General features: G+C 42.6%; 1 protein-coding gene across 2 annotated transcripts; it reads right to left on the bottom strand.

Annotated features, from left to right (window-relative positions):
- Nucleotides 1-32,798: 32,798 nt before the first annotated feature.
- HPRT1 (hypoxanthine phosphoribosyltransferase 1) lies at nucleotides 32,799-71,126 on the bottom strand. 2 transcript variants are annotated; one of them, XM_072744782.1, is made up of 9 exons: nucleotides 70,905-71,126; nucleotides 57,172-57,278; nucleotides 55,402-55,585; nucleotides 44,385-44,450; nucleotides 40,581-40,598; nucleotides 38,335-38,417; nucleotides 34,283-34,329; nucleotides 34,034-34,110; nucleotides 32,799-33,510 (listed from the first exon to the last, which is right to left on the bottom strand). In XM_072744782.1, the coding sequence occupies exons 1-9, from the start codon at nucleotides 70,929-70,931 to the stop codon at nucleotides 33,463-33,465; spliced, it is 657 nt and encodes a 218-aa protein (XP_072600883.1). In that variant the 5' UTR covers nucleotides 70,932-71,126; the 3' UTR covers nucleotides 32,799-33,462. The 2 variants fall into 2 exon arrangements, with proteins under 2 accessions (XP_072600883.1, XP_025838974.2); XM_025983189.2 differs by lacking the exon at nucleotides 70,905-71,126 and adding an exon at nucleotides 70,720-70,747.
- Between the last annotated feature and the right edge of the window lie 963 nt (nucleotides 71,127-72,089).

Here is a 72,089-nt window from a genome sequence, read left to right as displayed (position 1 = left end):
CCTTCCCCCGCTCTCTTTTGCTTCGCTTGCTCGTTCGCTAGCTCTCAGACCAGGCGAGGCAGCTTCGCAGGAAAATCCCAGAAACCTTTGCAAAAAGCTGACAATGAAATTTAAGAAGTTCTTCGATTTCGGCGCCATTTTCGAGTGGAGCGAGAGGTGACATGCGATTTTTTTTTTTTAAGGGACTTGTTTGCTGGCGTCTTCCCGGCTAGTAACGTTGGTTACGGCAGACTGAAAAAGATCTGGTGACAATGCTGAAAAAGTTCTGTGTGGCTTTGGGGTTGTAAAGCGCGTCGGGGGCCGGGGCGCGGGTGAAACAGACCTTGAAAGTGTTCAGCACACGAGTACGGGCCGGGAAAATTCTTAGGAAACGGGCTGGGGGTGGGGGTGCTAACATGAAGGGGCGGGGAGAGCAAACGGAGTAGAGGGGCTGGGACCGACTGTCAGCCTCGCCGGGGTCCGGAGCCACCGGTTTGGACATACTGTCTAACGCACTTTTCGGAGCTCTTATTCGCAAGCAGGAAAATGTGTTGGGAAGAAATGTGCTTAATTTTGCATTGTCTTTGCCCGATTAAAACTTTCAAGGATGTTTAGTTTTCCCTGGATGAACTTGACATTGGGAAAGTTTCGCACGACTGCGCCGAGGGAAGGGACATCGTATGTTTGGGGTGTGGGGATGAAGGCATCTGCAAAATTAAGACAAAACGTTGTAAAATATGAACGGAGGAAGAGGCGTATTCTTTGGCTCTTATATGGTTTGGCCAAATGCAGTTCAGTTCGGCGGGGGAGGGGGGGGGCAGGGGGTGGGGCTATGGGCCACTCGCTAGTATCGATTCTTTGTCTATTGTATCAACGACGGACCGGCTTCTGAAGTGACAAGACGCCTCTTTGTAATCTGTTTTCGTAAGTAAATTTCAGTCTAAGAGGTAACCCGTAAACTAGGGGAGTGAGGTGGCTTTTTAGGAATGTAAGTCGTTGTACTGTCACCGGGAGAGAAGAAAGGGGTTAACGCGAAAGGTACAAAATGGATTCAGTTCCAGTGAGTTGGCAGAGCCATCTGGAGGGGACCTTCGCCTTTGACACCATGGCTATTTCGAATCACTGTTATGTTTCTCAGTAGTCAACTAAGGAAATGTTATAATTATGGATGCCTCTAACATCTGATGTGATGGCTCACATATTTGTGTGGAACGTAAATACTTAATTGGGAGAGGGTTGTGGAGTTTTAAAGTATAACTGTACATTTGCTAAACATGTTTTTTTTTTTTTCTTTTTAAGGGCAACCAAGGACGTTTTTCGCCATTAATCCCAAAAGTCACTGTAAAAGTTGTTTGTAAATAGCATAGCCAAAACAAGATGGAATTCAGAGACACTTAATTGTATGCCCCAATTAATGACTGTGTTTATTGTGACACAGTAGTGTATTTGGGAACACTGGCTGGAACTCCGTCTGATGTTAAGAATTTGTTCTTAGTCTGATTAAAGACTGTGCATTTCATTAACTAATAAATGGGACACAACATCCATTCTACTGGTTCTGAAAAACCGACGTGATTTTTAAATGAACCAGAACACTTAGCAGACTGGGATACTTTGTGTCCATTGCCCTATTGAAATATATTTTAATTTTCAAAACCATTAGAGCTTTGTGCTGGTTTTGTTGTTTTAACTTTTAAGTTTGCCATTGAGGTTACAGAGTAGTTTCTTATCTGCTTAATTGACTCACTTAGGGAGGGGGAGTGGGTGCCATGTAACTTATTGCTAATGTGTGTCCATTTTAAAAAGGAAAAAGTGGTATCTAATGAGTTAATCATTAAGGAGTATGCGCTGTGCCGGCCATTTCAGGACATGAAAGAGTTTCTGTGGGACTGCTTGAGAGAGGAAGGAGTGAACTGACATCAAGTATTTAAACTTGTTTTGATTTATGGTTTGATAGGTAACATTGAAAAGTATAAAGTATTTATAAATAAGTTTGAGTAACCAGTTTCGTATGTAAACATCCAGGTATTTTATTTAAGGACAATTATCTCACATTCTTTGGTACCAGGGTGTGTGCTGCAAGAATGAGGCATTGGGGGTTAAAGAGGACATCGGATGCTTGTATGGACGGACCTATATTTCCCAGCTCCCTTATATGATAGAATCAGCTGAAGCTGCCAGAGACATTTTGGTTCTCCTTTAAGTCAATAAATGAAGTTTTTTTTTTAAATGGGGACATTAAATGAGACTTGTGATTTGTAACATGTAGCAGAAAGAAGTTTCCCTAAGACTTTAAAGCTGGCAAGAGTGATCCAGATATTGCCAAAGTGTCACAATGTATTTTATCTTATTATTATTACCCTCAGAGGTAAGATTCTTTCTCACCCTCATTCCTGTCTCCCACCCCTCTGCTTTTCACCCTACACTTTTCCAAGATTCAGACGCTGGGGAGAAAAACTGAGAGTCACACCCTTCGCTCCACCTGCCAGTCTTGGAAGTCAAGCGGTGAAGTTCTAAAAAGTACGTGGATCTGGAATGACGCGTCTTAGTCCTATGTTTTGCTTTATTCCTTAGCTTTGGGTGGGACTTAACAGGGCTTCCTTCCAGTCATCATGTCTTTTTCCACCTTGCAGGTACCCCAGAGCGACCCCCCCTTCGTTGACTCCGAGGGGATGCAGCAGCAATTCATGTTTTGAAGTGCTTTAAATGGTTCAAAACGTGAGGCGCTGCTATACCCCTTCGCGGGGAAGTTGGCAGGTGGGGGTCTGCTGGACCCGCTGGCGCCCGCTCCCAAAGGCGGGTTCGGGACCAGGTAGGTGGGCGGGGGCTCTGGTCTCTCTTCCCTCTACGCCCTTCCCCGCCCACGAGGCCCAGCCTAGGAAGACTTGGGGCGGTGGGGGGCCATGCGCAGGCGGTGCACGCCGAGGAGGGACGCGGTGGCCCGCACTCAGCCGTGCCCTAGCAGCGGGAACAGTACTGCAGTGGGCGATCGGTGTTCTGGAGTATTGTTTCTGCTGCCCGGGCAAGGCTGGGACTCCCGCACGGGCCCACCCGCCAGGTAAGTCCTAGTGCAGCGCCTGCAAGTGTCCGCCCGGGAACGGCGGGCAGCGAGGCCCCAAATAGTGCTTTTCCTCTCCATCAAACGTTTGCCCAACTTTGAATATGTAAATGGCTGTCAAAGATGCTTCTTGTTAGCACCCTTTCCCCTGCCCAAGTGAAATTTAAACGATTGCAGAAATCCCTTCCAGATCACTTAGGATACCACCCACACCACCCAGAGCAAGGAATGCCTTCAAGCCCCAACAACTAAAAGGGGGCCGGGTATTGGGAAAGGAAGCAAGAGCCAGCGGCAAGGAGTCCCCAGGCCGCTCTGTGGCTCCTGGTAACTGGGCTCACATCCTGCTCGTGGAGAGGACTTTGGGGTCCAGGAAAGATCCACGTTTCTGGGCCCTTCCTGACCCCCTCTTTCCCTTCCTCCCAGCTCTGTTGGGGGGAGCTCCCTCTGGCCCGGGGGGGACGACGGATGACGGATCCGGCGAGGCTCCGGGGCCTGGCATGCAGGTGAATGCCAGCATGCGGAGGGAAGGCCCTGACCTGCCCCATCTGAGGCCTGCAGGAGAGCAAGGGCCCAAGGGGGTGGCTCGGGAATGAGACCCTGCGCTTTCTAGCTGCGTCTTGCTTTATCGCCCCAAATCTGGTCCCAGGATTCCACTCGGGAGGCGCTGCCCCGAGGCCACCCTTGTCGCTCCCCGGGCCTCACAAGAAAGAGATTACCCCAGTGGCAGGGTACTGGCCTGACACTCCCCCAGAAAATGGCAGCACCCGAGCTGGTGCTGGGGTCCTACCTGCCTGCAGAGCTCTGGCACTAGGGCCCATTCGAGGCGCACCACCGTCGGCCTCTAGGGCCACCTCCACCCCTCACGGGGGTCCCAGGAGGCTGGGAGCGGGCTGGCCGGCCTAGGGAGGAGACGGCCGCTTCCCCGGGGGGGCCTCACTTGTCCCGTGGAAGTCCCTTTAGGTGTACACGGTTTTTGACCTGGCGCCTGGGCAGGCGGAGGACAAAGGGCGGTGTGGGATCTTCCCACGCCTCAGGCCGGCTCAGAGCACCCGCACCCCTACAGCCCCTCCCGCCCTGCGGGGGCCGGGCCGCGGCGCACGCACGTCTGCGGACTCGCGGGGGGGGCGTGGGAGTCAGGCCCCAGCGCCCACGCGGCCGCGCTCCCAGACTCCCTTGAGGCCGCGGGGCGCCTTGAGGACACCCCCCCCCCCGCCCCGGCCGCCGCGGCCCCTCCTCGGGGGCGCCGTCCCCAGGCCCGAGCGGCGAACGGGTTCCCCCGCCCGCCTTCACCTACGCGCTCTGGGGCGCGGGCCGGGGAGGCACCTCGCAGCCGCCCCCCCCCCCCCCGCCCCTCACCGGCCTCCCTTCTCCCTCTCTCCTCGCTCGGCACGGGCGCCCCTCGAGCCAGAAGGAGGCCCAGTGGTGGCCGGCGCCCACCCCCGCCCCGGGGAGGACGGCGCCCGCGCCTTCCGGCTCCCTGCGGGGGGCGCCTGCAGGACCCAGGTGAGCCGGCGGCCGGCGGGGGGGCCGCGCGGGGCGGGGGCGGGGCCGTCGCCTGCCAGAAGCCCCGCGGCCCTTGGCCCGGGGGAGGGGGGCGGCCAGGGGGCCTCGAGATCCGGGGCACCCACAGCCGTCTGCGCGGTGCCCTATTCTGACATAACATTCATCTTGCACCATTATTCACACGGTCCAAGTTGCAATGTGCCGAGATTTTCCCCCAAGGACAAAAATGTGAATAAAGCAATATTTTAGTCAAACATTTCTGTGTTAATTAAGAAGATGGCAATTCGTTCCAGACTATAAATTCTCTTTAACAACTCTCCAAGGTATTCTTTAAAATTGTTTTTTCAGCATTGCTAAATGTGCATCTTAAAGTGTGGGAGACTTGTGTAAAGTGAATCAATTTATAGTCGAAGGAACAATCGATCCAATGTTACACCTTCAAGGAGGCACCTTCCCATTGTTTTCTCATTTTCCCCCCAACACATGTTATTTGTTAGTGAGGAAGCTGCATGCACACAGCATTGTTTTAAGTTTATTAGGCAGACGTGGCTCTTAAACTAGGAAAAGCTTAGTCTAGCTCTGAATTTAAAATTTGACATTCCTTTAAGTTATGGGATAAGATACACAGGTAGCTCTTAGGATCCTCAATTAAATGTAATTAAAAAATTAATCACAGGAAAACAATTTTGAAGGCGTCCAGCATCTCCATTTAGCAGTACTGACACCGCCCCCCCCCCCCAACAAAGGCACACTACATCAACTCCCGGATCTGGACACAGAAGACTCCTGTTTCAAGAAAACACAATCATCTCTCAAAGTCTGTAATTTATATGCATTTTTAACTCACTAGGTATTGAAAACCACCCAAGTGTCCCACAACATGGGGTAAAATATAATAGATCACTGAGTGTAATATTATACATCCTTTAAAAATGTTTTTAGAAAATGTTTTATGATCTGTAAGACGAAGTACCCTCTCCCACCATTTCTTTCTCCCTGCCGCTCCCCTTTACCCCCCCCACACACACACACACATCTTTGTTCCAACTGGCACGTTCAGCTTGATTTTCCCGCCAAATGAGACAGTTACGATGGGAACGTCAATTGATTTGAACAGATGTGTGTCAGTGTTACTTGGGAAACTAGATGCCAATAACCAGGGCCACAAAAAAAGGCAGTGGTTGCAAGTCCATAAAAATGTATGCGGGCATTCAGACAGGGACTAAAGTGGAACCCCAAACAAGAAAACATTTCGATATACTCCAGTGCTGAGAGATTGAATGATTGCATGTGCTCTTGATTCCCATCACTACAGGCAACTGTCCAATTAAAAAGACCCAAGAAGACCCTGCAGTGCAAAATATTTTGCTGTTTTTAAACACCATACCCATCAAGTCCTCAAGGCAGATGGGGCACTTAGAGCAAAAGTGCTCCCACACAGGTGGGAGTTCACTGCTAGGCAGCTTTGCTGAGAGACGGTGCAAGATGAAAGTAAAAATAGGTTCAGAAAGCATTTCTTTTTGGAAGATCAAGGAGTTTACTGATAGGACTGAAGGACTTAAATCAAGGGCTGTATATCCCAGTCAGCATAACTTTTTAGAGATCTATTTTCCCATCGACCTGCAGCATAACTTATCCTCATAACCCTAGAACTTTATATATGTATTTGTATTTCTAATGATCACATTACTCTTAAACAAAAAGCTACACACACAATTATAGCAAATGTGTATCTCCCTAGCCCCGTCCACCCCACCTGCAAGTTACTGCTCGGTAAAAGAACAAAGATCTGCTCGCTCTTCCATCCTATGTCACCAATCCACCACCTTTGCCTCCCTCCCCTCCTCCACAATTGATCTCTGGGGCAAGTTCAAAAAGGTTTAGACCCCAGTGTGGGATAGTAAATAGAGCCATTAGGGAGGAGCCCTGAAAGATCTCCATTTCCTGTGGTGGCCCAGGCTTTGGAGCCTTATCCTAGCGAGCTCTCTAATTTGAGCAGCCGGAGGGGGGCGGGTGGGGGGGGGCGGTGGGAGGTTAACGCTGTTAGTCTGCGAGCTGAGAATGGAGCTGATTGCTTTGAAGTGTGATTCTCTGCAGAGGCAGCTCCCTCACCTTGTCCCCCTTTCCCTACCCGCCACACGTTCTCCAGACCAGACCGTTCTCCCAAGACCAGATCTTTTAATGGCCTGGCCACAGAAACGGCAATAAGCAGAATCCCAATAATCCCAGCATGTTACTGTTGTGGCATGCTTTTACGTGCTTCTCCAAATGTTTTCATATTTTCTACTGCAACAAGAGATAAATAGGATAAGGCAGTCAGAAAAAAAAATTTACAAACAAGAAAATGGGCTTCTGGAGGTTAAGGGTTTGTCTCAGGCTGGTCTGGGGCCTCTCCCTCCAGAGCTCTTGCTGTGCTGCTTATTACCATTACCTGTTCATCAGAACCGACAACGCGGTAGTGACTAGGGCAGGAAATGGAGTTGAATTCGTTTGGTTAGAAAAGTTCAAGGTGAAATTGATTAGTCTTATGATGAGCCCACACCATGGACACTTCCTGGTGGAGGCCCAAGATTGGCCCCAGGATGATGAAATAGTGACTGTGCATTACCCAGCTGCATACAAGTAGACATGTGCAACCTCCACATCACTTAGGTTCATCTAAAACCTCTGGCCCATATTGAGACTTTCTGTAGATTCAACCAAATTAATGTTAAGGAAACAAATGGCACGTCCAACCATAAGGGTTAACCTCATTTAGTCACTCACTCAATGGATCCTCTTTCAGCCCTTCCAAATAATAATTATAAACACTATATAGAAACCTGGGAAATGCTTATGCTAACACATTTTACAAATCAGGGACATAAAATCACATGGACACCATGGTTGAAAAGTAAGTCTACACAGGGCAGAAACTGGAAAAAACATGGAAAACAAATATACTCGTGACTGAAGGCAGTGGGATTTGAGCTGCAGTTTTTTCTTTCTCTACTTTTTCCATGTGTTTTTGTTGTGCCCTATTTTTTGTTATGTTGTCAAGCATAATTCTCTAAAAAGCCTTTAGGGTCATGGGCAACCCAGAAATTTGGGGTCACGGATGCGCAGACCTCAGACATCTCGGGGATCATCATGTCACGAGATACCACTGTGCACTTGTGACAGATTGATAACTGAAAGGTCTGGGAGCCACTCATCTTCATAGCAATACAGCTGGTAAGTATTACAAAACCCTTGGATGAAAAGATGGGTGGGGGAGCGGGCCCTAAGCAGGGAAGAAAGTGGTTGCCATGAAAGTAGCCAGAGGAGGGGCTGAGTTGTATTTTAATAGTTTAATGGGAGGTGGGGTCAGACTGTCTTTTTAACTACTTTAAGTTTCTTCTTAATGAATTGGAACTTAGATATTCATGCCAGAATGTTAAAACAAAGAATTTATGCTCAAACAACTGCAAATACATGAGCTATAAGCACTGCAGACTTAAGGTCACCTTTAATATACTGACTTCATAGAAGTGGTCAAGAAAACCCAAAAACTGCATGAACAAAGAGTTCCAGGAGGAGAACACATAAAAACACTGATTCCAGTATTTTTAAGGGCGGAAATTAGGAATGTCCTGACAAGCAACGACACAGGATTGGGTAAATAAAATATGGTGCATCTAATAAGTGACATGAGAATGTGCTCCTGGTGAAATAATTGGTGCAAAAAGAAACATGCCAAATAGTTGCAGTTTCCAACTGTGCAGTCTACGAATATAGGGACAGTCTACGAATATAGGGAGCGTTCTGTATGCAGTTTTGTTTCAATATGGAGACAAAAGGCTGTGAGAAAACATATCAATGCTTTAATAGTGGTTGTCTTGGAGTTGCTGTGGAAGTGACCAAAGAAAGATGCCTAACTATTTTTGCGATGTGTTCCTAATATGTACTATAAGTGTATTGGGAACATTTTGCATTCATAGTTTTGTGTCAATCATATGGAAAGAAGGCTGGGAGGAAGTATACCAAAAGCCCTGCAAAGAAAGATGCTGAACTGTTTTTGCGATGTGTTCCTAATATGCAGTATGAACATATTGGGAGCATTTTGCATGCATGGTTTTGTATCAATATACAGATGAAAGGCTGGAGGGAATACACCAAAAATCTTGTAACGGTTATCTGTGGCTTGCGATATGATAAAGTAATAAAGGTAAGGTACAAAATTATTTTTGCAATATGTTCCTGAATATGTAATATGAGTGTATTGGGAACATTTTGCATCCATAGTTTTGTATCAATATTTAGAGAAAAGGCTAGGAAGAAATATGTTAAAATTTAATAGTGGTTATTTCTGGGTTCTAGTATTATAGATGATATCTGTTTCTTCCCTTTATGCTTTTATGTATTTTCCAAGTAATACTTGTATAAACAACAAAATTCATTACTTTTATAGCGATAATAAAACTTATTTTTTTTAAAAAAAAAAAGAGTTTGTATTTATTAAAAAAAAAAAAAAGACAAAAACCCAGCATAGTCCTCTGACCTGGGGATGGGAAAGGACTTCCTATTTGGGCAGTGAGGGGCCTAGAATATGTTTTCAGACCTGTCCAGGCAAACCCTCCACACAGCTTCAGTTGGTTTTGCAGTACAAATATGGGTTATCATTTGCTCTTGGCAAAGGGAAAAAAAGCATAATTTTAAAAATGTAACCATGACGGAGTTCTAATAGTAATATTGCTAGAGACTGCTATCTCCAGTCTAATCAAAGCAGTACTTTAAGAAGTATAGAAAGTTGAAACAGGAGCAATTCAGGATAGCACGACTTGGAGGCTTGCCCAGGACCTCAAGACATACTGGCCAGTTTGGGACATGCCTGAGTCAGGAAAACACCCTACAGAAAGCCTAATTCCACGTAGCCAACTTTTTGCAGATGCAGAGAAATCCCCCTGCATTTCCCCCACCAGAACAACCCTGGTGTTGGGGAGCACAGGTGACACCCAAATTTAGGCTTTCCCTGTTCTGTTAAGAGAGACATAACCACTGAGAAACACACCAGGCTGGTGGCCTGAGAAGACACCGACCAAGGGCCTGAGCTGCACTTAACTTGCACAGAGACATCCCAGGAGAAGAGGATGTGCAGCTCCTCCCACCCTTTTAGAAGCTCTCTCAGGAAACGTTTCCCCCAAAGAATTATTCGCACCCTGGAGTGAAACCATATTACTGGGCATGACTTTCAAAACATGTCTATCATATTCCTTAAAGCAGAAGCTGCAGTTGTGAGGTGAAAATATACTTGAAGAACATTCTTCTCATTTCCTGGTGTCATGCCCTCGTTCTGCTTAAGAACAGAGTCATCAGACCATAGGTATCCTTTGGAGATGATGTGAGTGCTTCTCTGTACATGTGCCCTAAGCATTTTCGTCTGCCACATTCCATCAATCTGAGTATATTATCTGGGGGGCCTGGCTCTGTGCTGCTGACTTGTGGGGAGAGGGGAGAAGCAGAGGGTAAGGGGATTCTGAGCCAGAGTGGCCTGGAACACATAAATCCTTTCCTGCATCTGCCATTGGGTACACAACTGGGATCAGCTGGGGCTTTGACCTTCTTCCGAGCCAGGTCGGACCACACAGAGAATCTGCTTTGCTCAGCCAAATTATCCAGTGTCCTCCTTTCCCCTAGGCTCCATTCTAGTCCCTACTAGACAGAGATACAGGGGAAGAGGGTGGGAGGGCTCCCCTGCCAAGTGGAAGTTCTCATGCCCAGCTGAGAGGGAGAGCGAGAGAGCAAGAGAGAGTGATCCTTAATATAAGCACTGGCCTTAACTCTTTTCACTTACCAGTGAGAAAAGCTCTAGCCCCTGACTTTCTGAACCAATAAAATGTCCCAGTATTTGGCCAGTTCAGAGCACACTCCCAGCTGGGAGCATGCCAAGAAGGGCTGGGTCAGGGGCAGGGGCAGGCGCCGAAGTTTCTGGGAGCTGCCCTGTGCTAACAGGGTCAGTGCAATCCCTCATCTTACGGAAGAGGAAACCGAGTTGCTGAGACAGGAAATACCTTGTAGAGAGGTCGCGTAACGTTTGGACTGGAACCTCGATCTTGGGGACCCAGGGAGCCACCCAGGAAGACACTCTGAGGGACAGGGGGCTCCCTGAGTACCCTAGACGGCCGGCAGGGCCAGAAGAGGCAGAGAGGGCCGGGGAAGGCCGGGGAGGGCACACATAGGCAGAGGCAGGGACGGAGATGATGTGGCACCAGGGCAGTGAGGAAACAGATCTGCAGGACATCGTTAAGGTCAAGTCTGGCTGCTCCATGTGAGCTCTTCAGACCGTGCAGGGGAAAGACAGTGTTCCAAAGGGGTGCAGAGGGCCACAGAAGACATATGGCATAACTTCCTAGAGCCCACATTTGACTCAATAGTGAGTCATTGAAAGCCTCGTTTTCCTGTTAAAACCAGCACAGATCCAAAAAGATAAAACTGAGACCCCAAAGGCATTTCAAGTTCATTGCAGGCCCTCCTGGTTGTCCTACAACTTCCACCCCAGTACCATTCCAAGGGAGCATCTTTGCACTGGTCTCTAGACATTTCAGCTTCTTGTTTGTTTTCCCTGCCAGTACCAGGATCCTCCACTTCTCCTGACAACAGCTATCCTGCTCTTTCCTTGGGTGAACCCCTCCTCCCCAGCCCACTTGCAACAAACTGCTTAACCTCCTGCCAAGCACATGACCCAAGCCAGGCCAATTATAGTGTCTCCTACGCCTTTTCATGCTGACTATGGGAGAGAAAGGTCATGTGACCCTATCCTAACCAATGAGAATCCTGCCCTGGGATTTTTTTTTTCTTCTGAAATGGAGAGAGTCTCTTCTGCCATTTCTAAGCCTGGAGCTCTGTGTGGCTATGCCCCCACTCACCCCACCTGAGCATGTCCATCACTGGGAGGAAACCTGCCTTCAGTAGAAGAGATGAGAAGGACATGCCTACAAAACCACAGGATGTAGAGAGGAGGAGAGGGAGAGAGAGAAGAAGAAAAATAAAAAAGAAAGAAAAAGAAAGAAAAGAAAGAAAGAAGAAGAAGAAGAAGAAGAAGAAGAAGAAGAAGAAAGAAAGAAAGAAAGAAAGAAAGAAAGAAAGAAAGAAAGAAAGACACTGCTTGAGTCCCTGAACCCAGGTCCTGAGCACATATTGTCAACCCCCCACCCTTTTTTATTTTTTTAATGTTTTTTTATTTTATTTATGATAGTCACACACACAGAGAGAGAGAGGCAGAGACATAGGCAGAGGGAGAAGCAGGCTCCATGCACCGGGAGCCCGACGTGGGATTCGATCCTGGGTCTCCAGGATCACGCCCTGGGCCAAAGGCAGGCGCTAAACCGCTGCGCCACCCAGGGATCCCCCCCACCCTTTTTTAAAGCTGGTTTCATTTATTCATTCAACAGGTACTTACTGAGTGTCTTCTTGGTGCCAGGCACTATTTTAGGGTCTGGAAATAGAACAATAAACAAAAGAGACAAAGATCCTGCTCCCATGGAGTTTACATTCTAGGTTGAGTTGTGCTTCTGTCATTTGCAGCTGAAAACAATGCTGCCTGCCAGATCCCGGAAGAATTTACAAGCTAGGATAAGGATCAGAGAGAGAGAGAGAGTCTATACTATAAACAAGGGAAAGTCTGAAATTTCTTGAGCAGAGGAATCACATGATCTGACACAGCCCTCCGGCCTGGGGGGCAGACCAGGTTTTGCAAAGGCTCGAGTGGCCGAGTGGCCGGGGACGCTGATGTGCTGCATTTTTAAACTACCCTCATGGAAAGGATGTCTCACCTGAATCCAGGTTCCCGGAGGAGACTCAACTGAGAAGGAAAATGAAGTGCTCCCGGGAAGCGCTCCAGGCCCCGCTCTTTCGGTGCTCCCACCCGCACCTTCAGCGGGTGGGGCGGGGTGGTTGGCTTCAGCCTTTTCCCGCCCTTTGCCCGCGCGCGGCGCCACGGCCAGTCCATGGGCAGGTGGAGTGCACACTCCCGCGGCCGGACCTGTTAGCTCAAGAGAACAAGGGAAGGCCCGTGGGATCGCCCATCCAGGCTGCCCTGTCCCAGCCCTGACCCCACTGCGCCCAGAAGAGCCATTCCAGGTGCCTCCCTGTGCAGAGGACTTCCTTGATCGCCTCCCACTGCCCCCCACCCCGCGCCGCCCGCCGGGCACCGCCTTCGAGCCCCCGCCACACCCACGTCGGGCACTTGCTGGAGCGGAGGGGCACGTTTTCAGGTGCGAGGAAGCCGCCTGAGGACAAGGGCCGGGCTCCCCTTCACCGCCTCCCCGTGGAGCCTCCCCTGTGCCTGACTCAGGCTGGCGGAGGGGCTGATGGCGGAGACGGCTGAGGGATAAGGTGACCTGAAGTCCCTTGCCTGGGACAGTCCCAGTTTAGGCCTATCTTATCGTCCTAATTACTGGTAGCATCCTCTTTCACTCTCCGAAGCGTCTTAGGGGAAACCAGACTGTCACCCGCGTCTCTGGGGAGTGCCGGAGGGGCTGTCGTCCCAGCCCGGCGGAAGCGCTCCTGAAAGAGGACGAGATACTGACGAAACCCCAACAGCACCCCAACAGCACCCCATCCCCGCAGCGCCGGCGCTCGGAAGTGCGCATGCTCGCGGCGGGCTCCGGCCGGGCCCCGCTCCGCTGCGCCCGCGCGCCCGCGCACCGCCAGCGCCCGCCCCAGGAAAGCCGCCGTGCGGCCGCCGCGGGGTTGTGTCACGCCCCACAGAGACGGGAAGGGCACACGGGCCGTGTCCCGGAGCGGAAGGAATCCACCGGCGGCCCCCGGACGGGAGGACGGTGGACGGGGCCAGCCGCTGCCCGACGGGACTCCTCAGCCCTTCGCCGTGGGAGTCCCAGAGGAGGACGCCCTCCTCCCACACCCTCCCGTCGTCCCCTCCGGTGTCCCCAGCCTGCCGCTGCCCCGGGAAGCCCCGGGGGCCTTACCCACGGTCTCCAGAACAGAGCGCTCGTCTCCAGCCGGTCTCTCCTTGGCGGCGCTCAACCTTGGCCGCGGAGGCTTCGACGCTGCCCCCTCCGCTGCGACGCGGGGTCTCCATCCCCCCGTCCGGGCTGGGCCTCGGGGACCTGCTGCCTGCTGTGGCCGAGGTGCCCCCCCCGCCCCCGCAACTTCCAGCTGGGTCTCTTGGGAGCCCTGAGCTCCCACACAGAAGTCCAGCCACCCTGAGCCCCTGTGCTGGGGCAGCCACGCGGAGAGATGGCGTGGGGAGGCCCTGAGACTCCACGCCGGAGGGACAGACAGGCCCAGGCAGCCCCTAGCTGTACCCCCCACCTCCCCGGTCCCTGCCCAGCCCTGGCACATCACAAGACAAACCGGCGGACTCCAGATTCCTGAGCAAAAGAAACGATTGCTGTGGTTTCCAGGCCCCAAGCCGTGGGGGTGTTATGCAGCGGCTGAGAAGCAGGACGCCCCCCCTCTTGGAGCCCCCCTCTTGGAGCCGCGAGGCTCCGCTGTGCTGGTTAAGCTCAGTAACCCCGAGTGAGGCCGGGGCAGGACGGGGAAGGCGGAGGGAAGCTGTGCCCTGAGTTCAGAGAGTAGGAGCACCTCTACTTACTGGGGGGGGGGGGGGGGTGGTAGGTAGTGAAGGCCGAAACTTTCAGACATCTTCACTACTGTGAGTTTATTTTTACTTTCTACTCATGGCAAGTGAAAATGGTTTTTGTTTACCGTAGCGAAATGAAATTATACTTGAAAAATAAATTTATGTCATGCTTATTAAGATGGCTACTATGAAAAAAAAAAAAAAACCAGCAAAGAACAAGTGTTGGCCAGGAGATGGAGAAATTGGAACCCTTGTGCGTTTCTTAAATGGTACAGCTGCCTTGGAAAACAGCATGGCAGTTCCTCAAAAATTGAACACAGAGTTACCATATGACCCGGCAATCCCACTTCCGAGTACACACACAAAAGCTTTGAAAGCAGGGACTCAAATGGGTATTTGCACACCAGTGTTCCTAGCAGCATTATTCACAATAACCAAAAAGTAGGAACAAACCAAATATCCATTGACAAATGAATGTGTACAGAAAATGTGGCCTGTCCATATAATGGAGTATTAGCCTTAAAAAGGAAGCGAATTCTGACACCTGCTAACAACATGGATGAACCTTGAAGACATTACACTCAGTGAACGGAGGCAGTCACAAAAACCCAAATATTGTATGATTTCCACTTCTGTGAGTTCTGTCGCCTGTACGGGCAGTCACTCCTACAGACATGCATTCTGGCAGCTAGCTGTCCTTCCACCACCCACAAGCAGAGCAGTCCATCGCTAAGTGTCCTCTGCGCTTTTTTGGCAGGTCCCAGCAGTGGGGAGCGCCCCCACCATCTAGCACAGCACATCCTCAAAGGTCACCTCTGGCCTGCCAATAAGAGACAAGAGACTAGATTCTGAGAACGGGAGATTTAAGGTTGGGGCCAACGGCACGGCCCCACAGTGGCGAGCTGGGACTCTCCACAGGCACCTGGGGGGTCCCTGCCTCCCCAGGGATGCAGAGCGCAGGTGCCCAGGGCCCGTGACCCTGGATGGCCCCCTCCCAGGGACCGTCTGGCATATTACCCAGGCCTGGGGTGGGTGGAACCTGGAGGAGAAGGCCCAGGCCTCCCGACTGTCCTGGCTCATTCTGACCAGCCTCCACCCCACCCCACTGTCAACTCTGCCCATGACCACCTGCAAGACACAAAAGTCAATACCAGAGACCAGTGATGGTGTGTACATGTGGAGGGGCCGCCTGGCATGGCATGTCTTGGCCCAAGTGAATTCAGGAAGACATCCTATGGTGGGGGTGGGGGGGAATTATAGATCTGTTCTTGGTAGCCCTTAACACAGCTGAGGATGGGAATTATTCGCTAAACCAAAAGCAGAACAATTCATGGAAAGTCTAAATGATTTTCATACACACACACACACCCCCCCCCCAGCCCTAGCCTCCTTTCCCCACAGCTCCCGGGATGCTGGCAATCTGGCATATGTCCACCAGCCTGGAGACTGGATTTTACTCTACGTAGCAGACTCCTCTAGCTCATCTTGTCCCTTCCTGGAGGCCACCTCTGCTCTCAGCAACATACGTGCACTGTCCTGTACAAGATCAGACTGACCTCATGCTGGTAGTGTTCGATCTTCAAGGAGCATTAAGTTTCTTTCTGCTGGCAGTTTCCAGGCTTTCTCAGATGCCGTGTGCCATGGTCTGAATGAATATCTGTGCCCCCCTCCATGCATATTGAAACCTAACCCCAAAGGTGATGGTATCAGGAGGTGGCACTTTTGGGAGGTGATTAGGTGGTGAGGGTGGAGCCCTCATGAGTGGGAGCAGTGCTCTTATCAAAGAGGTTTCAGAAAGATTTCTTGCCTCTTTTACCATGTGACGATACATCAAAGAGATGGCTATGAACCAGGCAGCGAGTCCTCACCAGACACGGGATCCGCTGGTGCCCTGACCCTGGCTTTCCCGGCCTCTGGAACTGGGAGAAAGAAATGTCTGTTGTGGATAAGCCACTCTGCATGTGCGATTTTGTGCAGCCTGAAGCATGATCAATTATCACCCCAGGATTAACTCTCCACTGATGGGGAGCTGGGGGCTGGTGTTTCCACGCTCCAGCTTCCTGTTCTCAGTGGTCAATTCTGGGAGGCCCTAGGGGGAATGAAACCCATGGTTCCCATGGGGGTGACCTCAGTCACACACATGTATTTCGGCTTTCTGTCTTTCTCGTGTCACTCTCAGCTCCTCCACTCCGAATTCCCAAGACCAACTCCCACTGCCTGGTCTCAAATCCTTTTCTCTGCCTCCACTTTTCAGAAAACCCATATTAAGATGCTCTCCATTTGGAGATGCCATAATGAAATGTCTGTGTCTCGATCCAGGCATTCTAGAGTGAAGCCAGGGCACAGGCCTGACCCATGCCACAGAGCTTCCAGCAAGCATGTTCATATCTCATCCCTAAATATGGATTAGGCTCCAGAGCTGGGACTAAAGTAAGGCAAGGCACCCAGGGTGCACAATTTAAGGAGGCACTCACTCGCAAGAGCTGAGTCTGCATTTCCGTGAGCCTGAGAAGGGAGTGCCTTCCTCCATTCTGCACCCTTGGTGTCCTGTTCATCTCACCTGGTCTTAGTTCTGGCCAAGACCCTACTAAAAAGCCTCTAAGATTAAAACAGACAAAGAGAAAAAAGGAAAATTCAAATAGTTTTTAAAATTTATTTTTTGGGGACACCTCTGTGGCTTAGTGGTTGAGCGTCTGACCTTGGCTCAGGTAATGATCCCCACGGGGAGCCTGCTTCTCCCTCTGCCCCTGTCTTTCTCTCTGTGTCTCTCACAAATAACTAAATAAATAATCCTTTTTAAAAAATTAAAAAATAAAACTAATATTATTTAAAAAAATTTTTTTTAAATTCACAATACTGTCAGAGGTAGAATTCATCAAGAAGGAGCATTTCAAGAACAAGAAAGTTTAGGACAGCTCTCAGAGAGTAGAACAAAAAGGCAAAGACTGGGAAAATAGGACCGAAAAGAAAAAGGATATTTTTCAAGTTTGGAAGAATATGGTGTGCCCAGCATTGTAAATGAAAAAAGCCCAGATCAAAGCACCTCATGAAAATTTCAAACACAAGGATAAGGAGAAGACTTAAGAGCTTCCAAGAGAAAAAAACAAAACAAAACAAAACATAAATTAGATGAAAAAGATCAGAAATCGGAATGGCTTTGGATTTTTCAAGAGAGATACTGGCAGCTAGAAGACAAGAAAACAATCCTTGCAATATTAAAATTAATATCAAACTAGAATTCCAAATACCAAAACCAACAATGATGAGAATAGAATTTTCAAACATACAAGGGCTCAAAAAATTAATTCCGTTTTTTTTTTAAAAGATTTTTTTACTCTAGAAAGAGGGAGGAGGGGGGAGGGGAGGAGCAGACTCCACACTGAGCATAGAGCCTGACGCAGGGCTCCATCTCACGGCCCTGAGCTCATGACCTGAGCCGAAACCAAGAGTCAGACACTCAACCAACTGAGCCACCCAGGAGCCCTCAAGCTATACCCTATGAGTAAGGATGAACTGGATGCAAATCCTGTGTCACACGCATTGCAGCCTGCCTTCCATTCACCTGTGTAACCCAGCACATCTCACACCCTGAAATCAGGTTAAGTTTCTTTCAGGTAGCTAGGAACCCCAGGCCCCAAGGGAAGTACAAATCCAAATCTTCTTTGGAGGGACAATAGTATCTTAGGCTTCAAATTATTTCTTTAGACTAAAATCTAATGTCCAACACAAAGACACGTAAAAATTTAAGGCACTAGAAGCAAGAACCAGTAGAGATAACAGCCAATAGAAATAAATGCAGAAGAACTTCAAATGCCAGTATTTGGGGGCGGGGGGGGGGGGAACAAATGCCAGTATTTGCAAGCGATGCTTATTTTGTTCAAGGAGAAAACACCAAGCTTTACAAAAGTGGCAGGAATCTGAAAATGATAAAATGAGGCATAGATTAAAAAAGAAAGAATCCAGGCAGCCCCGGGGGTCTCAGCGGTTTAGCACCGCCTGCAGCCCAGGGTGTGATCCTGGAGTCCCGGGATCGAGTCCCGCGTCAGGTTCCCTGCGTGGAGCCTGCTTCTCCCTCTGCCGGTGTCTCTGCCTCTCGCTCGCTCTCTGTGTCTCTCATGAATAAATAAATAAAATCTTTTTTAAAAATTGAAAGAAACGCAAGCGTGCGAGTAAACCAATTAAGAGAGAGATCCATGGAACAAGGGACACCACACAGGAGAAGTACAAAGGGAATGAATGCCCAGGGTGATAGCAGAGGAGGAGGCCAGCATGAAATCCTGTGCATGAGATCCTGAGAGCTTAAAGTTCAGATTGGAGGGAGGGATGGAAGGCCTCCAGAAGGTTGTTTTCCAAAAGGACAAAAAAGTGAAACTGATAGGTTATCGACTGGGCTGGAAGCTCTTTTACAAAATTATTGGTCATTATGTGAATAATGGACTGGAAGAAACAAGAGAAAGAGAGGCAGAGGGGTGGGGGGGTCATGGAAGATACTTAACATTGTAAGATCAGGAAAGAGCAGCAGAAGCACAGGATTTTATTTGCTTGCAAGTCTAATTTCTCCTGGAATTCCTTCTTTGGTCCGTGGGTTATGTGGTAGTGTGTCAATTTGCTAACTGTGGGGGAATTTCCTGCCTTCTTTGGGGTTAATAAAATATTTCTTTGTGATACATGCTACTTCCTCTCATCTCCTTAGCTCTATCTCTTTTTGATACTGTCAGTGGTTGCTCTTGGGTTCACTCTTCACACCTGAGATATCAAACTTCCCACTTTCCCCTTCTTGCTTTACGTGTGACACTTCATAAATCTCCTAACCTTCCAACGCAATAGTTGCGTACACCTGCCCTCCTATTCTCGGTGCAACTTTGTCATATCTTTTACTGCCACAAGCGCTGTAAACCACAGTGTACAGTTTTTGTTCTTTCCTGTAGAGAGTTGTTTGGCTTTTAAGTCAGCTACAATAAGAAAGCAGATTTTTTTTTTTTTATGTTTACTCCTTACTTGCTATTTCTAGCCTTCATACCCCCTTGTACATCCGGGTTTCCTTCTGGTGCCATTTCCCTTTGGTCTGAAGGACACCGTTTAATGGTTTCTTGTAATGAAGGTCTGCTGGTGACATATTTTCTCACCTTTGGTTGATCTGAAACTCTGTTTCTCACTCATTTGTGAAGGATCATTTGGGATGGGTGCAGAATTCTGAGTTGACGGGCTTTTTTTCTTTCAGCGGTTTAAAAAAAAGGTATTTCATTGTCTTCTGACCTGTTGTTTCTGATGTCAGCAAAAAATATTATCCTTGTTTCCCTGTATGTCATTTCAAGATGATTTCTTTATATTTAGTTTTTAGCATTCCCTTATGATGTGCCTAGGTGTGGTTCTCCTTATGTTTCTATTGCATGGGCTTCACTGAGCTTCTTGAAACTATAAATCAATGTGTATGTGTTTTTCTTTTTTTTTTTCTTTTAATCAATGTGCGACATTTTCAGCCATCACTTCTTCAAATGCTTTCTGTCTGAATCTTCTCGATTTTCCCTCTAGGACTCCAGTTATACCTATGTCATATCATTTGATCTTGTCTGACAGGTCCCAAGGACTATGTTCATTTTTTCTTCTTTTTTTTATATTTCAGATTGGATTTCTATTGGTTTGTCTTTAAGTTTACATACTATTTCTGGCCTGTGTTAAGGTCACCCAGTGAATCTTTCATGTGACTTGTACTCTTCAGTTCTGGAATCTCCATTTGTCTTTTTTTATGGGTTTCCTTTTTCTGCTTATCTGTTCACTCACTAAAGTCCTAGTTTCCTTAATGTTTTGTTTTTTTTTTTTTTTTTTACCATATTTGCAAGTGCTGTAGTGTCTTTCTGTTAATTACAGCATCCTGGCCCTCTCAGGTTCCATATTCAGTCACATTTTGATCTTGACTGTGGATTGTATTCTTTGTTGCTTTATGTACCTAGCATTTTTGACTGAATACAGGACATTGTTAATACTACATTGAAGATAATCTGAAGTCTATTATCTTCCTCGGCAGAGGAAATAGGCAGGTCACTCACCAGCACATGACCCTTATTCTTGTGTAGGCTTGGTTAGGGCTGGGGCTGAGCAAGAAGGTGAAGGAGCCAGTTTGTGTGCAGCTCTGCCCTACCCGTACCCTCTCTGATGAGAACATTGCCAAACAGACCTCACTGTCCTACCCCCTTCTTATAGAAGTAGAAATCCGAAACTAGGAAGGGACTTCTCCAAGGTCATAGGGAATGACTTGACAGGGAACAGACTAGGTGCTCTGACTCCTGGGCCAGTGTTCTTCCTCCTGCCTCATTGTGTTTATGGTGTCCTAACTTTTCTTTTAGAGTCTGCCCAGTTTCATGCCCTTAAAATAGATTAGACAGGGGCACTTCAATGGCTCAGTCAGTGAAGCATCTGCTTTTGGCTCAGGTCAGGATCCCAAGGTCCTGGGATAGAACCCTGCATGAAAAACGGATGCTTCCAGTATAGATAACACTTTTAAGAAATCTGACTAATGATTAAGAGGACAGAGCTAGGGGTGCCTGGATGGCTCAGTCAGTTGAGTGCCTGACTCTTGGTTTCAGCTCAGATCATGATCTCAGGGTGGTGAGATCAAGCCCTTTGTTGGGCTCTGTGCTCTGCAGGGAGTCTGCTTGAGAATTCCTCTCTCTCTCCCTCTGCCCCTCCTCCTCACTCCTCTCTCTCTACCTAAAACAAATAAATAAATCTTAAAAAAAAAGAACTGCCATTTACTGACTACCTACCCAATGTTTTTGGAAGTGGACCCTCAGTGGAAAAGGAGTTTCAGAGAGGTTGAGATGAAGTGAGGGTGCACATAGGAATCCAAATCTGTCAGTAGACACATGTTGGTCTTTTCATGCAGTAGCTTGGAAATGTGTATGACACACAAAGCTAAGCTAAGCTAAACAAACAAACAAATAAAATAAATAAATAAATGCGGTCATATATAAAAAATGGTCATATATAAAATGTGATTACAGTTTGTATAAAGAACACTGTACTTCTGATTGCATTTGATAATTAACTTCCTAGTTTTCTGTATTTCCCATTAAAAACCATAAGCACAAATCGAGGCTTTCTTCTTGATATAATCAGAATGATGGAAAAATCAGAATGATTGAAAAGGGGGGAGAAATGAGAGAGCATAAGCTTCCTTTTTAAAATTATTCCCTTTTTCTGTTTCAGCTGCAATAAAAATAGTTTCTTTTTTCTGATGATATACATTTAGATATATACATAAAAGATCAAGAACCAAACAACCTGATTTTAAAATGGGCAAAGGGCTCGAATAGACATGTCTCCAAAGAAGATACACATTTTAACAGCCTATAAGCACATGAAAAGATGCTCAACATCATTAATCATTAGAGAAATGCAAATCAAAACCACAATGAGAGACCACTTCATACTCATCAGGATGGTCATTAACAAGAAAACAGGGGGCAGCTTGGTTGGCTCAGTGAGTAGAGCCCCGTGACTCTTGATCTCAGAGTTGTGAGTTTGGACCCCACACTGGGGATAGAGTTTATTTTAAAAAAATTTAAATATTAAAAAACAAAACAGACAATTACAAGTGTTGCCGAGGATGTGGAGAGAATAGAACCCTTGTGCATGGCCGATGGGCATGTAAAATGGTGTAGTCACTGCGGAAAACAGCATGGCAGTTCTTAAAAAAATTAAACATAGAATTATCATATGATCCAGTACTTCCACTTCTGAATATATACCCAAGAGAACTGAAAGAAAACTCAAATAGATATTCATATACTCATGTTCACAGCAGCCTGATTCACACTAGCCAAAGTGTGGAAGTAACCCAAGTATATTAAATTGCTAGGGCTGCCATAAGAAGAGTATAGACTGGGTAGCTTAAACAAGAGAAATTTCTTTCCTTACAGTTCAGGAGGCTGCAAGTCCAAGACCAGGTGGCAGCAGGGTTGATTTCTCCGGAGACTTCTCTCGGTGGCTCACAGATGGCCACGTTTTTGCCGGTTCCTTACATGGCCTTCTCATACATCCTTGGTGTTGCTTCCTTTTCTTATAAGGACACCAGTCCTATTGGACTAGGGCCCCACCCTTATGACCTCACTTAACCTTAATTACCTCTCCAAAGGCCTATCTCAAATCCAGTCACATTGGGGGTTGAGCTTCAACAAGAATTTGGGGAGGGGGACACAATTCAGTCCATAACACCAAATGTTCACTGATGGATGAACAGATAAACAAAATGTCATAGACACGTGAAATTCTGACATGTGACAACATGGATGAGTCTTGTAGACATTATGTGAAGTGAAACATCAGTCATAAGAGGACCAATCAATATTGTATGATTCCACTTACATTTAAGTTCCTAGAGTAATCATAGTCACAGAGACCGAAAGTAGAATGGTGGCTACCAGGGGCTGGGGACGGGGAGGCGGACTGGGAAATTACTTTCTAATGGGTACGAAGTGTCAATTTTGGAAGACAGCAAAGTTCTGGAGATAGATAATGGTGGTGGTTGCACAGCAATGGAAATGTGCTTAAAGCCAGCAAACTGTACCCTTAAAAGTGTTTAAAATAGTAAATTTTATGTTATGTACATGGTAGCAGGATAGAAGCACAAGAACGCCCCTGAGATAATAATCATTAAAATTTGGGGAAATTCAACTTTTCATACCTCTTTTTCTTTTTTTTTTAACCTTTTTTTCCATACACATATCACACGTTGGTTTTTCTTTTTTGTCCTTGTAGAAGTCCTACTAATTTTAGAATATTTTTATTATATTTCAAATGTCTAGAGAATCATATTTCAAATATAAAGCATAGAGAATATGCATAGATCATAATGCAGATGCCTGTGTACCTACCACTCAGCCTTCATACATTTTCCCATGCTTGCTTGTGATCTTTTATAAAAATCTTTTTTATTATGTGATATTTGGGACCTACCATGTTATACCGGAAATGTGCACGTAAAATAAAAATGCAGTACTTGAGAACCTGTAACACCCAACCTCAGCATTAGGCCCTCAAGGGTACCTTTGAATCTAACCTGTGTTCTTCCCCATCTCATCCCTCACCTCTTCCTACCTGTGCTTCCCTCCCCCAAGAAACACTACCCTGACTTCTGGGTTTATTATTCGCCTGCTTAAGTAACTTGTCACTTAGATATATAGCTCTATTCTGGCCACCTTTTGCTGCCTAAGAAACTACCTCAAAACTTAATGACTTAAAGCATCAACCATTTAATTACATCTCATGATTTTATGGGTCAGGAATTCAGGTACGGTTCAGCTGGGTGATTCTTTCATTTCACGTGGTCTGGAAGGTTCTGTGTGGGCTCCACTCAGGTCTGGAGACTTGGTGGGGCTGGGTAGAAGATTGAGTTCAGCTGGGATTATTCCAGAATGACCAATCCTGGGTAGTCGAATTTCTCATATGTTAGCTCCAGAGCGTTCCAAGGGAATCGAACAGGCTAGAAGGCCTCTTATGTATGACTTAGGTATGACTTAGCCTTGGAAGCCCTAAAATGTCACTTCTACTGCCCTCAATCGTCAAGCACCTCTCTAAGGCCAGCCTGGATTCCAGGGGAAGGGAGTTTGCTCCACTTTGTAATGGGAAGATTAGAAAAGAATTTTTGGCCATCTCTAATCTATCACAGTCCCTGAATAATATGTTTTTTAGTATTCTTAATGCCAGATGGTGGCAGGGGCCCTGTACATGCTGAGCATTCCACAGCAAATGTCACCTTCTCAATTAGGCTTATCCTGTTGTTTTTCTTCCCTTTTTTGGGGGAAAGATTTTATTTGTAAGTTAACTCTACACCCAACATGGGGCTCAAACTCACAACCCTAAGATTAAGAGTCACACGATCTACCAACTGAGCCAGCCAGGTGCCCCTTTTTCTTCCTTTCTTAAAAACAACTTATGGGAAATTTCAAACATACATAAAAAGGTAGAACAGTATCGTGAACTCTGCATACACCCATCACCCAGCTTCAGTGATTATCAGCTCCTGATCAATCTTGTAGCCATAACTTTACCTATTCCCCTGACTCCTGTATTATTTTGAAACAAATCCCAGACATCAAGCCATTTTCATCTGTAAATAATTTAGTCTATATTTCTAAAAGACAGGACTTTTTTTTTTAAACATAACCATGCTATATTATTCCACATTTTAAAAACCACAATAATTCCTTGGTATCAATGTATATTCAAGTTAGCGGTCACATTTCCCATTGTCTCATGCCATAAATGTCTATTTTAAAGTTAACTTGAATTGGGATCTAAAAAAGGTCCATACATTGCTACTTGTTGATATTTCTTTAAGTCTCTCTCAATCTATAGGTTTCCTCCTTCATGTTTTTCCTTGCAATTTATTTGTTGAAGAAAGCAGGTTGTTTGTCCTATGGACAAACAGTTGATAGCATCTTAGATTTGATGAAAAACAGGAATATTTTTGGTTTATTAAACCTAAAATTTTTTCCCACATTCCCCATTTTTCACTGAGCCAGCACAATACTGCACTTTCTTGGCACTTGAGTCCACAGAGGTTGCTGACTGCCCCCCTAGCACCAATTCCCTGCTACTTCCTCTGCACCAAGTCCTGATTTTATTCTATGTGTCCCAAGGGAAATGGAGTCTAATCTTAGCTCCGGAAGTGGGCCTGATGGGGCAAAGGGCAATCCCACCCCCAACTACCAGTGACTGGTTAAGAAATGGACATCTGAGCCCATTCTGGCTAGTGAGACACAAGGAGGGATTTTTTTCACTTCTACCAGCAAGTTGACACAGAAAGCCATTCTCGACGAAGCTTGCACTCAGGTGACTGCTGGCAGTCCTCGCCTGACCACAGGAGGGCCGGCCGTAGGATGGAGTTGGCAGGGCAGCCAGCAGAGTAGTGGGATGGAGACCACATGGGTGCCTGGCATCATAACGGAGCAGTGGATCAAAGTGATCAGGCTGGAGCTGCCCCCAGACTTCCCAGTTTGGTAGCCAGTACAACTTATTGTTTAAGGCAGTTTGAGCTGGGCAATCTGACTGGAAACCTAGATCATCCTAACAGATACAGAAGCCCTTAAAATGACCTCAATCTACTTTGCTAGGTTTCTCTCTTATCGCTTCCTTCTACATCCTCTCTGCCACAGCCAAAATAGACTCACCATTTCCCACACCACCCTGTGATTTTTTTTTTTAACCCATGCCTCTGCCCAAGCAGATTCTTTGGCTGAAACCTTTTCCCCAGCCTTCCTTCTTCTCTAGCTGCCTATCCAAACCCTTCCCATTCTCCAAAGTCGCCTTTTAAATGCTGCTTCTCCCTGAAGCTTCTTTCAGAGTGCCCCCTGCCTCTCCCTCCTCCTTATGAGTTTACTTTGAATTCCCATCACATTAGGTGTGCCTTCTTTCTCCCAGCTATGAATGGGGCCTTGCCTTGCATTAGAACACTTGTATACTTGACCCCTCTCCCCTCCTTGACATTAAGCCCTGTGAGGACGGGGACCGTTTGCGTTCAGCTCTATCCCTACAATACCCAGCACACAGCCTGAGACACACACAGGACAGTCCCACAATCACCTACTGAATGGAACAGCAACAATGCCAAATGTGGTTGTCCCATGAACCTACATGCTCCTAGACAACGGTTTTCTATGGTGGCTCAGTGACCTTTGAAAGAAATTGCTATGTTTCCAAATGTACAAGTAAGACATGTAAACACGTTTTAAAAATGTTGGTGGTGGTGGGGTAATCGACTGAGGCCAACATCTTCCCCCAGGTTCCAAGCAAAGGCCAGGTGGCCCCTTGTGGACCTTGTCTAAGCACAGCTGAGTAGAACAAGGAAGGCCTCCAACAGTTAACAAAATGTTTTCAGAAAGGTGACTTCAGACGTGCGGAATCTCAGGGAGACCCAGGACGAGGAGGGACCAGACAATTTTAAGAAAAAGGTGGTACCAATGTTGGTCCTGGTGTCAGATCCCAGTTGGGGATGTTTCAGGATGTTACCTTGGACAAGGTCCTTATATCTGTGGGGCTCAATCCCCTCATCTAAGAAAATGGCGGTAAATTCTAGCACCTACCTCAAGGGGCTGTTGTGAACAGGAAAAAGGCGATGTGTGCAAAGTGCCCGTTGTATGCGCTCAGCACAGACACAAGTGCCACTAGAAATAAGTTGATGATGGTGGTGTGGGTGGGAGGAGTGGAAAGCAGGGGTAATGGGAACAGGACAGTGGGGATGGGAGGGAGCAAAACATCTGAGTAGACCTTTTGTATCGCTCTCTTACTGTGTTGCACCATCATAACCAATTACATCTAGGATAGGACAGCCTAAATAAAATACACTGACAAATGAATCAAACTGCATGACAGGTGAGTAACACTGCTGCACTAAAAGGGAGGGAGAAGAAAATAATTCTGGAAAACAGTATTTCCATTAGATCTTGTAAGGCTTATGACAAAAAGATCTGCCCCCACGCAGTGGGCTCCAGTTAGTTTGATCTGTTATGGATGCACGTAACTACCGTATGATACTAGAGGCGAACAAGGAAGTGAATTGAGCCAGACTCTCAAAGTCAAAGCAAAAAGTTCAAAAGTAAGGCAAGGAAGCTAAATTGAATCCTCTGATGTGGCTTAGAGCAGACACCAGTGTGAACTCTTCACTTCTGTACGTGTACAGATACAGAAATAGACATAGATGTGCGCGTGTGTGTGGCAGACGCGCGGCCTGTGCTTCTGTCCCCTGAGAGGACCTGTCCCCTGCAAGGACACCTGGATAGTAATGAGCACACCTAGCTGCCACATCGTGTTTTCTAATTCCGTTCTTCAAAACAAACCTGGGCTCATTGACCGGACGGCTGCTTCTGGAGCAGGGCAGGGATATGACAAGGTGGACCTGTAATGTCTTGTGGAGCCAGAAACTAGGGGAGAACTAGAGAAAGGGCGGGACCTGACAAGAGGACACGGGGGCCAATGGGAAGATGTGAGATGAGCCCTCCAGAGGAAGCCATGTGCAAGGAACAGAGCCTTTGGTTTATGTTCATAGCTTTCAAATATGCCATAATGAAGGAAAAAGAAAAAAAATCAGGAAAAGAAGTTCTACTGTAAAGCTACCAAGTTTGAAAGTCACTTCAGTCATGAATCATAATGAGGAGGCTCATTATGAAGTACACCCATATTGTGGAAAGAGAAAACTTGAAAGAATTTGGCAGTTTTTATCAGTAATGCTTGAAGTTACAAATAATAATGAAAAACCATTAAAAAATCATTACTCTTTCAAGTGGTTTGAAGTATCTATAAAATTCACATTTAAAAATGGCAAAGAGCACACACACAATCCTTCATGCCAGAAAGTTATTTTGTCTGAAGCTGCCCACGGGATCGTAAAATAAGCCAGCAGAAAAATTTGAAGATCACATTGGAGGAACTCTGTAATTGTCTTTGAAAATGGTTCCCAGTGCTGGAGGAAGTCAGTGTACATTCTTAAAGACCAGCTGTGACCTCAAAAAGCTGTTTAATGTACAAGTCACTTGGAATTATTACCTTCAATGAGCTTAATATTTTTTTCTATGCTGTCAGTGTATTAGTTTCCACACAAGAGCTGGGCACTGAAGGTTAAGTGGCAGTGGACTAAGAGGGCAGGTTCCAGAATAAGACTGCTTGCGTTCAAATTGCTCATCTGCCATGTCTAGCTGTGTGATCCTGGGCAAATCCTGCAACCTCTCTGGGCCTGCATTTTTTCATCTGTAAAATCAGGATGATTTTAAAAAACATCCACTTCATATATATATATAAAGATTCAACAGTGCTTAGTATGGTTCCATTGCATATGATAATAATTCAAGAAATGCTAGCTAGTATTAACAAGAAATAAAATTCGTTTTTTGTTTAGTTTTTGTTTGGGTTGGTTTTTTGTTTGTTTGTTTTTTGTTTTTGTTTTTTTTGTTTTGTTTTGTTTTGTTTTTTGCTCAACTTAAGAAAACCTTTTGCTTCTAATTCTAGGTAATTCGGATATAACTTTTAAATATTTTATTTGCTTTTTATCATTTATCCAATAGATACTTCTTGAGCACTGTCTTTTTCCAGGCCGTCTTGTAGGTGTTGGAGACATAGCAGGGAAGAGTGGCAAGAAACAGAGAAAGATCAATTTGGCAGGTGCTTAAAAGGGAACAGCTCTGCCACAGATGTCACCACATTGGCCATGCAAACAGAGTCAACTGCCGTTTGACCCAAGTCTCAAACACCCTGTGACCCTTCCCAGGAACAAGGTGAGGCAAGCAGCCTTGTGAGGAGCTGTCTCCAGGCTGTTTGTCATCCCCATCCTTATCTCGCAGGCTCTGGCATGAGGCAGGTTCTCACTTGCCTCCCTGGTTTGGGCTCAGGCATGGGACCTTCCACCTTGCCTCCTGAATTAGGCTAGAGCTGCAGGCCATAAAATCATTTAGCTGGAGTATGGAGGTGGCTCCTCCACAGCAGGGCAACTGGCGTTTGTGTCTTCTGTCCTCTCCACTTGGGCGCCATCCCCGTGGGACTGGGGATGCAGCGCAGCTGCACTGTATTGATCTTGCTCCTGCTAAGGAATAAACTATCCGCACCCACTGGGCAGTTACCTTCCCAGCCAAGTCTACAGCAAGCAGCAGCTGCAGCTGCCCTGTGGGGACCATGTGACCACCTGACGGTGCTGAGGATCACGAGGAAACAGATCATGTCACAGAGAGTGACTTTGAGGCTGTTAGAGCAGGAGATCAGGGATTTGAGGCTGTTAGAGCAGGAGATCGGGGAAGGGTATGAACGTGAACCAGCCCGGTTGATCTGAGGGAACTGAGTGACAGGCAGAAGGAACAGCAGTAACGGAGGCCCTGAGGCAAGGGGGAGGTAATGGCAGCTCTGAGGAACTACAGGAAGAGCAGTGGGGCTGAAGTGAAGTGAGCAAGGAGGGACAAATGATGTGAGTGGCCACGGGTCAGCCTGAGTTTTCAAGTGTTAACCAGGCAAGTGATATAACCTGTTTTTTAAAAAGTTTTTTAAAGATATTATTCATTTGAGAGAGAAGGATGGAGAGCACAAGCAGGGGGAGCAGCAGGCAGAGTGAGAGGGAGAAGCAGACTCTCCACTGAGCAGGGAACCCCACCCTGGACTCGATCTCAAGACCCCAAGATGACCACCAGAGCTGAAGGCAGATGCATAACCGACCGAGCCACCTAGGCATCTCTGATTTCTATTTCTAAAAGATTATCGTCCAAAAATCAAGTAGACCTCAAGTAAGAAAAGAGGGGCTGGCCTACAGCATAGGGGGGCAAGGTGGGGGTGGGGAGAGCAGCCATCCAAGCGCTAGAGTGAATGGAGTGGTGGCCACTCACATGAGCGATTCCAGGGTGAGCTAAGCATGCTTCCAGTGGTGGCATAGCCAGGGTGCCCGGGCTGCAAGGCGGGGAAGAGCACATCATCCACCCTTGGAAGGACCTTTCACTGGCCTTTCACTCCAAAACCGGGAGCCACAGGAAGCATCTGAGCCAGACCTAACCTCTTCCTTAGACTCCCTCTGACTGCTGCATTGAGACGATGTGGGGGTCTGTCCAGGGGCAAGGATGGGACCTGGAGACAGGACTGCAGTCATTCAGGGAAGAAACGGTGGCCAATTTGTCTCTGGCAGCCTCCCCCCAATTAACCTGATAACTGAACCTCTGATATGGTCTCTTCTGTGAAATGTGCTGTAAGTAGACGTAACGGATATGAAGCACTGAGCGCCACATGTAACACACCCATGAGAACAACCACGAGAGAGCTGTGACCCCTGATGGTGCTGGTTTTATTTCAGAAGCCCCGCACCTACTTTCAGAACTGCTCTGGGAGATTCTTATGCCTTTAAAACTGCAAATAAAATCTTAATCACCACCTTCTACTTAAAAACCCTTTGGTGCTAAGCACAGCAGAGTGCAGAAAATCCATGCTCCTTGCCACAGCCCAGCACACCACCCCAGGTCTGGCCCTGGCCCTCCTTCCTGGTGTCTGGTCCCACCACGCTACACACACACACACACACACACACACACCAGGAACCCTGCCTGTCCTCCCCAGTACCTAGCATCCAGAGGGCGCTCAGTGTGTTTCTAGAATCTTAAATGCAGGGAAGGACATTTACTAACTTCCCAAGCTAACGAATGAGCAGAAGGTCAGATGATCTACATATCTTCACACACTGAATTAAAATGGGGACCTACCCGTGTTTATAGGTATGACACATATGATCTTCACATATAAGCCCTTATGTTCACAATATGGGAACACATGGAGGGTTTGGCACACCCGAATCTTCTAGGTCACCAAGGCTTAACTCTCCTTTAAGCACCTACATTACCTTATATATGGTAAGATTCCTAAACAGACTCCATGTTTCCGTATCTCCTAATAGCAAGCAAATGAAGTTTCATTTTCCTTTCCTCATGAACATCCCTATGACACGAGACTAATGAAAGTGCAGCCCCGGGGATTACAGACATGTGACTTCTGTGACCTGTTGCGCCCAGGCTAAATGACTAAGTGGCCCCAGGAGGCTTTAGCTTTTCTGTTTAGTACTTTTCCTCTCTTGATCAACTGTCACTCCAGAAATTACTGCTGCTCCCGTCAGTGAGCTCCTTCCGCCATCCTAGAAATGTACTATGTATAATCTGTTACAAGTTGGTTAAGGAAATTAGATTACTGGAAATGTGCACCCTAATGGCAGGTGAAGGAAGGTCTGAGGAAGTCTCCTTCCGAGATAAGTAGATGTGCTTCCCAGGCCTTTCCTTCCTGTTAGCTGGGATTCTTGATGGGTGTGACAATCAGCTAAAACATGACCTAACCAGAAACTACAGTTCGAGTGGGTCCGGAGAAACAGCTGAGTCTCCTCATGCTAGAGTAGCAAGCATCAGACAGATCTGCTTAAGTCTCTGCCTCTCACTATCTATGCACCTTACTCCTCAAAACATTTTCTTTCAACATCAACTACAGTTTATGGAGCACGTGCTAGGTCCCCGGCCACCATCCTGTTGTACCTGCACTAGGACAGCTAATTGCCGCTCACAAAATGCCTGTGAAGAGACAGTGTTGTCCCCATTTATCAGCTGAGAAAACAGGTCCCAAAGCCAGCACCTCAATGTCACAGAGCTAATAAGAAGCAAAGGGGATCCCTGGGTGGCGCAGCGGTTTGGCGCCTGCCTTTGGCCCGGGGCGCGATCCTGGAGACCCGGGATCGAATCCCACGTCGGGCTCCCGGTGCATGGAGCCTGCTTCTCCCTCTGCCTGTGTCTCTGCCTCTCTCTCTCTCTCTCTGTGTGCCTATCATAAATAAATTAAAAAAAAAAAAAAAAAGAAGCAAAGGCCAGGGCAGTCTAACCCAGAGCTCTTAGCTACTCATTCATTCAACAATCATCATCTGAGCCCCCAGGATCATCAAGACTGAGTATACGTCAGTGGACAAGACAGAAAAAATTGTCTTCTTTATGGAGCTTACATTCTAGAAGATGTAGAGTGGGGAGACCAACAGTAAACCATACAAATGTAAATCACATGCATGTTTTTAGGCTACGCCACTTGAAACTGCCAACAGCCAACAGTTTTGTTGTTATTGTTGTTGTTTTTATCTACAAGAATGGTCATTTCACATGGTTCGACCTAACAGAAGGTGGGAAGCATACCTGGAAAGCACACCTAACAGAAGGTGGGAAGCACACCTGGAAAGGGGAAGGAAGCGGGATGGGTGGTAGGAGGCAGTTAAAGGGGGTAGCCTACCAGGAGGGGAGGGGAGAGAAGGGGAGGGGAGGGCCTGAGGGGAGGAATCAGGAGTGAGGGCAAACGCCACCCCCAGGTGTGCCAACACCAACCGCAATGTCACAGGGTTATGAAGATGAAGTGAGATAACAAAAGTGAAAAGGTCTGATAAACCAGGGAGTTCCGAGCTGTAACAAATTATTACTATTACCTCAAGTTCCCTACTTTGTACTGGGAATGACAGCAAACTTTCTAAGGCATCGATGGAGCTCCATGGCTCCCGAGGCTGCTGGTTCACGCCTCACCTGGAGCACAGAGGCCACCGGGAGCTTTGGTTTAAAACTGTTCATCCTCCAGCTCCCAGAAAACAAAAGGTTTTGTTAGTGCCGTTCTTTTATCAGTAAGGTATTACCTACACAAAGAAAGCAGCGGTACCTGTCTGCAAACTGTTGAGATGTGCGCGAGACCTCGACCTGAATGATTTAACAGAATTTCAAGAGAAAGCCATGTTATTTTATTTTAACACGGTGCCATGTAATGAAGTATACTGTGGGTCTGAAACTCAATGTCCCCGACGTCGGTAAGAATTTCACTAGCCAGGCAGCCCAGTGGCTCAGCGGTTTAGCGCCGCCTTCAGCCCAGGGCGTGATCCTGGGGTCTTGGGATTGAGTCCCACGTCAGGCTCCCTGCATGGAGCCTGCTTCTCTCTCTGCCTGTGTCTTTGCCTCCCTCCCTCTCTCTGTGTCTCTCATGGATAAATGAATAAATAATCTAAAAAAAAAAAAGAACTTCACCAGCTCCACCAACCCATTCTACCAGATAATCACTATTTGCTGTGCTCGTAAAGGTTACAATTAAAATAGCTGCTAAAACTTAACAGACAAGGAAAAGGTGACCGATGGAACACGACACTAGGTTAATTTGTAGAGAAATGATAGGTATGCATAGTTTCTTTTAAAGAGACAGCCTTTATTGTAAGGATTTTTACACTGAAGAATTCAAAATGTGGTAAAGTTTTTTGGAATTTATTGATTTGTATTTAAAAGGAACTGTTGACACAGATTCACCGGAAATCATCCAAACAAGTGAGAAAATACAGGTAATACTACTGAAACAGTAAAATAATTCCAGGTCATATGTTTTATTCAACAGAACAATACCTTAAATGCTGTCGTTGATATGAAAACTGACTGCTCCTTACTCTTCTAAACACACAGTGGTATAATTAACAATATTCAATCACTTCTGTTCTTTCCTGAATATATAAAAATTAAAATACCAATTAAAAAACTAATATATCTCCTCTTTAAATGTTTCTTACAGATACAATTTCAATATTTTCATTCGATAGTGGTGTGGTTTAAGAGATTTTTTCATTCACAAGTCAAACAACAATCCACCCAAAGGGAATGGATAGTCTATAAGCTCATATTGCAAATAAAGACTTCAGGAATGCAGCAACTGACATTTCTAAAATACAAAACGGATAAAATTCTTGAGAGAATACATGCAATAAAGCTCTAAGCAGCTGGCCACAGAACTAGAACATTCTACCGATGGTATGAATTCAATGGGACTCCAGATGCTTCCAAACTCAACTTGAACTCTCATCTTAGGCTTTGTATTTTGCTTTTCCAGTTTCACTAATGACACAAACATGCTATAAAATAAAAATCCAGAAATTTGCATTAGAAAAGAGTATTCTGAAATGAAAGGCAAGAAGAGCAGTCTGCATGGCTTGTGTGAACTGTATGGTGCTGCAGGGTCTTTCCTGAACAGAGGTTGCTGTGGTCTTCCTAACCTTCCTTGCCTGGGTGCCCAAAAGCACTCTCAGGCTTCGTGCCTACACAGCAGAGGCAGGTGTTTGAAGGAGAGTGAGTGAAAAGCCTCAAACCAGTTCATTTATTTCTTACTTATGACCACATCTATCATCGGAAATAATAATGGGACAGTTATTGTATATTAAAGCTGTTCAACTGTTGCAGCCAGCAAGAAGTGTCACTCCAGCCTGGCCAACTTCCAGCTCTAAGGACGTGTGTACTTGACTACAGCTTTATGTGTCTAATGGGAACCACCAGTCTGTTCAAATTATGAGGTGCTGGAAAGAGAAAACAATTCTTCTCTTTCGTAAATTTTTATATGGGTTCTGAAAAATGAGAGTGAGAAAAAGAAGCATTACTTACATTCAAATCCCTGAAGTATTCATTATAGTCAAGGGCATATCCTACAACAAACTTGTCTGGAATTTCAAATCCAACAACTAAAAAGAATAATAAGTCATCATTTAGATACAGAAAACATCATTTTCAAATCTAATGCTTACAAACGTGCCTTCTCTACAAATACTCTCTAAAGTAACTCTAAGCCATTTCATATGAAACTTGTTCGGGTTAAAGATGGTTAAATGATTGACAGAAAAGTAATTCACTTACAGTCGGGTTTATAGCCAACACTTCGAGGGGTCCTTTTCACCAGCAAGCTGTTAATTACAAAGTGTAACATGTGACATACGGAGCTATGACAGGGCATTATGAAAGAGAACATGAATGCTCTAGAACATGGTTTTACCTGCATGAATACTATGGTTGGTTTCCACACACCCAAAGAAAGACTATGACACGGGGAGCTAGACCACAGGGATCACTGGGCAGAGGCAGCAGTAGGTTCACACCACAGAGGAGGCCCTTGACTGATCCTCACCCAGAACACGATAGGCTGTTCTGAGAGCTACACCCTGACTACTCATGCACCCACTGAGGGGCAGTGAATTAAAGGATGAAGGGATGGGGAGTACCAATGAGCAGTTTCAGAATCCCTGGAAATCCAATCCTAAAACTGCAAATGGGTGCAGGAGATGTGAGCATCACCTTTTCAGACTTTTAACATGTGGCTTATAGAGATCTTTAGGCTAAAAAATAAGTAGCATGCTGGAAGAGCTAGTATTTATTTTTGAGAGCAAAAAACTGCAGTAGGGATAAGCCACCTCTAACATAAGCTAGTTTTGTGACCCAAGTGTGTACTACCTGTTGAGATTTTTCAGCCATTAAGAAAAGCTATTGACACTGTTTTGATAGCCTTTACATATGTTAAGGGCAGTCCCACTAAAACTTAGGATTTAATACTTTCTTAGATAAATATATTTAAAGAGCTGGAAAGGACAGGGGTGTCTGGGTGGCTCAGTGGGTTAAGCGTCTGCCTTTGGCTCAGGTGTTGATCCCAGAGTCCTGGGATTGAGCCCCCTCGGAGCCCCCTCCTCTACCTTCATCTGGCTAACTGTTCAGTGGGGAGAACTTGCTTCTCCCTCTGCCTCTGCCCCTGGCCACCCCTTCCCCACTGCTCCTGCTCACTCTCTCGTTCTGCTCTCTCTAGTAAATAAAATCTTAAAAAAAAAGCTGGAAAGGACATAAAGTGATTTTCAAACTTAGCTACACATCAGAATCACCTGGCAACTTTAACAAAACAAAACTCAGATACCCAGGGCCACACTGCTGACCAATTACATGAGAATTGCTGGGAATGGGACACAGACATAGGTTTCCTTTTTTTTTTTTTTTTTTTTTTTTTACAATTTGTTTAAGTAAATAAACTATACAGGAATACCTCAGAGATCTTGCCGGTTTGGTTTCAGACCACCACAATAAAGCAAGTATCACAATAAAGCAAGTCAAATGAATTTTTTGTTCTCCCAGTGCAAAAAAAGTTGTTTACACTATACTGCAGTCTACTAAGTGTGCAATAGCATTATGTCTAAAAAATGTACATATCTTAATTTAAAAACATTTTATTGCTAAAAAATGCTAATCATCACCTCTGAGCTTTCAGGAGTCATAATCACTGATTACGGATCACCACAGCAAATATAATAGTGAAAAAGTTTGAAATATTCCAAGAATTATCTAAATGTTACAGAGACATGAAGTGAGCAAATGCTGTTGGAAAAATGGCGCCTACAGACTCGCTCAATGCTGGGTTGCTACAATCTGTAAAAAACACAATATCTGCAAAGTGCAATTAAGCAAAGCACAATAAAACGAGCTGTGCCTTTATTAGAAGTTACTAAGCAGATATAAAGTCCAATGTTAATAGCTTGTTTGAATTTTTCACTTTGAAATGATTATAGATTCCCAGGACATCATGAAAAATGTATAGGGAGGTCCCATGTGCCCTTTGCCCAATTTCCTCCAATACTACCAGCTCACATACTGGTATATTTTTTTTAAAGATTTATTTATTTATTCATGATAGACACACACAGAGAGAGAGAGAGAGAGAGAGAGAGAGAGGCAGAGACACAGACAGAGGGAGAAGCAGGCTCCATGCAGGGATCCCGACGCGGGACTCGATCCCGGGACTCCAGGACCAAGCCCTGGGCCGAAGGCAAGCGCCAAACCGCTGAGCCACCCAGGGATCCCCCATACTGGTAGATTACCACAACCAAGACAGGGACTTTGGGGAACTGACTTTATCAAGAGTCCACCAGTCTTACCCACATATATTTCTGTGTGTGTGTGTGTGTGTGTGTGTGTGTGTGTGCACGATAGTCAAACTGACAAACCGTTTGCCAAAGCAGCCATTCCATTTGACATTTCTATCAGTTAATAGTCTTTAAATTTTTAATTGAACTCTTTAATTTAAAATGCTTATCTAGGGGCACTTGGGTGGCTCAGTGGGTTAAGCATCTGCCTTCAGCTCAGGTCATAATCCTGTGGTCCTGTGGTTGAGCCCCACATTGGACTTCCTGCTCAGTAGGGAGTCTACTTCTCCTTTTCCCTCTGCCTGCTGCTCCCCCTGCTTGTGCATTTTCTAGCTGTCAAATAAATAAATAAAATATTAAAAAAATAAATAAAATTGGGATGCCTGGGTGGCTCAGCGGTTGAGTGTCTGCCTTCGGCTCAGGGCCTGATCCCAGATTCTTGGGATCGGGGTCCCACATCAGGCTTCTTGCATGGAGCCTGCTTCTCCTCCTTCTCTCTGCCTGTGTGTCTCTGCCTCTCTTTCTGTGTCTCTCATGCATAAATAAATAAAATCTTTTAAAAAATAAATAAAATATTTTTAAAAATAAATAAAAATAAAAAATAAATAAAATGCTTATCTAGTCATTTTTTTATCTAGTCATTCTTAAACCTGCACTGAATAAAAAGACTAAGCTTACTCAGAATAAGCTGCCATGCTTACTCTCTTTATGTATCAAACACAGATACACACAAACCATAAACAGATATATATCTGTGATATTAAAATCTAATGGTGAGGGAGGGATTAAGGAAAAAAGGTTAAGAAACACCGACTTAGCCAACTCTATCACTAAGAAATGACTTAAGTACTCTCTGAGCACTCTACACCTTGCCACACAAAATCTTTCATGAGGCAGTCTATCTCAATTCCACACCATACCCTAGGAAAGAGGTTACAGACTACCCTTTGCCACAGTAGGGTGACACTGAAAATCCTAAAGGGCATGTACACTGATTGGTTCAGAGGAAGCTACTCAGTGGCCTAGAATGCATCACTGATAGATACTCTCCCGTCACACTTGTCCCAAACCCACTGAAAGGGACACACACAGGCATCAGCTATCAGGAAAGCCCCAAAGGACTAACTGCTGACATACGATTCATCAGAAGGCTCACTCTGATTCAGAGATGCTCAATATTTGATACTTTGACCCTTTAAAAGGGGTTTATCAAAACCAGATAACCATTTAGGAAAAAAATTCGATTACTATCTGACCCCATCCCAAAAATACAGAGTGGCCAAAGATTTAAAAAGAAAAGATAAAATTGCTGAAGTCTAAAAAACCACCCGAGGTGTTACCCTACCAAAATCTTAAGGTGTGAAAGCATGAACCATAAGCCACATTGCCCTGGTTCAAATCTCACCCCAACAGAGTGCTCAGCACTGTGTCTTTGGACAATTCCCTATGCCTTGCTATCCTAATGCGTAAAGTGGGAGTAACAGTTCTACCTCAGAGTTGTTAGGGATTAAAGCTACAATTATAATTATGTATAATTATAATTAAATTAGAAACAAAGGTAGAACTAATAAAACAAAAGCCAAACAGCACAGGTAGGGCCCGGAGGTGAGGATGACATATGTCGACACGACATCATTCAACTGCAGGAGCTCCGGATCCTCAGAACCCACCCCCTTCCTACTACCTACTAACCCCAATTTGGGATCCTAGGTCTTAATTCTTCAAGAAAAGTCCCAAATCTTCTGCTATGCTACTCAGGACAAGTTGACATCATTATTAGCATGCCGGAAACCAAATGTTAACAGTATTAAGCAAAGAGATGACTGCAATGAAGGGCTTCGTTAACACATGACAAGATCATTTACAAAGGACATTTACGGAGTCTTAAATTTGAGATCACGTTACTTTTTGAAGATGAAACAAGCTGAGAACATTTACACTTACAAAGAAACAATTACTTAATCCTGTTTCAAATGAAGGAAATATCCTGTTAAAATGTCATATACATACCTTGCAACCTTGACCATCTTTGGATTATGCTCCTTGACCAAGGAAAGCAAAGTCTGCATTGTTTTCCCAGTGTCAATTATATCCTTTTAAGAAAAAACAAGACATTTAAATAGCAAATAAAATGGAGTCATATAAACACAAAATACTAAAATCCCATGTGCAAATAGAATAATGCTATTTTTTTCAGTGTAGCCCCCTCCCGGATGCAGATGGTTAATAGACCACACTCTGAGAAACACTGCTTTATACCATCTTGAAAGCATCCAAATTAATAATGTGTTACTATATAAAATGACTGTATATGAAAATGAATCTTAGCTATTTAGTCAAAAGTAGGACATTATTCAAAACAAACCTAACTGGGAAAATACTTCTTAAACCATAACCCTAATGTTCTTCAATGAAAATATTCCACAGATGGTATAAAGCGGTGCTTCACAAAGAGGGGTCTGTGAGTCATCAGAAACATCAGGGCTGGAGACTTCTGAAAAAGGTAGATTCCTGGGCTGTGGTGGCTGGAATTCCAGTGGCCCTCAGACTCTCGTCCCCTAGTGTACACACCCATAATAACTCTCTACCCCCAGGGTGAGCACAACCTGAGAAAGTAATGGGACAGTCACTCCTGTGATTAGTTATATTATATGAGGTAACTCTAGCATACTGGACAGAGGATTTCCCACTGGTTTTGAAGTCAGCTACCACATGAGAAGGCCACGTGCAAGGACATGAGGTTGGCTTCAGGAGCTGGGAGTGACTCCTGGAGAGCAGCCAGCAAGAAAATGGGGCCCTTGGTCCTATAAGCACAATGACTAAGTTCTGCCAATGACCTAAATGAACTTGGAAGAGGATCATGAGCTCTGGGTAAGAAAGGAGCTCCAGCCTTACTTCAACCTGATGAGACTCTGAGCAGAAGACCCAGGTAACCTGTACTCAGGCTCCTGATATGTGAAAGCCTAGACACTAAATGTGTAGTATTTTCAGCTGCTAAGTTTGTGGTCATTTGTTTGGTGGCATTACCTTAAACAAAATTGATCTGAAGTGGAATTAATGAATCTACATTTAAAAACAAGCAACCAGGGGTGCCTGGGTGGCTCAGTCCATTAAGCATCCAACTCTTTTTTTAAGATTTTTTATTTATTTATTCAGAGAGAGAGACACAGGCAGAGACACAGGCAGAGGGAGAAGCAGGCTCCATGCAGGGAGCCTGACGTGGGACTTGATGCCGGGTCTCTAGGATCACACCCCGGGCTGCAGGCGGCGCTAAACCGCTGCGCCACCAGGGCTGCCGAGCATCCAACTCTTGATCTCAGCTCAGAGCTGAGAGTTCAAGCCCTGCAATGGGCTCACACTGGCTGTGGAGCCTACTTAAAACAACAACAACAACAACAACCAAGCAACCAGTTCTCAGGGATATTTATGTACATGAATCCTTGAAAACAGTATCACCTGTTTAGTTTTTGATCCATAAGCTTAAGTTTCTATTTATAACAACAAAAATGAATTAAGGGTTATTGGTGCTCTTAAGCCTTAAACATTTTACATAAAGAATGAGGACTCACTCCACTGGTAAGAGTATAAAGCATACAACCACTCTGCTGAGTAACTTGGCAAATAACAGCAAAATTGAAAATGTACCAACTCTACAATCCAGTCAAGCCTGTATATAGAAGGAACTCACACAAGTGCAGGCCGAGTACTGCAAAAGGATGCTCTCAGCAGACCTGTTATAGTACGAAAAATGGAAGACTTGCCCTATTCATAGGGCAATAAATTGGTGGACTTGTATACTGCAATGCTATTTTGCATTTTAAGCCAACTACATACGTCTCAACATGAATAACCTCAGAACTTCCTGTGAGTGAAAATAACAAGATGGAAGAGAGAATATGTATAGTGCAGCACTATGTAAATTATTAAGTCACAAAATATGTTTTGCATATGGATATATACATGCAATAGAAGTATTAAAAAACATGCATGGGAATGATATATATCAACTTTAAAGAAAGAAAAAACTTTCAAGCACAAAAGAGAGGAGTAAGAAATATACCAACAAATTACCAATAAATTATCCAATAAAGAGAAATTACCAAGTATTTCTTACAAAAAAAAAATCTCACTCCCTTATAACACAAGCCCACCATTAAAATTGATGAAGAGGAATTTCTTTCCCTGGACTACCTTTAGGACTGTGCATACTAAGTTAGAAAATCATAAACAGCATATTAAAAGCATGTAGAACTTACCTCAACAATCAAGACATTCTAGAAGAAAAAGAAATGAAAATCAGTGCAATGAATCAGACTGTGTTTCCAATTATAACTCAAATCACATCCTAACAAACTCATTATGCAAATTCTTGTTTTTAAGATAGTTTCCTATATCAAACCCAGATTTAAACAACAGGCTTATCTGCTAGAATTTGGAACTCTTTAATATGAAATCTTCACTGTAACATAATTTTTAAAAATAAAATTTGACCTATATGTTCATTTTTCAAATTCTCATTACTTTAAACAGAAGTCTAATCTTAGGCAAATCATGAAGTTTCTCTGGGCCTCAGTTTACCATGTGTAAAATAAGGGACTTGAACTAGTATGTATCTTTCGACTCTAACATTATAAGTATGATGATTTGTACTATAACTGAAAAATCATGCACTTAATTGACCATACGGACTCCAATTCAAAACCCATTTTCTCATTAGGCTGAAACTGATCTGTATTTTCTGGATGTGTTCATATTCTTGGACTCAACTAAAGAAAGGTACCAATGGTTCCTTCCACCATAAACCCTCATCCCAATTTCTACCTCTCAGAATTTTATAGCTGGAAGAGCCCTTACAGGAAAAACCATCTAACAATTACCTCCAAGGTAAATAAGAGTCCTTATCTGTTCTTATAGGAATGAGGTAACATTTCACATTTCTTATAGTCATAGGAACAAGGTAACATTTCACATTTCTTATAGGAACGAGGTAACATTTCACATACTGGTTATAATCACTGTAACCAGAAAGATTCATGCTATGTTGTGCATTTGTAGTTCTTATTTCTTGATCACATACGTATTGCATCAAAACTTTAACCATCTACATATTCTTCTAAGACAGTGGCTACCAAGGTAGGGTGCACAAGATCCACAGGTTTGCAAGAGAGAAATATTAGACTCTTAAACCTCACTCTGGCTGAGAAATACTTTTGCTATTATTTTACAATATACATAATATTATTATAGTGTGCATTATCACTTTTCCTCATATCACAACTACTTCGTGTCTTTTCAAGATACTGCAACCTCAATCTTTAGTAAAACTGAATGTAATCAATTAATGGACCAATAATTGTTTCACCACCTACTATGTGATTATTTCTCCTACATTTTCTCTACCCTAGCTAGCACATTTGAAGAATAACATTCTCTCATCCTAACTGTGGCTCACTGCTGCAGCAATGTGTACCATGGGATAGAGTTACAGTTTGAAAACAGCACTGAATTATGAAACAGAGAAACTGGATTCTAGTCTTAACTCTAATACTAAGTAGCTGCACGATCTTGATTATGTCATAATCATAGACTTCTAATAATATGAGAGAGTTTGCAAATCAAGCACAATACAGAGAGATTACATATTTGTCCGATACAAAATTGTAGCATCTGGAGTATGATCTCAATACTGTTTTAAAAATAACAAATGACATTTGGGGAATATAAAAAATAGTGAAAGGGAATAAAAGGGAAAGGAGAAAAAATGAGTGGGAAATATCAGGGAGGGAGACAGAACATGAGAGACTCCTAACTCTGGGAAACAAACTAGAGGTGGTGGAAGGGAAGGTGGGTGGGGGGTGGGGGTGACTGGGTGAGGGGCACTGAGGGGGGCACTTGATGGGATGAGCACTGGGTGTTATTCTATATATTGGCAAATTGAACACCAATAAAAAATAAATTTATAAAAATAAAAAAATAACGAATGAGAATTCCTACCATTATTGAGAGCTTATTTTATGTCAAATAGCTACATCCTTACTTCATAAGTGAAAAGAATGAGGCTCAGAGGTCAAGTGATTTGCCTTAAGTCATAAAACTAGCCAAGTGGTAAAGAGGTGTTTTCAGGGTCCAAAGCCCGTATTCTCAACCACTAACTGGAAAAGGAGAAAATATTTATATACCTATGTATCTGCACACAGTGTCCCAAAAAGATAAACTGAAATAGAAAGTCTAAATAACCCCACAATCTCACCACCAAGAAATAACTTCACCTGAGATGTCTTGATTTTTTTCTACAATAAACGTGCTCTACTGTGATTATCATGAAAAGAAAATTATTTTAGAAAGAGACCTTTTAAGATCAAAAAGCCACGTAATAGGATAGAGCCACTGGGTGGGAAAGGCAAGGTCAAATGGAATCCCAGGAGGCTTTGAAGGCTAGGTCCCTTCCAACACTAAACACTGGTTATAAGAGTAAGGGCTTCAAATGACTTCTAAATATGGGCGAAGTGTGCTGAAAGGAAAGAATAGGTCTGGCAGTGGTCTATAGGATGGGCAGGAAGGGGAAAGAGTCGACAGATTATAATTTCTCTTTTGAAGTTTTCAAAAGATGTTGAGGAGGACAAGATTAGTTTGGCAAAACCCTGACATGGGATCAGAGGATTTGATACAAGTGTTGTAGGCTAAAGTTTCCTAACAGATACTCAGTCAAGTAAGCTGTAAATATTAAAATCTAAAGCCAGAGGAAGAAAAGTGCTTTGAGGTCAGAAAGACCTGCATTTAAATTCAAGCTCACCACTTGCTGGCAGTGTGACTTTGGACAAACCCTTCAAATCTGCTGAGTCTCAGCTTCCTGATTTGTAAAATAGGGGTTAAAATAGGATTAACAGTATCTACCTCATGAGATTGTTATGAAACTTTTATGAGATTATGCCTTTATATTTGGCAGTGTTTACAAGTGAAAAACTAACTGGCAGCTGGAAAAAACATAGCACCCTATCATTTGTCATTGTACTTGAAAATCATTTCAATGCATCAGAAGAATCATACTCAAATATCTTAATACCTCTATTATTTCTGCCAATTGTCTATACTGGCAAAATCTTGATGTATTTAAAAAACTCTTTTTGAGATTTCTTAAAATAGTAGTATGTTTGAATTCACTAAGTATTCGGAACTACCAGAAGCTGCTGTTAGGACGTCTATATGCATTATCTCACTGAATGCTCTTAACTGTGAGGTGGCTGCCATTATCGTCCCCATCTTACATATAAGAGACAAATAGGTTAAATAATAATCTGCCCAAGGTCACACAGAAAAGGTACTGAACCCGGCTTTGAATCAGAGCTACCCATCTTGGGGTACCTGGCTGGCTTAGTTGGTAGAGCATGCAACTCTTGATCTTGGGGTCGTGAGTTTGAGCCCCACGTTGGGTGTAAAGTTTACTTAAGGAAAAAAAAGCTGCCTATCTCTAGAACCTACACTTTCACAGCTACTACATGATACTACATACACTGCATGTTTTGCTTTGTGAGTCTATTTTTAAAAAGAAGACAGTCTTTCCTCATATATATATATTTTTTTCATTTTTGCTTATTTATTTATTTATGATAGTCACAGAGAGAGAGAGAGAGAGAGAGAGAGAGAGAAGCAGAGACATAGGCAGAGGGAGAAGCAGGCTCCATGCACCGGGAGCCCGACGTGGGATTCGATCCCGGGTCTCCAGGATCGCGCCCTGGGCCAAAGGCAGGCGCCAAACCGCTGCGCCACCCAGGGATCCCATATATATACTTTCAAAGAAGAATTCCCAGTTAGATCACCACAGAGGAAGACAGGAGTCCTTTGCAATCCAGACTTTTAAGTTTAACACTGGATTCTGCTGCCTCTTTGCTATATGACCTAGGGAAAGACAGCTAACTTAGATTGCTTCCAAGGGTTAAATAGCCTTGTTTAAGTGCATAACTAACTGTGTAAACTGCCTCTTAGTGATAAAGCACAGTGTTACTAATTGACTCCTGGCATGAAGTCAAGAGAACTCTTTTCTTCCCTCTCAAGACACATACCTTTCCAGTTAAAGTTGAGAGATCATCTCCACCAATTACTTTTATGTCCCCTGTTGACTGGTCATTCTAGTTAAAAAAAAAAAGATATAAATATATATGCATATCCTTTTGTGTATGTACACACATTTCAAATTATCGAAAGGGAACTAGAAGATTTAAGAAATTAGTTATCAAATGTCATAGCATTTAGGATATTCTAAGCGATACAAATTGTAAGAATTATGTTTCAAGAAATGAACGACTAAGGTAACTTTTAACTAGAGATTAGTAAAAATTTCAAAGTTCTAATTGGCCATTACTGATGCTCTTAAGAGTCCTCAAAATAGGGCACACACAATTTTGAATGGGCAGTATCACAGCAGCCACCCATCTTTGGTCATGTTGATTTCTGAACCATGAAGAAAGTTATTAGCACGACAGATGTCTGGTTCTGGCCCTAGACCAATCCCATGAATCAAGCAAGTTGTATGTTCTGGTCTGTATCTTACTCAACCCCAAAAATACTGTCCTCGAAAATCTAGCCCAGGCCCAAGTTGTCTTCAGAACAGTCTGGAAAACCAGGTCTGATTAGTCTTTTCAGGCATACCTCTTAGGTTCCCAGTTTTCTGTTATCATAGACTCCAGCAGAAACCCTTACAGGAGTTTCAAAGGGAAACCATCCATACCTACTGTAGTTGGTGGTGATAATGACCATAATTTGTAGTGGAGCCAAAGAGCAGGTGAACAAAAGAGCTGAGACTTCCCCTACCAGAGAGCAAACCATACCAAAGTTACAGTAATTCTTTTTTTTTTAAGATTTTATTCATGAGAGATACAGAGAGAGAGAGAGGCAGAGACACAGGCAGAGGGAGAAGCAGGCTCCATGCAGGGAGCCCAATGTGGGACTCGATCCTGGGACTCCAGGATCATACCCCGGGCCGAAGGCGGCGCTAAACCACTGAGCCACCCAGGCTGCCCAAAGCTACAGTAATTCTAACAATGTTGTGCCAGCACAGGAATAGACAAAGAGACCAAGGAACAGAATACAGCCCAGAAACACTCGAAAATATGAGGATTTAGTATATGATAAAGATGGTATTTTAAGTCAGTAAGGAAAAGACAAATTATTCAATGAAGTAGTTAACCATTTTGGGGAAAAAAATAAAGTATGATCCCTACACCTCACAGCATATACAAAAGTAAATTCCAGATGGATTAAAATCTAAATGTAAAAAATAAAGCCATAAGCAGGCTGGAAGAAAATGTAGAATAAGTATTTTCACATTCTTTGAAAGGGTAAAAACCTAGGCATATCATGAACCCAAACTGAAAGAAAAGATCTGTAACAAATATTCCTATTATGTTGGGTTCCAAGACTAAGAATCCAATAGGAAAATGAAGAACGAACACAAATAGGCAATTCACAGAAGAGAAGGCCTAACATATAAAATGCTATCAATCTGAGAAACACTAAAACAATGAGCTTCTACCATTTACCCATTCACACTGGCAAAAACTCAAGCCTGATGATAAATGTTGACAAAAGTGAGGGAAGCAAGTACTCTTGGTAAAAGTATAAACTGGTATAACCATAACCTCTCCTGAAAATGATACGGCAATACCTATTAAAATTGTAAGCCCGTGTGCCATTTGCTCCAGCAATTCCACTTCCAGGAATTGGTGCTATAAAAACACTTACCAATATGCAAAGGTACATACAAGGAGGTTCAGTGTATCAACTATTTATAAAAAAGAAAAACTGGAGACAACCAAGTCTATTAACAGGGACCTATTTAAATTAAATTCATCTGCACAAGGTAATACCATGAGGTCATTAAAAAAAATCTGAAAATCTATACACACTGACATGAGCCATGGGAATTAAAAACACCAAGTAGTAGAACAATATGTTGCCTATGAAACCATTTTTGTTCAGCATTCTAAACAAATGTATAACATCAAATACCTCTGAGTACTGAGAATGAGGATAACAAGGCTTTTTACTTTTATATACTTCCATTCTCATCATATGCTTCTATATACATATCCATTTTTTATGGAGTATCATTTTTGAAAAACACAATTGGGCCAAAACTACTTAGTGTTGCAAATTAAACAGATCTAAGTATGGCTTCTGATATGCAAAAATTCTAGCATATTACTTCTCATCTTAAGGAAATTACAGACACTCTTTAGTCTAACTTAAAACCCAGAGTTTCGGGCAGCCCTGGTAGCTCAGCGTTTAGCGCCATCTTCAGCCCAGGGTGTGATCCTGGAGACCTGGGATCGAATCCGTATCGGGCTCCCTGCATGGAGCCTGCTTCTCCCTCTGCCTGTGTCTCTGCCTCTGTCTCTCATGAATAAATAAATAAAATATTTAAAATAAACAAAAATAAAACCCAGAGTTTCAAACACAGAGAAGTAATTAACATCAAGAAAACAAAACAAAACACCCAACCAAACAAAAAAAACCTGAAGCTTTCCAGGCTAGTGAATCACAGTAAAAGATTTGCACCATATACCAAAGTAGATAGTGACACCTTCTGTAGAAGTTTGGTATTACAGTCCAATTCCAAAAGACCCTCTTAAAAAAAAAAAAGAAAGAAAGAAAGAAAGAAAGAAAGAAAGAAAGAAAGAAAGAAAGAAAGAAAAGAGGAAAGGAATAAAAAGACCTGAGAACAGAAAAGTATGGAATCATGGAAAAAAAAAAAACATGATCCAAAGACTATGGTGATAGAGAAAGAGAAAAGAAAACTCCAAACATGCAAGACACTGTTGCTCCACTGGTGTACAAATCTTCATACTGTTTGCCCCCAAGGTTTTTAGCTTAAATCTCTTCTGAGGCTTTTTTCATGTAAACAGCCACCTTTCCAATGGAGGCTAATAAAGATTTATCTAGGAAAAATGCTACAGTCCACCGTGCTAGAATACAGGTGTAAGTGCGCAATTGCATAGAAATGGCATCCATGGATCAATTACCCCACCAGAGGACCTTCCCTCCCTCCTATCCTGGGTGGAAAAATTGTCCTTAACTCAGAGTGTCATTATCAACTACATAAAATTCCCAAAAAAGCTCTCTGGGTCTTCAACTACCTACTCTTAGCATCTGTGTTTCCATTTTGTCTACCTTTTTTTTTTTTAAGTGTTAAGATGGCAGTTATGATTTCTAGTGTTTTTTATTCAAGTATAATTAACATACAGCATTACATTAGTTTCATATGTACAATTACCTTTCTTTTTTGTTTTTTAAAGATTTTATTTGTCTAGAAGAGAGAAGTAAACTCCCCGCCGAGTGGGGAGCCCAATGCAGGGCTCGATCCCAGGACCCCAAGATCATGATGCAAGCCAAAGTCAGACGCTCAACCGACTGAGCCACCCAGGGGCCCCCCAATTACCTTTTTTGAGTCTAGGTGTAAAGATGAGTAGAGAAATAGGAAGGAACTTTGTTTACTTATTTGTATATCCCTAGGGACTTTGTAACCCTCCCGGCAGCAGCAAGAACTGCAGCGTGGTATTGGGAAAAGAGGAGAGAAAGCTGTGGGAAAACATATCACGAGTGGGCTGGGAAAGACCTGCCTGAGAGAGACAAACAGGAGGAAATCTTTTTTTTTTAGGGGATTTTGCAGGCTGACTTTATTGTTTTTATACGTATATTTTTTATTGGAGTTCGATTTGCCAACATATAGTATAACACCCAGTGTTCATCTCGTCAAGTGCCCCCCTCAGTGCCTGTCACCCATCCACCCCATACCCCTGCCCACCTCCCCTTCCACTACCCCTTGATTTTAAGAGGATGCAGAGGCCAATCTCTAAAGCTGAGCTCCAAAGAGGGCAAGACTAGAAGTCGTACTGAGGTAAGAAGCTGAGTTTAGCACCTCACAGCTTGCTTGTTGCAGTGAACTTGGGACCGTTCTTTCAGAGCCCTAGAACAGAATTATTGGCAAAGTCCCTGCTTCTACCTCCAGTGAGGCTCCAGTCCGGCACACTCTAGCATGCTTTCTCTGCACATCCTGATCGTGATCATCCTGACCTTTTGCCATTTTCCTGTACCCTGATCAAATATCAACAGCAGTGAGATTACGATCATATGCTTTCAGAGGTAGACTGTATCTCATATGAAAAACAGCAGATATCCAATTTTCTAAAAATATATGCAGAAAAAAATAAGTCTGGAAGGATACATACCCAGGGAGTATTTTACTGACCTGTATTTTAGGAATTTTTTGGAAAGAACATGTTGCTCCCCCCCCCCCAAAAAAAAGCTATTATCATCCGTTAAAAAAAAATCATGCTACTAGTGAGGGGCACCTGCCTGGCTCAGTGGGGGGGGGTGAGTATGTGACTCTTGATCTTGGGGTCATGAGTTCAAGCCCCACATTGGGCCTAGAGCTTACTTAAAAAATAAAAATAAAATTTAAAATGAGGCTAATAAAGGAGGGCCCTTAGATCATCTATTCCCACCCTATCCAATATAGTAGCGATTAAGCACATGTGGCAATTACAATTGATCCTTGAACATCATGGGTTTAAATGTGCAGGCCAACTTATACAAGGATTTTTCTGATACAGAACAGCACTGTAAATGTACTTTCTCTTCCTTGTAGTTTCCTTAATAATCTTTTCTTTTTTTCAAGCTTACTTTATTGTAAAAATATGATATACAATACATATAACATACAGAAAACATACAAAATACATGTTAATTGACTGTTTATGTTATTAGTAAGACTTCTGGTCAATAGTAGGCTATTAGTAGTTAAGTTTTGTGGAAGTCAAAAATTACACAAGAATTTCAACTGTGCAGGGGGTTGGCACCCCTAACACCTGTATTGTTCAAGGGTTGACTGTTCTTTAAACTAAATAAAATGAAAAATTCAGGCCCTCTGTTGCACAAGACATATTTCAAGTGCTTTGACAGCACAGACTTGAACTTTTTTTTAAGATTTATTTATTTATTCATGAGACACACTGAGAGGGAGGCAGAGACATAGGCAGCGGGAGAAGCAGGCTCCTTGTAGGGTGCCCGATGTGGGACTTGATCCTGGATCCCAGGATCACGTCCTGAGCCAAAGGCAGACGCTCAACCGCTGAGCCACCCAGGTGTCCCAACATAAAACATTTCTATCATCACAGAAAGTTCTATTGGTCAGTGCTGCTCTAATCAAATCAAAGACACAATTTAGCACAACATAATACTAGAAAAAATTGAAGTCAGTGCTGATATTTAATATCTAGTGTTTTTAAATACAGTTTTCAAAACCTTCAGAAGTTATTGCAACCACTCTTCATGCTTTTCATTCCAGGACTGGTTTGGGACTAGGATCGCATAAGATAAACATATCCAACAGAACCACTTTGTATGGCCTTGTATACAACAGATGATCAATATGTATTTGCTGAGTGAATTAATCAATTTCCTTAAAATTTTTAATACTGAAATTTGTGGTTTCACAAGACCAAACTTGAACACTACCTCTATGTTCCAAGAAACAGTGTTTAATATCTCAGCCTATGTAAAGTGAAAATCCACAGGAAATGGATACAAAATATACTTCTGACACCAGTTCTGTTAAGGTTTTCTTTTTTTTTTTTTAATTTTTATTTATGATAGTCACAGAGAGAGAGAGAGAGGCAGAGACACAGGCAGAGGGAGAAGCAGGCTCCAAGCACCGGGAGCCCGATGTGGGATTCGATCCCAGGTCTCCAGGATCGCGCCCTGGGCCAAAGGCAGGCGCCAAACCACTGCGCCACCCAGGGATCCCTGTTAAGGTTTTCTTATACCATAGATGGTACACAGCCCTGTTCCCACCAATTTAAACTGAACAAATTCTAACCCCCCCCCCACTTGTCTATGGTCTTAATAACTCACTTTGCTTGCTTTATACACACACACACACACACGCTTTAAACACACACACACACATAGATGTATATATAAAGAGAGAAATAGATATTAGCTTTACAGAAGATAAGCTTTAGACTATTCACTGTCACCATCAAAGTGGCACATTTACATTTATTTAACTGTTCTGGAGGAAAAACATACCTCAAAACAATGACTAAATGAAGGAGAAGGTCATACTGAAAGCTACTGATCTCTTCTTGTAAGAGACACTTTAAATAACTATTCGAATATTTTCTGCATTCTCTTTAACAAATTCACTCAAATAGCCACATTCTTACAAATTACTATAAGGTAAATTACATCTTTGATATATTAAATAGCTTAATCAAGCTACTAGTCAAGCAACTTCCAAGATTAATATTGAAAGTTACAGCTTTATGCACCCAGACTGCAACTGAGAAAAAAAAAGTCCCACAATTGGCAAGAAGAATCATTTGCATACAGAACTTCTGACTAGGAGGGGCGCCTGGGAGGCTCAGTCGGTTGAGCGTCTGACTCTTGATTTCAACTCAGCTCACAATCTCTGGGTCTTGAGATGCAGCCCCACATGGGGTTCTGTGCTGGGCATGGAGCCTGCTTGAGATTCTCCCTCCTCCTCTGCCCCTTCCACCCTCTTCCTCTTAACAAAACAAAACAAAACAATACAACAACAACAACAAAAAGCTTCTAATAGAAAATTAAGAAGTAAAAGGAAGGAAGGAATCCATATTGGAGAATTCAAGTCAGTTACAAGTTTTCCCAAATAAGACTTTGTGCTCTGAACAGTTAAAGGTATGGGTTCAAATCAAAGACCTGTATTAGCGTAGGCAAGTCACTTCACCCCTCTACACCTCCTGTTCTCAAATGTGTGTGGAGATAATTCAGAACTCAAAAAAAGGTTTTCGCAAGATTTCAAATCCTAAGAACAATTTCATTTTAACGTAAGCCACTTTGTCTGGACATCCAGTAAATCAGGCTCATTTTCCCTGTACTTAAGGCCTCCACAAAAATATTGCCATAAAACATTTACTTGTTTGACAACTTTCCTCCTGAGGCTTCATTTTTTTATGATGAAAAAGATTATTTTTTAAAAAATGTACTTCATGTGATGCCTGGGTGGCTCAGCAGTTGAGCGTCTGCCTTCAGCTCAGGGCGTGATCCTGGAGTCCCGGGAACGAGTCCCACATCAAGCTCCCTGAATGGAGCCTACTTCTCCCTCTGCCTGTGTCTCTGCCTCTCTCTCTCTGTCTCTCATGAATAAATAAATAAAGTATTTTTAAAAATGTACTTCAAAATTGAACTCACAAGAAAGAAAATACATTTGCATATTTATCATTTCATTTTTCTGAATATCGCAGAGCCTTAGAGACAGAAAGGGTCTTTGAATATAAAGTGCTACATTTCACTGTTCTAAAATGCACACTCACATTTTAATATCCCTGAAATCAACATACTACAATTGATGGCAACATACAATATAACATAAACTAAATGGTGTGTGTTGATATTGCTGTGGCTCTATATACATTCCAGAAACATTTAATAGTTCATGAAGTACTTCTTTAGGATTAGTACAGATTAGTTAATGTTTAATTCACTATTTCAAACTAGGGAAAATCAGCATGTGAAACTATACTACCATCAATGTTACTGATGCTGTAACAATTTTAAATTTCTCTCTTATGATTTTATCAAATTAAGTTGCCTGGCTTTTTTATATGTACATGAGAATATTTTCCATGATGAGCTGATGAATGATTAAATGGGGCAGAAATGTTACTTCAAATCAACAGTAAGCATATGGATTTAGTTTCTACTGTTTAGTAGTAAATCCACACAGAATTCCACATAAAACAGAACAGATAGTATTTTTCTCTATGTAAAAACTAACCTAAAAACTTGCTTTGCTTATGTTTAAGATTTCATTCTTTTTATCAGTTGAGGAGTTCAGTGTAATAATCCTCTAAGATCCTGCCCTATGACCCAGCAATTGCACTGTTTCACATGCTGATATTTCCCACACATTTCTTCTCCCTTCCCTTATATTCCCTTTCATTATTATTTATATTCCCCAAATGAAGGAGACTATATAATGTTTGTCCTTCTCCGACTGACTTACTTCACTCAGCATAATACCCTCCAGTTCCATCCACGTTGATGCAAATGGTGGGTATTTGTCGTTTCTAATGGCTGAGTAATATTCCATTGTATACATAAACCACATCTTTATCCATTCATCTTTCACTGGACACCGAGGCTCCTTCCACAGTTTGGCTATTGTGGACATTGCTGCTATAAACATCGGGGTGCAGGTGTCCCGGCATTTCATCGCATCTGAATCTTTGGGGTAAATCCCCAACAGTGCAATTGCTGGGTCGTAGGGCAGGTCTATTTATAACTCTTTGAGGAACCTCCACACAAAACCACAATGAGATACCACCTCACACCAGTGAGAATGGGGAACATTAACAAGGCAGGAAACCACAAATGTTGGAGAGGATGCGGAGAAAAGGGAACCCTCTTACACTGTTGGTGGGAATGTGAACTGGTGCAGCCACTCTGGAAAACTGTGTGGAGATTCCTCAAAGAGTTAAAAATAGACCTGCCCTACGACCCAGCAATTGCACTGTTGGGGATTTACCCCAAAGATTCAGATGCGATGAAACGCCGGGACACCTGCACCCCGATGCTTATAGCAGCAATGTCCACAATAGCCAAACTGTGGAAGGAGCCTCAGTGTCCAGCGAAAGATGAATGGATAAAGAAGATATGGTTTATGTATACAATGGAATATTACTCAGCCATTAGAAACGACAAATACCCACCATTTGCTTTAATGTGGATGGAACTGGAGGGTATTTTTTTTTTTAATTTTTATTTATTTATGATAGTCACACAGAGAGAGAGAGAGACAGAGACACAGGCAGAGGGAGAAGCAGGCTCCATGCACCGGGAGCCCGACGTGGGATTCGATCCCAAGTCTCCAGGATCGCGCCCTGGGCCAAAGGCAGGCGCTAAACCGCTGCGCCACCCAGGGATCCCGAAACTGGAGGGTATTATGCTGAGTGAAGTAAGTCAGTCGGAGAAGGACAAACATTATATGGTCTCATTCATTTGGGGAATATAAATAATAGTGAAAGGGAATATAAGGGAATGGAGAAGAAATGTGTGGGAACTATCAGAAAGGGAGAAAGAACATAAAGACTCCTAACTCTGGGAAACGAACTAGGGGTGGTGGAAGGGGAGGAGGGCGGGGGGTGGGGGTGAATGGGTGACGGGCACTGAGGGGGGCACTTGACGGGATGAGCACTGGGTGTTATTCTGTATGTTGGTAAATTGAACACTAATAAAAAATAAATTTAAAAAAAGAGAAAATATTAGCAAATATATAGGGGAAAAATTGGCCAAAGCCTGTGGTCCATTCAACTTAATATTTTTATTTGTTTCTAGAAAATAAAATTGGGCAAATAAATAACTTTAACCTAAAAAAAAATAATCCTCTAAGATCTAAAACTAACAGGAAAAAACCTAAAAGTAGAAAATGGCATTAAAGGGTCCAAGTGTTTCTACGGCTTCAAGCTGTTCTTATAACCATAAAATACTTTTAAAAAGGACATATTAAACTCCCTTCATTTTTTTTTACAAGTTTTCCTTTCAAAGAAAGAATATTCTATGCAAATCCCAAAGAAATGAAATAGAAGACCTAACGTAACAAGACTGATTTTTATGTGTTATGTGTATGCTGGGAGGCACTTAAGAAGATCAAAAAAAGAAATCATACCATGGACATTAAGTACCTGTTTTAACTCTAAGCCAACAATAAAGGCTGGTAGCTATACTGCTAGCAGCTAAACTGACCAGAATTAAATCTTTGTGTAAACCAGCTAACTAACTTCTGGCGAGTGAAAATCCAAACTGTGTATTTAAACAATTCTTTAAATTCATGCAGGACTTTGACAAGTTACAAGGAACTTATAAGTCTAAAGCAATGTTATGGTATCTGAGCACAAAAGGTTTTAAGGGGATAAGGAAAATATCTTAAATGGTTCTCGAGTTACCCATAGGACTGATGAAAATGTGGAAAAGGTCAAAAACTTGGGTCAAATGGATGATTAACTGAGAGAATAAGGTTGAAAGTTAAATGTAAGATATGTGGTCTTACTCTCAAGGAAAATATAAACATAAGGCTAGTTGCTACCGAGATGCCTGATATGGATTTATGAAACAGCAAAGAGCAGGCATTTTTTCTAACCCCCAAAGAAGCTAAGAGAAACCCCACTTTTGAGGGAAACAATCAACTCCCGGGAACTACAGTGGCAACATGCAACCAGAAACAAACCACAGCACGAACTCACAAAAATCAAACATTCAATGACCAAAGAAATGATGGAGGATGAAATCCATGTGTAAAGATCACACTGATTATGGCTCATCCCACAGTGTCAATATTGCTTACTGTGTCACTATTCTGAAGTATCTGAGATCAGGTGACACACACAGAGTAACTGTATCAGAAGTAGTTTCTTCAGTGTGCCAGTGCTTTCACTCCACATGGGCTTTCTAGGAAACAATCCTGACCCACCTTCTTTATCAAACTCAGCTGCAAATGACTTACCACTCCCCCCCCCCCCCCGCCAAATCAATCTAGCTCCAGAGGAGATATATATCTGGTAACAATAAGTATATTTCAAAAATAGCTCCCAAGTCCTAACAGCAACTCCTAAAAGGAGTTTTTAAAAATATCCAAGCAACAAAACCAAACTAAAAATCCTTTAAAACAAGTGTATAGCCTCCAAGGTGACTAGTTTGAAAAAGACAATATTCACTTGGCTATAAAGCAGTAGAAAATATATTAGAAAATCTCACTGTAACCAAGTGAAATTAACATGTAAGTATAGTTTGCAGAGCTTCAAAAACATACAGGAAAACCTATAGTTGCCATGGTTTTCTTAAATATATATATATATATAATATATATATGTGTGTATATATATATTTAAGTATATATGTATATATATAATGTATATATAATATATAATTATAATATATAATATATAATGTATATATATAAATATATATATAATACATATAATCTTTATTTAAATTTTAGTTAACGTATAGTGCGATATTGGTTTCAGGAGTAGATATACTTACACAGTAGCTCTTCAGTCTGATGAAATCTACAGTCATAGGAATGGATCCATCACTATTTCTGTTCAGTGCTTTGATATAATCCAGCAGGTCAGCAAAGAATTTATAGCCTCCCTTGAGCACACAGAGGGCTACGATGTGATGGCCTCCCATTTCCTTCATCACATCTCGAGCAAGCCGCTCAGTCCTACAGAAATAAAATCAGGAATTTAACAAAAATTAACTTATAATAGAAATATATTTAACTCTATAACAACCCCCTTAGGCATTACACTTCCACAAAACACATCCTTTGCCCCCCATGAATTATATCCTTGCTTCATAAAGTGAAAATAAAAACTTAAAAGTCTTCAAAAACCAGGTACACTGTAACACCTATCATGAACTTTCAAAATGCAAATTAAAATACCATTTCCACATATCAAATTGACAAATTCTGACTAAATTAAATTTTCCTGATAATATACCTTATAAGTAATTGTAAAAAAAAAAAGAGCATTCTCATATATCACTAGGAGTATAAATTACAGTAACCTTTTGGGATAATCTGGCAGTATCAAAACATTCAATAAATATCTTCCCCTTAACCCAGAATTTCCCTGTGGATAAAGTTGAAGCAAGTGCCCAAACACGTGTAAGAAGACATTCTACTCTGTAAAAGCAAAATAATGAAGATATCCTGCATGTCCATCAATAAAGAACTGCTTAAATAAATTATGGTATGGTCAGAAAATGGAATGTTATGCAACCTTCGAAATACACAATACAGCTCTAAATATACTAATATGAAAAAATGTCCAATAAAATTCAGACCTCTATGATAGTACCTACCTGTGTGTTAAAATATGTACAGTCGATGTTTGAACTGCACAAGCCCTCTTACATAGGGATTTTTTAAAATAAATACAGTACCATATGTAATGTATTTTCTCTTCCTTATGATTTTCTTAAAAACATACTCTTTTCTCTAGCTTACTTGGTTGTAAGAATACAGGATAGAATACATATAACATACAGAGTGTGTGCTAATCGACTGTTTATGTTATTGGTGAGTCTTCTGGTCAACAGTAGGCTATCAGTAGTTAAGTTTTGGAGGGAGTCAAGAGTTATATACACACATTTTGACTGCATGGATGTCGGCGTGCCTAACCCCCATGTTGTTCAAGAGTTAACTATACGTATATCTGCACACAGTGTATGTGCATAACCATTGTGGAGGGAAGGATTGTATAAAGGAGGCTGAAGAGGAGAGAACCCTACTTTACTCATTTATAGCCTCAATCCTTAGAATATTTTACAACACACATGTACTGATACTATAATCTTAAAATCAAAAACTAAATAGCCAGACATACAAGGCAAGCATTCAAATACCAAGTTAGGGATTTCACTGCAATTCAGTTAAGGGGATATTTTCAAGCTAGATATGCATACTAATCAAAATATGACCTTCCCTTCATGTGATCTAGCCCCAGCCCATTACCCTGTTCAGGGTTGAGTAATCAAAGACTGTGACTAGAGTTCATTCCTCCAATCTCCCTTCAGTGTACTTTATTCTACTCCCTACAGATTCCCAGTATACCATGACTTACACTGGGTAATTAGTAAGCTCTCTCTATACCTTGTTTGTAAAGAGGGCTCTAATATAGAAAACATCTATTATTTGACAAGTTGGCCTAGTTTATGTTCAAATATCAACTACTTGAAACACTTGCGGACACCTGAAATTAATAGAAGAGAAACCCAAAAACTTCAATTGAAGATCTTACTAACCTGTCCATAATTAGTCCATGAGGAATAAACACTTTTTCCAAATCCTCAGCGTAATGATGAGGTATACAAAATAAATCTAGGTCATAACCTGGTTCATCATCACTAATCTGAAAAAGAAATAGGACCATTTCAATGACAGCATTACAGGATTGACTTTATTTTATTTTATTTTTTTCCAGGATTGACTTTAGATGTTAAAAAACCTTAGCTTAGGGCAACCCGGGTGGCTCAGTGGTTTAGCGCCACCTTCAGCCCAGGGTGTGATCCTGGAGACCCTGGATGGAGTCCCACATCAGGCTCCCTGCATGGGGCCTGCTTCTCCCTCTGCCTGTGTCTCTGCCTCCCTCTCTCTCTCTGTGTTTCTCATGAATGAATAAATAAAATCTTAAAAAAAAAAACACCTTAGCTTATAAGAGCAATTTAGGTATGACACTTCGAGAACTTTCTGTAAACTTTGTAGGTATGATCATGAATTAACAGTTATATAAGAAATCAACATTATGTTTTAGAGACAGTTAAGACTATAGATGTAAAATGGCAGGATATGAAATTTCCTTTAGTTCAGCAAAGAGAAAACAAAAAACTTTAAAGAGTTAAGACAAATGCGGCAAAATCTCGATAACATTTTAAACATGAGTGATGAGGACATGGGGATTCATTTTACTATTCTCTTCACTTTTAAGTTTGAAATTTTAGTAAAAAAAAATTTATAGCCATCAGAAAAGATGAATACCTACCATTTACACTTGACATGGGTGAAACTGGAGGGTATTATGTTGAGTGAAATAAGTCAATCTGAGAAAGACAATTATCATATGGTTTCACTCATATATGGAATATAAGAAATAATGAAAGAGATCATAAGGGAAGGGGGGAAACTGAGTGGTGAAAAATTAGAGAGGAAGATAAATCATGAGAGACTCCTAACTCTGGGAAACAAAGGGTTGTAGAAGGGGAGGGAGGGGAATGGGGTGACGGGCATTAAGGAGGTCACATGACGAGGTGAGCAATGGGTGTTATTATTATATTCTGGCAAACTGAATTTAATAAAATCAAAACAAATTTTAATATGCTGTAGAAAATAATTTTAATATACTGTAGTCTAACAAGCTAAAATGTCACACTGAACAAAAGCTGCTGTTCCTCACCTCAAATCCAGCCTCTCTCACCTCATGGGGGGGGGGGTCACCTAAAAAGCTAAGTGATTTCTTAAAAACCCAAGCTTGTTAGAAGTCTGAAATTTTTATAATCAATTCATGACGTGCCTTCATAGCAGATACTCCAAGATTGTTTAAGTAGAACCATATATTGGTTGTCTTTGTATGCCGAGTACCCAGCATACAAAGTATTTAATAATATCGATGTGGTACCTGTGGTGATAAAATGTACAATGATTATAATTTTATAAGTATTATATATGTACCTATGCATATAGAAAAAAATATAATAAAAACTATTATTTCGAGAAGAGTTACAGCAATTTTATTTCTTTAGAGTGTATATTCCACATTTTCTTCATTGAGTATATATATTGCTTTTTAAGAAATTAGTAGTCTTTCTTGTAAACTATTTGTGGTATTATGTGTTTTTTTAAATACATATAAAAAGTATGGGGATATTTTTAAAGATGTATTACAATAAAATTTACAAACAAAAATTGTAATACAACAAAATAAAAGCAAGAAGTGAGGAGGGGAAGGGGGGAGGAAGGAAAGGAGGAAAAAAGGAAGGAGTAACAAGAAGGAAGGGTGGCTATGGAGGAGAATATACCAAACAGTGGTCAACTATAAGGGGATACTTGCTGCACCGCACACTTTAATACTGACATGGCCTTTGTTTTCATTGTCAATTTCACTTTTTTAAAAATCATAGTTGAGGGCAGCCTCGGTGGCTTAGCGGTTTAGCGCCGCCTTCAGCCCAGGGCGTGGTCCTGGAGACCCAGGATCGAGTCCCTCAGGCTCCTTGCATGGAGCCAGCTTCTCCCTCTGCCTGTGTCTCTGCCTCTCTCTGTCTCTCATGAATAAATAAATAAAATCTAAAATAAATAAATGAAAATCATAGTTGATTTATAATTCTCACTTGCCATTATGTTTAAAATTCATTCAAACAAATAAACCAGGGGGATCCCAGGGTGGCTCAGCATATTTAGTGCCTGCCTTTAGCCCAGGGTGTGATCCTGGAGACCCGGGATCGAATCCCACATCGGGCTCCCTACAGGGAGCCTGCTTCTCCCTCTGCCTGTGTCTCTGTCTCTCTCTGTGTGTCTCATGAATAAACAAATAAAATCTTAAAAAAAGAAATAAACCAGATTTAAATACTCTACACCTCACATGATATTCAAGACTAAATATCTTCCAAATCACATTCAAGAAACTGATGCTAGGAGTTTGGGCAGTTTTCGAGAAATATTGGCCAAACCATAATCACATGTCAATGTATCGCTAATATCTACTGTGAGCACTTTTCAGTCAGCACTGTATTAGTTGCTTAAGGATAGGCATCTTGGCTTTCAGTAAAATTTTAAAATACATATTTAATATTTATATTATCTACAGAATTCATAATTATATTCTGAGAAGGCTGAGGTTTGTGTTGTCACTTTTTCAGTCCCAAAAGCTGTTTTGAATTCCTCAGAATTGAGTAGAATTTTAGGTACTATCTTGTCCACCTGTGCATATGGCCAGGAAGCTGGCAGTGATCCAAGTGGATGGACCCGGACACGCTCATGGGCATGGCCTGGTGGCAGGTGATGCAAAGGCACTCACTTGGCAGCTGGTCTGAGGGCGGCTGGAAGTCAACATTGATTTGCTTTTATTTTTTTTAAGATTTCTTTATTTATTTATGATAGAGAGAGAGAGAGAGAGAGAGAGAGAGAAAGAGGGGCAGAGACACAGGAGGAGGGAGAAGCAGGCTCCATGCTGGGAGTCTGACGTGGGACTCGATCCCGGGACTCCAGGATTGCGCCCTGGGCCAAAGGCAGGCACTAAACCACTGAGCCACCAGGGATCCCCTGATTTGCTTTTAAACAAACATGTATTACTTTCACACAAAGCAAGAAAAATTCTATTTGGGCGGGGGAAGATTATACCAGACCCTCTAAGATGAAGTGCTAACATAATCTGCTCAACATTCACATCATGCGTATTTCAGAACACATTTACTACAAAAAGAATGGAAATGGGACATTCGTGTCACTTAGAGGAGTTTTTTCCAAGAATATAACAATCAAGTATGACTTTTGTAAATTTTATAAACTGAAATTTAGTTCAAGCTTTGGGAAAAGACAGACCTTGCTAGATCCTGTAGGATAAGAGGATAAACATCCACATCTAGCTCATCAGGCTGTATCTGCTATTACCTGACAAGAATGAAAAGGTACCATTTCCTAGTGCTTTAACACTAAAAAGATCCAGAGCATCAAAATGGCTTCCCTGGAGCTTACTCAGCACCTGCTCCTAGGTCCTCACTGCTTCTGCACAAGCATAAATCAGGACCCACCCAGGACTCTTTGAAACATGCAACAATTGTAAAGACTTAAAGACTACAGCTTCTGTGGACGTAGCTCAGTGCACAGCTACAGGTTTTGCAGGCAGCCTAAGAACTTCGAGAGTCTGGTTTGTCTCAATCAAAGCCGATGTGACTTCTGCCCAGATTTCATCCCAGACACGCAGGCTGCTATAGACAGAAACAGCTGGGATGCACACTAAAACAGGAATTCTATCTCTATCAAAACACCAAATTAACTTCTAATTCAGAAGTTCTTACTTTCAATCAATCCTATTAGATGTATAGATCACATTTAATGTCAACGGGCTGACTTATGTGGCACCTGGGTGGCTCAGAAGGTTAAGTGTCCGACTCTTAATCTCAGCTCAGGTCATGAGTTCAAGCCCTGCCCAGTGTGAAGCCTGCTTTAAAAACAAAAGGGAGGGGGTTGATTTGTGATTATGAGAGAATATTATGAAACACTATATGGCAACAAATAGGACAACAAATAGGCAACAAATAGAAGAAATGGATAAATTTCTAGATGTAAGTAACCTCCCAAAACCAGATCAGGAAGTAATAGAAAATTTGAAGAGACCGATGACCAGCAATGAAATTGAATCACTAATCAAAAAACTCCCAATAAACAAAAAGTCCAGAACCAGATGCCTTCACAGATGAATTCTACCAAACATTTAAAGAAGAGTTAATACTGATTTTTCTCAAACTATTCCAAAATAAATAGAAGAAGAAGGAAAACCCAAATTCATTCTATGAGGCTGGTACCACCCTGATGCTAAAACCAGATAAAGATACTATATAAAAAGAGAACTACAAGCCAATATCTGTAACGAAGATACATGCAAAATTCCTCAGCAAAATATTAGCAAACCAAATCCAACAATACATTAAAAAAAATCATTCACCATGATCAAGTGAGATTTATTCCTGGGATGCCAAAGGTGGTCCAATATTTGCCAATCAATCAATATAAAAGATCACATCAGTAAGAGAAAGGATAAACACCATATGATCATTTCAACAGATTCAGACAAAGCATCTGACAAAGTACAACAACCATTCATGATAAAATTCCTCAACAAAATATGCTTAGAGGAAACATACATAAACATAAGAAAGGCCATATATGAAAAACTCACAACAGTACACTCAATGGTGAAAAACTGAGAACTTCCCTCCTAAGATCATGAACAAGATGAGGATGTCCACTCTCACCAATGGAAGTCCTAGCCACAGCAATGCGAGAAGAAAAAGGAATTTTAAAAAAGCTGGAGCTATCACAATTCCAGATTTCAAGTTATACTAGGAAGCTGTAGTAATCAAATCAGTATCGTACTGGCACAAAAATAGACAAACAGATCAACAGAACAGGATAAAAGGCCCAGCAACAAACTCATGATTATATGGTCTTAATTTTCAACAAAGCAGGAAAGAATATTCAATGGGAAAAAGACAGTGTCTTCAACAAATGGCGCTGGGAAAACTGGACAACAACATGCAAAAGAATGAAACTGGACCATTTTCCTACACCATTCACAAAAATAAAGTCAAAATGGATTAAAGACCTAAATGTACGACCCGAAACGATAAAAATCCTAGAAGAGAACATAGGCAGTAATTTCTCCAACATAGGCCATAGCAGTATTTTTCTAGATATGTCTCTTGAGGCAAGGGAAAGAAAAGCAAAAATATGGGGATCCCTGGGTGGCGCAGCGGTTTGGCGCCTGCCTTTGGCCCAGGGCGCGATCCTGGAGACCCGGGATCGAATCCCACATCAGGCTCCCGGTGCATGGAGCCTGCTTCTCCCTCTGCCTGTGTCTCTGCCTGTTTCTCTCTCTCTGTATGACTATCATAAATAAATAAAAATTAAAAAAGTAAAAATAAAATTTAAAAAAAAAATAAAAAAAATAAACTATTGGAAGTACATCAAAATAAAAAGCTTCTACTCAGCAAAGGAAATAATCAACAAAACTAAAAGAAAACCTATTGAATGGGAGAAGATATTTGCAAATGACATATCCAATAAAGGGTAGTACTCAAATACATAAAAAAAATTGACTCAACACCCAAAAAACAATCCAATTAAAAAATGGGCAGAAGACATAAACAGACACTTCTCCAAAGACATACAGATGGCCAACAGACACATGAAAAGATGCTCAACATCACTCATCATCAGGTAAATGCAGTCAAAATTACAATGGGATATCACCTCATATCTGTCAGAATGGCTAAACTCAAAAACACAAGAAACAACAGGTGTTGGCAAGGATGTGGAGAAACCCTACCCTCTTGCACTGCGGGAGGGAATGGAAATTGGTGCAGTCACTGTGGAAGACAGTATGGAGGTTCCTCAAAAAGTTAAAAATAGAACTACCCTACGATTCAGCAATCACACCACTGGGTATTTACCCAAAGAATACAAAAACACTAATTCAAAGGGACATAGGTACCGCTATGCTTAGGGCAGCATTATTTATAATAGTCAAACTACGGAAGCAACCCAAGTGTCCATCGGTTGATGAATAAAGAAAATGTAGTGTGTGTGTGTGTGTGTGTGTGTGTGTGTACACAAACAATGGAAAACTATTCAGCCATAAAAAGAATGAAATATTGCCATTTGCAACAACATGGACGGAGTTAGAGAGTATGCGCTAACTGAAAGTCAGAGAAAGATAAATATCATGTGATTTCACTCATGTGGAATTTAAGAAAACAGGAAAAAAAGAGAGACAAACCAAGAAAAAGACTATTTACTATAAAGAACAAACTGATGGTTACTAGAGGAGAGGTTGGTGGGAGGGAGGATGGGGGAAATAGGTGATGGGGATTAAGAGTACACTTAATGTGATGAGCACTGAGTAACGTACAGAATTGTTAAATCACAGGATGCCTGCCTGGGTGGCTCAGCGGTTGAGCGTCTGCTTTCGGCCCAGGGCATGATCCTGGAGACCTGGGATGGAGTCCCACATCAGGCTCCCTATGTGGGGCCTGCTTCTCCCTCTGCCTGTGTCTCTGCCTCTCTCTGTCTCTGCGTTTCTCATGAATGAATGAATGAATGAATGAATGAATAAATAAATAAATAAATAAATCTTTAAAAATTTTTAAAAAAAGAATTGTTAAATCACTATACTGTACACCTGAAACTAATGTAACACTTTATATTAACTATACTGGAATTTAAAAAAAAGCAATAAAACTTTTAAAAGAGTTGATTTGTTCTTTCAAGCATAGAAAAACATGTTAATATAACTATTCTCAAAAGGCAAAAAGAAAAATTCTTAAAACTTACATTGCTTGAGGTATTTTAGGCATGAATTCATAACTGTGCTAGAATTCACTATAAACAAATGAAGTATATTTATGGGGGTCCTAATTTAAGAAATATATGACTGGCCATAGGAAGTTGGTTGTCAGAACTGGGCAATGGGTATATGAGGGTTTGTTATATTATTATACCTACTTATAGATATTTCAAATATAAAGTCAAATACAGAGCAATTTATTTAAGTGATGACAAGGCGCCAACATTACTTTTCCCAATTTTACATTTAATGAAAAGTCCAAGTCTTTTAAATCCACATATAATGACTAAATATTAGAATACTAATTTTAAAATGGTGACAACCTTATCCAGAACCTGTATTCTTGTTACTAATACTCAAATATTTATTGAGAGTCTACTATGTTGTACATAATAGAGAGGATTAGACAAATCTGATATAGCTACCCTCAAAGAGTTTACAGTATAGAAGACATGACATGTACATGAATAACCATAAGACAGTGTTAAAGCGCTATGAAAAAGAAATCGGTGAAGCACTGTGGGAGTTTAAGAGAGCATCACTATTAAGAAATAAAATAAGATAAAATTCAATGAACAGGAACTTATTTTTATTCATCCCAAACACCAAAGCTTCATATTAAACAGGTCCAATAACCTCAATCTCCACAAGAGCTAGACAGAAATATACTTGGTGGCCTTTAATCTTATAAACTCCTACGTATCCCACCTGATATTGGTTACTATCTGCTATTAACCTCATTTGATATGATAGTTAACCATCCAGTGGCTGCTTTGCTAGGAAGGGATTGCAATATATTAAATTACATAAAAATGCATTCAGCATCCACTTTAAGGCACTGTGCAATAAATTTTGTAGGGGGATACAAAGATGATTTTCAATTTAGAGCCCTCAAAGAGCTCATAATCTAGTAGAAAAGACATACATACACACACACATCTACACAGCACAACAAAGCCTATCATTTGTACCTGAATCTAATTTGTTTTTGGTACCTGAATCTAATTTGACAAGCCCACAAATCTGTGATTATCAAGAGCAGTTATATACACACTAAATGCAAACCTGGAACCCAATACCAATGACTCCCCTTAAAGCAATATCAAGCTTAAAGTAGTCATTATATTCTGTTGCCCAGGTTGTAAACCGAGTAAAAGTGACTGGCAGGTCTCTGATACTGAATCAGTACAGCCTTCTAAATCAACTAGGCAATAGTTGATGATGAATGTATCACATTTCTGTATGAGTGTAAATCACGTTTTATTATTGGTGACTTGGTGTTGCATGTCTAAGCACATGGTTGTCACCAACACCTTCTCAAAAAAACTGTATTAGTCTGCTGGAGCTGCCCTAACAAAATACCACTGACTGGGTGGCTTAAACAGCAGTAATTTATTTTTTACAGTTCTGGAGGCTGGGAAGTCCAAGATCAAGATGCTGGCAAAGTAGTTTTCATTCTGAGGCCTCTCCTCTTGGCTTGTAGGCAGCTACTTTCTCCTAGCTATGTGCACAGTGGAGGGTGGGGGAGGGAATCTTTGGTGTCTTTTCTTAAATGACCAGGACCCCAACCTCATGACCTCATCTACTCCTAATTACCTCCCAAAGGCCCCACCAAATACCTACCACACACTGGCCGTTAGGGTTTCAGCATATGAATTTGGGCAGGAATGGCTATTATTCAGTCCATAACAAGAACTTGACATAAAATGGCTAAAGTAGATCACAAAGAAGATTCTGGATGGCTTTGGAAAGAGCCCAACCCAAAAATATTTGGGGAGCCCTTTGGAGGTAAACAAATGAAAATGGTTTCTCTCCAGATCCAATGTTCCCACTATGGCCATTTCTGGCTGAACTGGAAATCAAAGAATAGGTTACTAATAGCTCTGAGTTACTTACCATTTTACTCAGGCAGTTCAGAAATCTGACCATATCTCCTCAAGCTTTAAAACACAGCTCTCAAATTCTAACCTATGTGTAATACACTTATTAAAGGTAAACTCTACAAGGTACTTTCATTAATATGTAAGATTATTGAAAAATGTAATATCAGCATCTACCATTTGTCTAGAATCATAGTCAATACTTCTGCTATAATAGATGACCAAAATAATTTTACTTCCCAGTAAAACTGGCATCACAGATTCTTAATAATTATGTGTGTCAATGTATAATAATGATTTTCACATTGAAAATTTTTGTGGTTTGCACATTAAAATATTTTTTGCACATAAAATTTCTAATTAAAAAAATATATTATCTACAATTACAGCAGGCAAGGAAATTAACTCAACCTAAGATAACACTAGCAACATCAATTCATCATCTGTAACTAGGATTGCTTAAGTTTTTTGTGGTCAAAAAATACCAATGTTTGTGGTTCCAGACCAGATCAAATGGAAGTAAGTCTTAAAATGAGCTTAAAATGTGAATTAAAAGATGTATGATTAATAGATAAAATATATTTTATTTTATTCCTAGTAATCAACAATTCCAAGCTTCTAGAATGTACAGAAACTGCTGGGTAGTATATTTCTACCTTTTATATTCAGATACTTTAAAATTCTTAAAAAATTCAAAAATAAATTAAAATTCTTAAAGAACACCAAAGTAAAGTATATGCCATCCCCTTGGAATAATCTGTGATAACCCAGGGTATCATAAAACCAAAACTATGAATCATTGATATACATAATTCTTTTTTAAAAAGATTTATTTATTTATTTATTTATTTATGATAGACATAGAGAGAGAGGCAGAGACACAGGCAGAGGGAGAAGCAGGCTCCATGCCGGGAGCCGATGTGGGACTTGATCTCGGGACTCTAGGATCGTGCCCTGGGCCAAAGGCAGGTGCTAAACCGCTGAGCCACCCAGGGATCCCCAATACACATAATTCTTAATGTGAAAATAATTTAAGCTAGCAGTATGTTTATCTTCCAATTTTATATCCGTCTTACAAATAAATTACATATATAAATTGCTTGCTCTCCCTTCTAGAGGTAAAGGAATTAAAAGATTTATAAGAATCTAAGGGTTATAAGAGTTAAAATCAGCATTTTTTTAAATTTTTATTTATTTATTTTAAATGGAGGTGCAGAGAGGGAGACAGAGAGAGAATCCCTAAGCAGACTCCCCACTGAGTGGGGAGCCTGATGCAGGACCCTGAGATCATGACTGGAGCCAAAATCAAGAGCTGGACATTCAACTGACGAGCCACCCAGACACCCCTAAAATCAACACTCTTAATTATTCAACCCAGGGGTAAATTATTAGCTGCTCCTAAGTAGGTCGGCCTATAACTACTATATGTGCAAATACATGAATTTATCCTACACTATGATCTTTCCTTTGATTAGTGTGCATAGTGGAATAATAACCATGTGCATTCTGAACAAAAAAATATATACCTATCAATTATCAGAAGCACACTGTTAAAGAGAGTAGTTCCATAGCAATTCCAAGTTTGTATGAATTCTTATTAGCAGCAACTTATTCTAAATGTTAGTAATTTGGTGGCAAAGTAACAATGGAGTCTCTCTATTAACAAAGGTGGTTGACACTTTTACAGCCTATGAGTCTTACTGAATCCACACAGGATAAAATTACAGAAAGAAGGCTAAGTGCATTTTTAGCATCTCTTCACATGAAATGGCCCAGTTACTACCTGATGAACTATAAGAAAGCTAAAAGAAAGTTCCCAAGACCCCTCTTCTCTGCTGATCTGGTTGGTCTTTTTGCCCTTTTCCCAATTCCTGTCTATGGACTTTCTGCAATATTCAGATACCAACAATGGACAGAAAACAATTAAGATGAATCTACAGTACATATGTCACATTACTCAATTTGCAGAATGAAGCCCCCAAACCGAACTGTTCCATTTCTTGGTGATCACAGAGAATAATTCTGGTCTACATTGACTGATGTCAGTCTAAACCCTGTTTGATAACAATTATAGGGCTGTGGACCCAAAAAATTGCACTAGTCTATCAATTCTGTGAAAATTGTTGACTGGGTAGTACATTACACATCTAGCACTACCATCCTGAAATTCAGAAGACAGAATATACACATAATGTTTATCTGATGTTTCACATTAATGTGCAAAAATCCAGAAGCTTGTTCTTAGTTCATGTGTGTGCAAGTTTCCCCTGGCAGTTTAATACAAGCAACATAGGTTGTATCAGGCAGATCTGGGGGCCAATTTCACCTGTGATGTCAGGCAAGTCACTTCACCATCTGTGCTTCCAAGGTCATGCTAGTGTTTACCTACCTCATAGCAAACCTATTTTGTAACTCTGGGACGTTTACACTGGATAATATCTGCAAAATACTTACTTCAATGCCTAAGACATAGTAAATACTAAATAAATACCTACTATTGTTACTACTAACTTAAAAATGGAGAGGTTAAGAGCAGACTCAGGCCAGATAACTTAGATTCAAATCCTAGCATTGCTGGGTGATCTTGGGTAAGTTACTTACTCTTTCTGAGCCACATAAATTTCTTTTTAAATTTAAAAAATATCAAACCATGGGGTGCCTGCTCAGTTGGTTAAGCATCTGCCTTCAGCTCAGGTCATGAGCTGAAGCTCCCTGAACAGGTTGCCTGCTTCTTCCTCTCCCTCTACCTGCTGCTTCCCCTTCTTGTGCTCTCTCATTCTCTGTCAAATAAATATTAAAAAATAATAAAAATAAAAATATCAAACCGGGGCACCTAAGTGGCTCAGTGGGTTAAGCATTTGCCTTTGCCTCAGGTCATGATCCCAGGGTCTGGGGATAGAGCCCCATGTTGGGCTCCCTGCTCAGCAGGGAGCCTGCTCCTGCTTCTCCCTCTCCCTGCCACTCCCCCTGCTTGTGCTACCTTGTTCTCGGTCAAATAAATGAAATCTTTTTTAAAAAAAAGTATTTAAAAATTATTTAAAAATAAAAAATAAATTAAAAATATCAAACCAGTTAATTATACGTAAAGGGCTTAGAAAAGAAACCAATACATAGTAAACACTATATGAGTGTTTGTTATTACTAACATGCAGACAATTTCTGGGAAGGAAATAAAAAAAGGAACAGGAATTTGCAAACCAAAAACACAATGAAGATCTTAATGTTGAAACAAAACTAGTAGTTCTAACAAAAATAATTCACTGTGTGCTGGGGCAGGCATCATACTCCAAAGTTAAAAATATCTAACTTCCTCAGCAACTGAATAAAAACAACAGCGCCCACCATTTTTTGAGTACCCGCTATTAGTGTACCATTTTAATAAGCATGGGCTCTTGAGAGAGACCTAGGTTTGAGTCTGAGTTCCTCTTTATAAATGTGCCATGTGGGTATAGTGAGAGGTTAAATTACCCTCTCCGAGGCTTCAAAGATTCCTCGTCTGTAAAATGGTCATAATCATGCTAATTCATCTCAAGAGTCCTGGGATCCGGTGGCATTAGGCTCCCTGCTTATCAGGGAATCTGCTTGAGGCTCTCTCCCCCCCTCTCCCCTCTCTAATAAATAAATAAAACTGGAAAAAATAATCATGCTATTGTTACAGGGTTGTTTTGAGGACTAAATAGGACTATATCGGTAAACACAATGATAGCTACTATTACTATTCCCAGTCAAGGACCATGGAAAGGTTGTTCAGCCTGCAGACAGTCTTACAATCTTTTCAGTAACACCAAGTGGCAGCTAGCACCTCAGTAATACATTAAAGACACTTTAGCTCAGAAAGGTGACGTAAGTTACCCAAGGCCACACAGCTAGTAAATAGCCCAAACAAGCAGGATTCCAGGCCTGACTCCATTAAGAACATTGGTCTTTACCTTAAGTCACACTGCCTAATATCAACAGAATCCTTCCTTTTTAAGGGCTTAAAGGATTAATTATTTAATTTAATCATTTAACAAACCATTACTGAGAATTTCTTACATGCCAGGCACCATCCTATGTGCTGGGAATACAGTGGTGGTCCCTGACCTTATAAAGTTTATGATTAATGAGAGAGACGATCAACAGGTAATTGGTAACTGTGAAAATAATATGACGATGACGACGATGACGATGCAGACGAAGGCATCTAACTGTTTGGCAGGGGTGTTGGCCATTTTAGCAAGCATGATCGGAAAGGTGGGGGGGGGGGCGATGCAGCTTGGTTTGTTCGAGAAACAAAAAGAACCAATGAGGTTGGAGACAAGATACGAGAGGCTGATTGATGATGGTATGAATGTCCTTGAAGGTAAGGACCAGATTCGCATTTTTTGTCCCTATAGGATCAAAGAGCATAGGATCCAGATTGAGGCTTATCTGATTTCGAGGCCTGGATACCTCTGGGCCGTGGGAAAATTACCTAATATCGTCTCAGTATTTTCCTTGTGTGCAAAAAGGTAGGTATGGTTACCGCTACCAAGGTTGCTGTGGGGATTCGACCAGGCAATGCGCATTCGCACAGTCATTATGGTATTTGCGGAACTGGGTGCAAATGCCAGTCCCTGCGTGCCCTATGTGGTCATTCCATGCCTGGACCCTCTACACAGGACCTGGGCAGCATACCCCTAGTTTAGAGAAGGGCCTCTCCGAAAAAACGCATCCGCCCCCCTACCCCGACCCGCGGCGCGCCAGATCATCCCCAAACGGCCGGCGGGCCCCTCCCCGCAGCACGCTCCCCAGCGGCACAAGTCAACCAAAACGCCATTTCCACCCTCTCCTCCCACACGCAGCCCTCCAGGCCTGGGATGTCCCGGGGCACCCACCCCACACCTCGCCAGCCGTCTCCCACGCCGCCCTGCGTGACGTAAAGCCCGAGCCGGGACGCAGCGGCCGCCTCCCGCCCCTCCGGGCTTCCCCGGGCCACCCCGGGCCCCGGCGGCCGCACTGCGGGCCGCGCGCCTCAGGGACCGCCAGCCGCCGCCACGGCCCGGCGGGCCAAACTGCTCACCACGACGCTGGGGCTGCGGGTCGCCATTACGAAGCCGGCGGGCGCGGGGGCTGACGGCAGCCTGAACGGGAGGAAGCCGGCGTTGCAGCAGAGGAGGCGGAGGTTCTCCTGCAGAAGGCGGCGACCCGCGGGAAAGCGGAGAGATTTGCTTGCCGTTGCGCTCTAGGCCGCCGCCGCCGCCGCCGCCAAGCCGAGCCTAACAGGCCCCGCCCCGCCCCCGGCTCCGCCCCGCCCCCGGCTCCGCCCACAGGCCGCCCGGTTGCCTCCGCCGGCGCCTGCGGGTTTGCAAGCGCACGAGGTGGGAATTTTCCTCCGGAAGAAGCGGCGACTCCTAGCGCGCATCCTGTGTCCCGTTTCCCCAGGGTCTTCCAGCCGGACCTCCGGCTCCAGGATTCCCAGACCTGCCGCCGCCTTCTTCCCAGTGGCGCTGAACTGGGCTCCGGCTCTTCCGCTTGCAGTCACCACGTGCTCCTCTCGCCCGGCGTCTCCTTCCCAAGACCTTGGACCGCATTGCGGATTCCGTTTGCCCGACTGGTGGCCCAGTTCTACCAAAAAACTTTAACAGGGTGTGTGAGTTCAGACCTAGGAGCCCTAGGGTGAGCAGATCAGGGTACACATCCGGCGGGGGACACCCTACTGCTCTGTGACCTTGTGCGAATCAGACTTCCTGAGCCTCTTTTCTTCTCAGTAAAGTGAGGATATTAACAGGATTGTTGTGAGGATTAGACGCGGCATCTGTGTGCGCATACGCATGTAGACGGCACAGTACCTAGGACATTGCATAATCAGGAAGTGGGAACCGTTGCTATTACTGATCTTTATTTTTGCCTCCACAAATTCCTGTTTGGAACTGGGGCGGGTTGAGGGGGGATCCTCCCCTAGTCTCACGTAAGTCAGGTAAGCAAATAACAGTTGTTCCATTCCTGCCGTTCCTACAGCTCCGGCACCCATCAGAGTGCCCAGCGCATGCTAGGTGTCCTCTATTAGGGCCACTGAGGATATGTGATGGTAAAGAGATTTGTGAACCTGGGCGTCGTTGAACTCTGAGCCTTCATCAAAAAAATGAGAATTATTCTTCCCATGAAGGTTTATTGTGAGAATTGTAAAAAACACTTATGCAAAGCACCTAGCATACTACTTGCCTCGTAGTAGGTGCCCAAGAAAGAATAGCAGTTGTGATTTTAT

This window comes from Vulpes vulpes, chromosome X (genome assembly GCF_048418805.1).
Source record: "Vulpes vulpes isolate BD-2025 chromosome X, VulVul3, whole genome shotgun sequence".
NCBI lineage: Eukaryota > Metazoa > Chordata > Mammalia > Carnivora > Canidae > Vulpes > Vulpes vulpes.
The sequence above is the reverse complement of the archived record's forward strand: the minus strand, read 5'-3'. Positions and strand labels throughout refer to the sequence as shown.

Coding starts and splice junctions, on each gene's coding strand:
- HPRT1 (XM_072744782.1), bottom strand. CDS start 70,931: ATGGCGACCCGCAGCCCCAGCGTCGTG. Junction 44,451..55,401: donor TCAGACTGAAGAGCTACTGT/GTAAGTATATCT, acceptor TTTTTTAACTAG/AATGACCAGTCAACAGGGGA. Junction 34,330..38,334: donor AAGATGGTCAAGGTTGCAAG/GTATGTATATGA, acceptor TGTAATTAACAG/CTTGCTGGTGAAAAGGACCC.